Source organism: Diplotaxodon limnothrissa, linkage group LG4, assembly GCF_057381915.1.
Source record: "Diplotaxodon limnothrissa isolate DT_005_m linkage group LG4, D_limnothrissa_male_GT1.1, whole genome shotgun sequence".
In the NCBI taxonomy this organism is placed as follows: Eukaryota; Metazoa; Chordata; class Actinopteri; order Cichliformes; family Cichlidae; genus Diplotaxodon; species Diplotaxodon limnothrissa.
In genome coordinates, this window is record NC_140599.1 from 7,501,490 (window position 1) to 7,573,578 (window position 72,089).

General features: G+C 42.0%; 2 protein-coding genes across 2 annotated transcripts in view; both read left to right on the top strand.

Moving 5' to 3' along the window:
* Positions 1-8,765: 8,765 nt before the first annotated feature.
* slc25a23b (solute carrier family 25 member 23b) lies at positions 8,766-50,143 on the top strand. Its single transcript, XM_085352048.1, has 10 exons — positions 8,766-8,978; positions 15,585-15,708; positions 15,810-15,897; positions 20,305-20,416; positions 20,716-20,874; positions 42,410-42,562; positions 42,758-42,871; positions 45,282-45,449; positions 49,685-49,835; positions 49,962-50,143. The coding sequence occupies exons 1-10, from the start codon at positions 8,766-8,768 to the stop codon at positions 50,141-50,143; spliced, it is 1,464 nt and encodes a 487-aa protein (XP_085208174.1).
* A 20,709-nt stretch (positions 50,144-70,852) lies between these two features.
* The window catches only part of pdxdc1 (pyridoxal-dependent decarboxylase domain containing 1), a 34,910-nt gene continuing 33,673 nt past the window's right edge, over positions 70,853-72,089 (top strand). Inside the window, exons 1-2 of the mRNA XM_085351347.1 lie at positions 70,853-70,963; positions 72,027-72,089. The exon at positions 72,027-72,089 is cut by the window's right edge and continues 575 nt beyond it. The gene's annotated coding sequence lies outside the window, so the exon portion shown is untranslated. The remainder of the gene's footprint in view (positions 70,964-72,026) is intronic.

Here is a 72,089-nt window from a genome sequence, read left to right on the forward strand (position 1 = left end):
TGAAACTGGAAAAAAAGTTGTAAGCGAAAACAAAAAAATTACAGTTTCAATTAATTGCTTTTCACTATCAATTTTTTTCAGTTTCAATACAAGATTTTTCAGTACATTTATTTCAGTTACAATTTTTTTTTTCAGTTTCAATATTTTTTTTGGTTTCATTTCAAGGTGGCATCGTTCTGACCCCATACTAACAAGGATCAAATATATTATGTGGGTTAAATAGCTGATTTTCCAATCCCTTCTATAAAGCTGCTATAAAAGGTGGAAATTAGTGAGTCAATCTAACCATTATCATTAAGATGAAAAAATGTCTACTAACCTCTAGATTTAGCCAGTCCATCATTATGGCTCACTCCAAGCTTTATCAAAGTTTTGCAAACGAACCAGTTTATGTTGCACTAAAATGCCTGGTTGTAAATAACACAACATTTGTATGTGCCAGCTTGTTTTCCAAGAAGCTTCAGAAAAACAAGCAAGAAAACGTGATTTATAGATTCAATATCTGATTTAAATGTTTACTGTGTAGGAACAGTTTATGTAATTGTTGTTTGAAATTAGTACTGAATGCTGTTCCAGATCTTTCCAGCCCACCTTAACCCTTGGGTTTCACATATGTGCACAATATAAATATGCAGCATATGTATCATTACTTAAGTAAAAAAAATATGCCATATGATGCTTCTTTTCAGCACATTTGACTGAGAGACAGTTGATAAAGAGTGGTCAGGCAGCTGTAGCACTTTGACTTTCATTTGTGATGGGTCAAACGATAAAGGACTCTCAGTGGGTGTATCAAAGCACAACTAGTGAAGCCCCGTATCAGCATGTGTATTGCTATAAGAAAAAATCACGTGACAGCTGTCGTTTCGTACACAACGATTTTTATAAAGTCATTGGTTGTACAGTGATGAGGTATGAAACTGTGTTTAAGAGCAAATTCGTGCTGAGAGTAGAAGAGGAGGAGACTATCTTTGGTGCTGTTTGTGACTTTACGTTTTAGGGTCATCATCACCGGAACCGCAGAGGAAAAGGACATTTTCTCCAGTCTGGGATCATTTAACACTGCCTCCACCCCTCACATACACTCCGACTGTTATAAGCGCGTATATATCCTAAAGCAAAACTAAACAAAACATTAACTTTGATTTCCTGTTCTCAACTTATGCATCCTTGTAAAAAGTATTTTTGTAAATTCTGCATTTGACAGACTATAGTCTATTATATCGTTTTGTTATAATTAAATTAATTGGAATACAGAGTTATCTTTCATTCAGTTAGCACTTTACCATCAGCTGGTTATGTAAACAGGACCATTCATCACTCATTTGGTGTCTAGATATCAGAATGATTGAGCAAAGTTCAGTCCTTCTCCACACTCTTTATAAACGCTGGCTGCAATCATTATTTAAATCCAGCAGTTGTCGCTGCAGCTAACAATGCAACAATGCACTCAAGGCGAGCACAACATGCTGTCTTGATTGTAGATGCTTTGTTTGTTTGTTTTTTTATTAGTTTTCCTTACACAATTCAGTCTTTGGCTAAGCTGATATTTGTTGGTATAAACATGTTATATTAAAATAAATAATAATACTAATGTTGGGAAATCATCCATTTCTACTTCTTTATAAATAAAATGCAAATGTGAACATTTTCTTCAGTTATCTCTCTTTAGATATATTTCTTTTCACAGGTCCATGCAGAAATGCATTAGGGAAATTAATTATTACATACAAGGCAACAAGATTTCAGTTAACATTTATTGTAAAATCTACTTTCTAAGGGAGGAAGAGGTCTTTGCCTTTGCAGGGTTGTTGTGACATTACCCTGTTGATGAGTTTAAAATGTGAATTTCATGTAACCTTTCACTTTGTTTTATGCGAAACTGGTCAACTGCATAATTTAAAAAGCATTAAAAAAAGAAATGTAAATTATGTATGTTGGTGTTATCAATCCTCATTTGGCTGAAATTCCATTATATGCATGATAAAACTGGAAAATCAATCTGTTTATCATTTTAACAGTCAAAACAAATATTCAGATGTTGTGTTATTGCATGAAAATACCAGGTAGCTTGGCACATCCAAGCTTATCCTATGAGTGTTCGGTGGGGCTGAGGCAGGCATGCCATTCCATCCTCTTCATTCCCAAATTTTGGAGGTAGTCTGTGTGGGGGCAAGTCTTGCCATCTTGGAGTACAGAATTTGGGCCCAGACTATCGAGATATGGGATTGCCACTTGTATCGTATCCATATCTCTCTGTATTGAGATTGCTTCCAATAATCACAAGCCTTGTTTTTCCTTCTTTTTTGCTTGTCCTGTTTGGCAGTGTAGCAATCAGAATTATTGTCTGAAGACCAAACAAAATGCCCAACAGATTAATTTTCCCAAGTGGACCATTACAGCTTTTGTTCCAAGAAACACACATGCGATTTAAAATTGAGAAGTGGGCACTTGCACCAGAGGGGAGGCTGATTAAACAGACTGTCCTCAGGGTGCCATTCAGTGTACCCACCCCAAGGCCCTATTTGTGTATGTGATGAGAGTGTAAGTAATGTAGTAGTGCCTGTTAAGGAATAAAACTGAGGCATCGGTGGCCAGGAAGGGACAGAGGAGGAATACCTCCCCTGCAACTCAGTGATGCACCTTTACCTCAAGGTCCTGCATGTGTGGTGGCATGATGAAGCAGGAAGAGGGAAGCAATTAAGGATGGAGGGGAAATGATTGGGACAGTTGGAAAGTACCTGGAGCCAGCTCCCCCCGCTGGCCCCCATGGACACCCCTGTTCTCCAAAATCCACCGAGAGCAGGGGTCCAGGCTCATCCAGTCTGAGGCCCACAGTGGCAGCACTATAGCCTTATTTTTCCAGTGAGGAAGATGCCCCTGGACATATGACAATGCCTCCATCAAAAGCTGTTACTCTATCAGTGCAGCAGTCAAAATAGTGTTCTCTGCTTCTTCTCCACACTTTGACCCTTTGGACCCATGTACTAGGCTTACTCCAAATAATGGTGTAATTGTGCAACTTGGTTTTGTAGAACACTGGCTTAAAATTTCCCCAATTAGGTATGGGCCCTTTTCAGGTCAGTTAAACATGGCATGCTTGGAGCAGACTGATCACATAATAGACATCTATGTTAATAGATGCTGATATAGCACCAGCACTTTACCAGCATTTTCAGTAGCACAATAAGTATTGGTTTGGCATCGACACAGAAGATTTGGTAACTTTGTGGCAAAAACTATGCAACCATTCAAAAGTCACTTAAAAAAAACTCTCTTTCCCATTCTGATGCTTGTATTAAATTTCAGCAGGTTGTATCAGTCATGTCTACGCGCCTAAATGCACTGAGTTTCTACCACATGATCGGCTGTTTATTCAATCATTTATTTTGTGAGTTGCTCTGAATTGTTGAGTCTGAAGCTATTAAAGCACAGATGGACAAAAAAGTGCCTGTACAGGTGGAAATTACAAATCGTATCTGCTCATGACGGCTACAGTCCATCACAAAGAGAAAGTGACACTGACCATTTTAATCTCTCCCTCTCTGTGTCTAATCCTGTGGATGCTGATCAGTGCACTTCACTATCTTCTGCTGTACGTCACTGCTCAAAATCCGCACCCTATTAATAGCCAATAAGCGATTAATTGTTCATTCACAAGTCATCTATAGGCCTGCTGACACAACTTCACCACCAGTGATGGATTTTAGCTATATTATGATTATTAATTATGCTGTGTGTTGTAAAGCATTAGTTATGCTTTACAACACACAGAGGTTCAAGTGTTCATAACTGTACAGCAATGTCACTTAATTATTATTATTTCAAAAGCATAAACAGCAAAATCTTAAGTTTATATACTACAGTTTCAATAATTAGTAAAGGGGATTATTTGCCCATTATCCACTATGAAATGCTGGTATATTTTAGCTCGCTCTAAGACACTGGACTTGTCTCTTGAGTAATTGTTTTAAAGAAGCAACTCTTTCATTGAGTCAATTACTAAACAGCCCTATTTTTGATTAATCTGCTCTTTATCATGACTAAATGCTGCTTCAATAATTAATCTCACTTCTATAGTACACACTGAAGAGGGAGAGGCAAAGCAGAGATCCTCAGACCTATTTTTTCCCAGCAAATGCCTAGTTGAGGAATCCAGCCTCTCAATTGTATCCTTACTCTACCTCAAGTCTCCTTCTGGTTAGACAAAACACCTCAACTGGCTCATTTTCATGTGAGGAGTAGCATCATTACTTAAACGCTGTGCATGAGGTGCAAGAAGAACATGACTGCACATTCTTTGGCATCATAATAAGACATCTGTTTGAGTATGAATGTTATATGAGAGCACTTGGGCATAGAAAAAAGAGCTTATATGAATGGGTAGATTGAGTAGAGAAGTGTGACACAAGAATCAGTCCTTTTATTAAACAGTCTTTTGTCTTAAGCATCTGCATTAATCTGCATTGTAAATAAAACTTTGAACTTTTCTTCAGAGCCCTGTGCTTGAGTCCAACTTAAACTAAGGTTATGACACAAGGGTGGCTCGAGAGGTAGAACATGTCATCTATAGATCTACTGATCCCTGGCTCCCCCAGTCTACATGCCACAAAGCTACATTGGAGTACGAATGTGTGTGAATGTTAGCTAGAAAGCACTTAAAGCATACAAGAAAGTACTTGTGTGAATGGGTGAATGTGGCATGTTGTATTAAGCGCTTTATAAGAATCAGTCCATTTAGCAGAAGAGTCTGTTAAACTAACAACCATTTTGCCACCATCATTTTTATAGGCTGACATTCAGGATAATTCATCACCTTTCAACTTTCCATCACATTTCCATAAAAGGATAGTTGTTGTTGAAGGTCTAGATGGGGCAATCGTTGCTCAAGTGTTGGCAGTTCGTCTTGTAATCGGAAAGTTGCTGGTTCGAACCCTGGCTCAGACAGTCTAGGTTGTTATGTCCTTGGACAAGACACTTCACCTACCACCTACTGGTGATAGCCAGAGGGGCCGATGGCATGATATGGCAGCCTTGCCTCTGGGTCAGTCTGCCCCAGGGCAGCTGTGGCTACAACTGTAGCTTGCCTCCACCAGTGTGTGAATGTGAGAGTGAATGAATAGTGGAATTGTAAAGCGCTTTCAGGGTCTTGAAAAGTGCTATATAAATGCAATCCATTAGTATTATTACATTGATAATGTGTTGATCTGGGGGTTCTCACAGAAAGAACATGATTCTCACCTCCATACAGTATTCCCAAGCATAGAAAAATGTAAGATATCATCAAAGGAAGTTAAATTCCTCTGTAACATTTTCCCAGAAACTGGAGTTAAGCCATATCCATTCAAGACAGCAGCAACCAGAGAAATGCCTGACCTACTAACAAGACTGAACTGCATAGTTCAGTGAAGTTCTACTGCAAAGGTGGAGCAAAGAATGGACTTCCTGTCTGGACAGTCAGAGTGAACATCTCAGAGAGGACAGTTCTCTTCGACTGAAGCACACATCGTGCACTTCATGTCCTTGAAGTCCTTGTCAGGGCGAATGACCAGAAAGCAGATGTTGTGAAGGTGCCAATATATTAGCTTGCATGTACCGCTTACAGCACTGCCGTTTCACATCATCATCAACATAAAGATCATTTCTTAAGATATGACCCAAGTATTTCACTTTGCTCCCCACATTCAATACTTGGTCGGTTAAATAAAAAGATGGAATATTTAGCTTGTGATCCTCCTTAGTTGGAGCAATCACAATAACACTCTTTTTAGGGTTAAAAGCAATACTGGGCACCATACCTAACACAAACTCTAAGTAAGTGCTGCAAACCAGCACTGTAGGGAGACAAAATGACCAAATCATCAGCATACATTAATAACAATAACGTTACCCACAATAGACCCAGTCTTACATGCATTTAACTTGACAGAAAGATCATTAAGATACAGACTGAATAGAGCAGGAGACAATATTCCATCTTGTTCAGACACTACTAGATATCTTCCCAGTGAGTGGTCTAAACCACATGCTTTTTAGAGGCATCCTCTCTATAACAAGTTGTACTTCTTCAGGTCGAATAATTTTGCCATTATTGAAACCAACTGTACTACTGTTAGTAAAATCTATTTCTTTCCAAAAAGCATACACCTTAATGTGCTGAAGCTCTTTTTTGCCATAGAATTTGCCCTCATCATGCAAACATTCCTTTTAATGAAGAGGCTAAACACAAGCTACAGGTACCTTGGTGTTCATCTAAACAATAAACTGGACTGGACTCATAATTCAGATGCCCTCTACAGGAAAGGGCAGAGCAGGCTGTACCTGCTGTGGATACTCAGATCTTTTGGAGTGAAGGGCCCAATCCTGAAGACCTTCTATGACTCTGTGGTGGCCTCAGCCATCTTTTACGGTGTGGTCTGCTGGGGCGGCAGCATCCCTGCGGGGGACAGGAAGAGACTGAGCAGGCTGATCCGCAGGGCCAGCTGTGTTCTAGGATGCCCTCTGGACCCAGTGGAGGTGGTGAGTGACAGGAGAATGGTGGCTAAGCTGTCATCCCTGTTGGACAACATCTCCCAGCCCATGCAGGAGACTCTGACAGCACTGAGCAGCTCCTTCAGTGGCAGGCTGCAGCACCCACGGTGTGGGACGGAGCAGGTCTTTCCTCCCAACTGCTGTCAGACTCCACAACAAAGACTTTTGCAGCTGATCAAACACACACATCCACACATGTGGAATAAGACTAAGTGCAATACTCTTTTTCTGACAAAGTTGTATTTTTACTCAGTTGTATATAGCATTTGAATTCTATTTTTATCCTATTGTATATTTTATTCTATTGTATATAGTATTTTATTTTATTTTTTCGATTCTATTCTGTACAGCTGTGTACAGTATATTATTCTTATTGTATTCCAGTGTTCTCCAGTTTTTGCTATATAACTTTGCACTGTCCACTTTCTGCTGTGACAAAACAAATCTCCCACGTGTGGGACTAATAAAGGTTCTCTTCTCTTCTCTTCTCTTCTCTTCTCTTCTCTTCTCTTCTCTTCTCTTCTCTTCTCTTCTCATAAATGAGCAGGTACAGAAAAAACCTCCACAAAAAGGCCACAGATCTATTGCCTTGTTGGGATACTTCAGCCCAGGTCAATTCTTTATGGGGCACCTGCTTCATTCCACTGTGCCAACCTTACAATCTCTGCTCAACCTATTGTTTCCTGACAGTGCTGCTGTCAGTGAAAGTCAGAAAGAGAGCAGAAATGCAAATCAGAAATGAGTCAATAAGTGCCAGCATATGCATGAGCTCTGCTACCATCCACCTGGGAAACAGATGTGGTTGACCAGCACCAAAGTGACAGGGACTGTAGTGTGTGAACATTCAACACCACTTACACTGAGCTGTACACCAGTTTATTACAATGGAGTCCACAGTGTAGATCAGGCTGAGCAGTTTTCAAACCATGGAGAGTGGACCTGTAAATAAATAAGAATTTATTCTTGGTTTGAAAAAAAAAATCAAAATGGTTCTACTTCAGTAGTGCCACTTTGTTACCACAACAATCCTTATGTTAGTATGTATAATCAATTTGTTGCTATGTGAGGATGGGCAGGGGATCCTCCGTGATGTTTTTTTGCAGTAGAGGGTTACAATGCTAGTAACTGCATGTCGCAGGCAATAAAAGCTCATTCGCTACCACTCATTTTCCTTGAATACAAACCTCTTAATGATCAGTACTTAGTAAAACACGTAATTTTTTTTTAAACTATCCTAGATGAAAGTTAGAGATTTTGAATGCTTCTTCACACATTGTCACATGCATAGTCTGGAATAAACCTGTAATAAACACTGAGCTGATTACATGATTCTTATGTAATTCCTTCTTAGTGAAAGTGATGCTTTTTCTGCCATCTCCCTTTTTACAACCATCCCCAGTGTTCCCTAAAACTTAAAGGATGTGTTGAATATTATAATCATGTTTTATTGTGCTGATTGGTAGTGCTAAACAGCTGTCAAAACCAAACTATATTTTGTGCTTTAGTGCGGCTCTCCTGTATATATCCTTCCCGTATATACATGTGTACAGAGGAGGCTTCCCACAGTTACAGCGTGGTCCTCTGTACCACCCAGTAAAACATGGAAGCGCGCCAGACTGTAAGAAGGCTGGCTGTTGATTTGATTTGGCTCCCTGTAAAATATCGCAAACCTAATACAATCGCGTGAACTCGGTGATCTTCTCTCGTGCACTGCTGTAAGCGCGCGCGTACGCTGAGGCAGTAGGAGCGCGTGCCGTCAGTCCCAGGGGACGATGAATTTGCGGAGGTAGACTGCGTTTTACTCACTCTCCCTTCAAGTGGGTTTGAGGTTTTCGTACCATTTTTTAAGTGCAAGTAGGAGGTGATGTTAAGCTCCTGGCGCGCACACAGATGTGTTTCTAAAAGCCTACACTGCGGTAGAATGAGCGACTCATTTACGACCTTCTACTATGACGGAAACTTAAATTCAGCTGAATGACTTTATGGATTAGCGCGTGCTGGGGAGGACTGGCTATGTAACTGACACGGGGATTAATCAAGCTCGTCCAAACCGCATCCATCCATCTGGAAGGAACGTTAGTCTCTGCAGACTCCGTTCTTCTCCATTCATCCGTTACTATGTAAGACAATGGTACCAGTTCCTCTGCAAAAACACGCGCGGTTGCTTAGTTTCTGATGCTTGGCTGTGAAACAATCTGTCGATCAGCACCAAAACCCGGTTTTCTCCATTTCATATGGGCGAAGACGAGGAGTGCTCCAGCGCCCCTTCACGCCGCGGAGAAAATGCAGAGAACGGAAAGAGCGGAGCAGCTCTGGACCCAGAAAGAGAAAAGAGGTATGCGGAGCTGTTCGAGCAACTGGACTTGAATAAAGATGGCAGGGTTGACATCAATGAACTGAAGACCGGACTGGCAACTCGTGGTTTACAACTCCGAGAGGCTGAGAAGGTGAGCAGGTGTTTTTAATGCGGCACAGGCTGAGGCAGACGCACGCGCACGCTGTACGTGAACTAGTTTATAGTGTTTGTAAAAAAAAAAGTAAACTTATCTTAAGGGTAAAGAGTGTGGAAATGGTTTCTTCTGTATTTTAGGTTTTTATTTAATCAAGTTTATCTTTGTGTGTTTGTGATGCAAGGGCGTAGATTTGGCATGGACGGAAGGGACATGTCCCCACCAATATTCAGCGATTATTGAATTGTCCCCACCAATAATTTGATCTATTCGAGTAAAGAAAATCAAACCCGATAGAAAGAAAAAAAAACCCCGATCTGTCAACGTCTCATTCACCCAGCGGTGCAGAAAGAGTTAAATTACGTCCTCTACTGGAGTCCTACCTCATGTGACAAATATGGCCAATGTGATTGGCTGTGCCTTTCAGGGAGCTCTGTTTGGTTTTACCAGCGGCAAGCCTGCGCTCAGTTTTGCCAACTTAGCGACTTATTAGCGAGTTTTCAGACCCCTTAACGACTTTTTTTCTAAAAAAAAAAGTCGCTAAAAAAAGACGTGAAAGCGCGTATCACTTTTACTCTCAACAAGCAGCGGGTGCTGTAACGCAGTCAGTTCTTCTTTCACTCCTTTACTCTTATGCTGTTTTGTGGATCACAAGGTTTAAAACTACTTATAAACACACACACACAAAGTAACTCCACCAGAGTGCCTATTTCGGGTCACTTTTGCCGGTCCAAGCCCAGGTAAAGGAGCAGGGTTGGAATTGTGACATTAAAAAAAACAATAATTGCTAAAAGAAATTTAATTTGTAGTTCTAAATAAACTCTAAATGCATTTAGGACGTTTTTTACTCACTTTATGTCTCTTCCACGATGTTATTTCTCTCTCCAACAACATAGGTTACAATTAGATTAGCATGACCAATTAGGCGATGACGTCATTTAGCGACTTCTAGCGACTTTTAGGACAACCAATAGCGATTTTCCTTACTGAGGAGTTGGCAACACTGCTTGCGCTGCGAGGAGGAGAGGAGGATGGCAGCAAAAAGGAAGAACCTGGATATAAGTATTTTTCAAAGAAACCTGCAAGTCACTTAAAGCCAAATTAACTCATAATATGTGTCCGTCATAATAACGTTACAGGCTATGCTAGGCTTTGGCCCACATCAGTCTAAAATTGTATGTAACCACGAATAACGTGTTTTGGAAACTAACTGCACAACAGGCAGCACTATTAGTTATCTCAGTCTCCCAGAGTAGCATTTCTAATTTTGATTGAAACTGTCAGAGAAAACGGCAGCTTTGAGCAAGCCAGGATATTAGTTTACAGAGGCTGTTAAAATTATATGTCTAACATTAAAATGTTGGTGACACAATAATTTCATCCTAATGGTACTGACATATTCATAAGGTTAATTTTTGAGACAAAATGTCATGAGGTAGTCTTGTAGTGCCACCTTGTAGTGCAGTTTGCACAAATTGTTTTAAAAATGCACTCACCCTACAAACATTACTGATGAGTCAAGATCTGCACAAATTGACAGAAACACCGAAGCAGCTACTCATTTTATTCTTATTGTCATGTATGTCCTATTTGTCAGGTGACAGAAGAACCAACACAAAGCTCGGAGAGTAATGGTGATACAAGATCACAGGTGAAATTGGATGATGACTTGTTGGTTCATTACTGTATTTGAAGCACATGTGTGACTGCATGTATTTGGAATGTCTCACTGTTATTTATCAGGTGACAGAGGCAGCTCTGCCATGCTGTAGCTCGGACAGAGGTGAAGAGGTGAGGTCACAGGTGACTGACTGATGATTTGGTGCTGTAGATTAAATAGTATTTATTATCATGACAATTGTTAGGCTGCTGATGTAAATTGTTTCATTAGTGTATATTTGACAAAGAATCTGAATTGACATGTCTCACTTTTTATATGGCACGAATCAATGTGTTATTTTATCAGGTGGCAATATGTCGTAGTGCAGTCAGAGGGGAAGAGCCAGGGCCAAAGGTGAGGCACATCAAGCACAGAATAATAATTGTAATCTGAGGATAAAACGCATGTACTGAGGCTGAAAGAAGCTTCAGTGCTCTCAGAAGACTAAAAAGATGGCTAAGGTTAACAATGACTCAAATGAGATTAAACAATGCTGCTGTATGCCATGTCCACCAGGAGAGACTGGACAGTATAGATGTAAAACAAATATGCCAGCAGTTTGTCTCAGTTAACAAGAGGAGAAGGCATGTGTTTGGCTCCTTCACATAGTGGACATTGAGTTGTTGTGTGGGACACCAGTAGTCCATGTCTGTTGCTGTAACAGTAGTTCATGTTTAGAATAGAAAATCTCAGCTCACTGATTTGATCGGGGCAATTGTGTGCCTAAACTGTTGCATAATTTTGCTGAGAGATCTTTTACTTTGTGGTAATCTTAAATGAGTAGTTTTATGGACAAAAACCACCAGGTCATTCAGTGTTCCCTTAGGGCCAAAATATAACAGATGTTGGTGTACTATAACTGAAGTAATGATGTTAAGTCCTTAAAGTCATATTCTTTTATTGTCATGACTGTATTTGAAGCTATTTTTATTTTTGTATGATACCTGATTTATATGGATTATGGCTGAAGTAAACTAAAGCCTAAAATACTTAGTCATTTGTTTAATAGTACTTTAACATTATATAAGTCACATATAAAACTATGAATTGTGATTTTAAATGGTTTAAAAGCACGTAGAATAGCACATGTAGGCAAGTATATTTCTCCTCTTTTTATTAAGAAGCAAAAACCAAAAGGAAAAAAAAGAAACAGGGCAGAGTTCAGTGGTTGAATCATCCGTCCCCACCAATGCCAAAACCAAATCTACGCCCTTGTTGTGATGTCTTACTGAGGACACTCGACGTCAACGTGGTACGTGGTAAAAGTTATGTCTCTGAACAGAAGAATGAATAGAAGAAAAGAACTAACTTTTGAAATCCTGATCGTGGAGTACTTAAAGAAAAATAATATAAGGGATTGAGCTACTTTATGCTGGGGAGTCTAACAGCTGCATCCCCATTTTAAACCAATGTCAGAAATGGCAACAGTCTGTTGAAATAAATCAACTTTGTCACACATTTAGCAATAAGTCCAAGTTTAATGACATTGCTCAGTTTTTCTTGGACTCAGTAAATGAACTTTTTCTTCATTAGCCATTCAAATAATACAGGGGATGCTATACGCTTTATATATGGACTTCTGAAGATCCACAAGATGCATGTGGGTTATACCCATGAAAACCTTGCCAATCTTCTCTGCCAGTGACAAAAACGTATTCTGCTACTGACTCTTGTTGGGTGCTGTTTATTGAGTTGGATAATTGAAGACATATTGGCAAATAAAGAATTTGTTAATTTAATAAGCAAGGGCCTCGGTATCATATGGAAGAACAGCCTGGCACCTCCCCCTCATGCTGGTCACCAGCTTGGTCACACACTGCTGTGGGATGGCATTCCACTCTTCAACCAGCTTTTTTGCAAGTCAGCCTGTGTGATTGTGTTAGTCATTCTGGCTTGAGCAACATGTCCAAGCTGATCCCACAAATGTTCAATGTGGTTGAGATCAGGACTGCAGGTAAGCGATAGCATCCTCTCCAAATTCTGGTGGTAGTGTCCAATAAACTCCACTCTGTGGGGGTGAGCACTGTCAAAGTTCAGTCCCAGACTGTTGAGATATGGGATTGCCATAGAGATGGCCTCCAATGATGATAAATCTTGTTTTTACAGTGAGGGAGATGCCGCTGAACACAATCACACTGTCTCCAGCAAAAGCTGTTACCAATGAACATAGCATTCTCTGCATCTTCTCCACACTGTGATCCAACTGCCATAGGCAGAATCTGGACTCACATAAGGTTCCTCCACATTTTCAGCTTCCAGTGAACATGTTGTCAAAGCAAGAGTCAATAGCAGACTAAGGTGTTTAGTATTGGCAGAGAAGATTTGGTAAGTTTTTCATGGACTCATCCCACATACTCAACTCTGCTATTCAACCCACAGATATATTTTCCTTACAAATGTGGCACCATTTAAAGGGAAATAACAGGCTTTCCAGTATAAGATTTATTGCCAATTAATACAGCAAGAAACAATTGAGCATGCACACATTTTCTTACTCTTTAAGAAAGTTTAGTTTTGTTTGCCTCAAGACATAGCTCAGGTACTGAAGCTGGGCTTTATTTACCTTACTTACTGTCAGTGTTGGTCAAGTTACTTGAAAAAAGTAATCAGTAACTAATTACTTATTACTTGACCAAAAAAGTAATCCCGTTACTTTACTGATTACTTATTTTCAAAAGTAATTAATTACTTAGTTACTTAGTAACTTTTTAAAAACACGATTTACAACCTGAATAGGTGATAAAGCGATAGATCTTTCAGCCCAATTCTACTTTTTCTGCATAATCCATCATACAAAATGTAATCAAATGGAAAAGTCTCCTTTTAAAACTTGTTTTATTAGTTTTAATCTTTTAACTTTATGCATCAAGCAAAAATTTAATTATATGCAACATTCTCTGACTGGAAGAAATTTGTTTAATATTTAAACCTATTTTCTACACATTCCAGCACATAAAATAATTTTTTTGTGTGTTTTTACACTCACTCTTTCAAATAGATGCAAGTAAAACACAGCAGCAAATAAATAAAGTCAAAGACTAGCGAGAGAAGTGACTGAAGAAGAAATACTCAGTGCATCATGGAAATTGCGCAGCAGCCTTTACCTGTTGCAGCATAACTAAGGGAGGATTCAGGGTCACCTGATCCAGCCGTAACTCAGCAAAAATGAAAGTTTGAAGCCTAATCTTAAAAGTAAAGATAGTGTCTGTCTCCTGAATCCAAACTGGAAGCTGGTTCCACAGAAGAGGGGCCTGAAAACTGAAGGCTCTGCCTCCCATTCTACTTTTAAATACTCTAGGAACAACAAGTAAGCCTGCAGTGTGAGAGCGAAGTGCTCTAATAGGTGATATGGTACTATAAGGTCATTAAGATAAGATGGGACCTTGTATGTGAGGAGCAGCATTTTAAATTTGCTTTCAGGAAAGTTTTCAGGAAACACTGTGAAATGTTCAGTTTCTAGGCCATATGTCAGAGCAAGATCTAGAGTGTGAGAAAAGTAGTGGGTGGGTTCTTCTACATTTTGAAAGAAGTTAACTGAGTCTAATAATAAATAATAACAATGCCCTGTTAAGTATTTTTAAATGGTAAATGGACTGATTCTTATACAGCGCTTTTCTACTCTCCCGGAGTACTCAAAGCGCTGTATACAACAAGCCTCACTCACCCATTCACACCCACTTATACAAGCACTTCTAAACTCAAGTGCAACTAATAAACATTCATGCACATTCACACTCCAATGAACGCATCGGAGGGCAATTTCGGGTTAATATCTTGCCCAAGGATATTTGACATGCAGACTTGGGGAGCCAGGAATCAAACCACCAACCTTCCCATCAGTAGCTGATCTGCTGTACCACCTGAGCCGCAGCCACCATTTTTAGCATCTACATTGACGTTAAAATCACCCACAATACTTATTTTATTTGTGTTGAGCACTAAATTTGATAAGAGTGAGAAATCATACAGAAACCTTGAGTAAGGCATGGTGGGCAATAGATATCAACAAATAAAACTATTTTTGAGTTTTCTTGGGTGGACAAGGCTAAGCATCAGGCTTTCAAATGAATTGAAACTCCCTGGGTCTGTGGTTGATTAAAAAGCTGAGGTGCAAAGCTTGCTACCATATCCTCCCTTTGCCTGTGGTTTATAGATTCTGACATTTAGTATAACTCTGGGGTGCTGATTCATTTAAACTAACATAATCATCATGCTGTAACCAGGTTTCTGTAAGATTTGTTAATCAATTATTAATTGATGTGCTAACAGGCACTTAGAAAAGAGAGATTTAAGGTTTAATAATCTAGATTTTACTGTTTTACTTGTTGCAGTTGAGAATAATATGTTGTTCTTTCTTTGTCTTTTTTTGTGTTTAAATCATTTTTGCTGATTCAGTCCAGTAGTGAAATTTGCTAGTTACCAGCACTAATGTCAGGGCAGTACACTGATTAGTGTGTATTTCCTGGATAGCTAGTTAGCTAGCACTTTTACTGTATCATGCTGCTGAGTGACTGCTACTCGTCAAACACATTTCATTGCAATATTGACCCTGTGCTAACTTGCATATGACAAATAAAACTGAAAACTGAAACTGAAACTTTTACGGTTAGCTACGTTAGCTAAAATGGTCATTCGCTCTGATTCTTGCTGCTGCTCCTAATGAGGAATTTCTGTGTGTGTATTGATTTTGTTAATGTACTGAACAAAGTTTTGAAATAAACTCACCGTGGCTCCCTGTGCTCTGTGGTTGTGAATCCAGCATGGTAGACAGGACAATGGAAATGGACTGGCTGACTTCAACTCTCTTCTCCTCACTATTTGCACTCCCTGATCCCACCGTTTGCCCCATGTCATTTACATTGTGAACACATCCTAATTTAAGCCTTTTTTTGGCTTTAATTCCCTGTTTACTCTGTGCTTTCTCTCTTTCTCTGGACTTACAGATAGTCCTTGAGAGCGACACCAACCATGATGGTCTGCTGGATTTCCAGGAGTTCTCTCAGTACCTCCAGACTCACGAGAAAAGACTCTGGCTCATGTTCCACAGACTGGACCGTAACAATGACGGTGTGTGCATGCTTAACACACAGTAAATACACCACCCATAAATAATCTCTTTACAGGCCCCAATTTCCAATGCTGTTTGTACTTTCTGATGTGTTTGGTAGGGCAAATTGATGTGGGGGAGATCCAGCACTCACTACAAAAGCTTGGAGTGGAGGTTACCATGGAACAGGCCTCCAAAATACTGCAGAGGTACCATGTCTGAAATGGAAATTTGATTTTGTTTGTATTTCTTTACACAGTGATCTATTACAGTCAAGTCTTCTCTATAGTTTACCTCATAAATCCCTCCATAAACTGCAGTTGGTTCAAAATACAGCTGCTCGTATTATTTCCAGAACTAGATCCACTGAACATATAACACCTGTTAAACAGCTCCATTGGCTCCCAGTTCACCTCCGTGTCAATTTCAAGATCCTGCTTCTCACTTTCAAAGCACTTCATAACTTTGCTCCTCCATATCTATCCAAGCTTCTCCATACATACTCACCCCTTCGTACACTCCGCTCTTCTTCAGCTTCCCTTCTGTCAGTTCCACCTGCTCAGATTTTACACCATGTGCCATTGTAGCTGACTTGGTTGAGCAGGTGATCCATATGCCAAAAGTCTACAGGTGCCTGGGTTTGATTCTATCTCCCTTGTGCTCGCCCTACTTTCCAGTATAAAAAAGGTTAAAACTACATAAATGATTTAAACTCAACTGGCTAAGTCGGAGGATTAGCTTTGAGGATTAAGGGAGTTTACAAAGCCAAAGATTTTGTGGCAGTGGCATTTGTGAAGGCCGCATCTTAAACAATCAGTAGCAGTTAGTGATAGAACTGAACTTTCAGGTGAGTTTCCAACTGGAGAAGGGCCCAGGGACAAGGCTGGCATACAGATGGTTAGCACGTGAGGGGATTTAGGACACAAGAAGTGCACGTAATAGTAAGGATTTAGAAAAGCAGCTACTTGACTGCTGTAATCAGAGGATGATGAAGTGTTAATATCAAAATATTACTAACAGTGAAAAAGAAGTGCACAATAAAAGAAAATAATATTAATGGACTTGGGTTGCAAGATGGCACCTGTGTTTGGCTGTGCCTCTGTCTATGTGTTTGTTTATTTTACATATTGTGCAAGTATTTTTGGTACAGTTTTGCCCGGTGTCATCTTCCTTTTAATATATGATGCATCTGATAAAATCTGCTATGGATAATTTTCAGAGTCAACAAAATGAGGTTGTTTTTCCAGTGCTGCTTGAGCACTTCGCCTTTGCTTAGGAGGCTTCGTCAGAGGAAGCGGGGGAAAAGAGCTGGTTTCTTTGTACTACTTTGTCGGCTTTGGAGAGAAGCAGGTCTTTGGGAGCTTTACTCCTGGGCTGCTGCCAGTCAGATTCACCTGAGGCTTGTTGAGGCTGGCCTGTTTTTCACATTGTCATCTGAAAGTGTGGAAAGCCATGGGAAAAATCTATTAAAAAGAGGCCTGTGTTGAGCTGGAAGGCTCAGGTTGATCAGGGTCAACTGGCCTCCTATACCACCGGAGTGAAGGTGTAATTTGGCAAGCCTTGGATTGCTTTGGAGTGCTTTGAGTGCTCAGAGTAGAAAACCACCATATAGGAACCAATCCATCTGCCATTCGCAGATATGGGCAGAGAAGCTGCCTCTGGCTAGGAGATGTGGCCGTCTTGAAACAAGTATTTATAATCTTGATGGCCGAATTACATGAAAACTTGTTTTAAACAGGTGAGAGGGAATGATGTCAAACAGATGGCACCTCCAACAACTTGCCTCACACATTATTGGATCTGAGCATCCTTAGAAAGTAAAGTCTGCTCATCCTCATCTTGTACAGCGTCTTGTACACTGTTGGTTCCTCCAGTCAGGTGAAGTACCTGTAGCCGTCCCCGTTTTCTAACTCTTCACCCGCCATGTTGATGGGCCTAGTTGCAGTGTTTTTTTCCTCCGAAAGTCAGCCAACATGTCATTTGTGTTGCTGAAATTCAGAAGGAGGTGATTTCTTCTTTCTTCTTAATACATCCAACCACTGCAGTGTCATAAGAGAACTTCTGCAGGTGGCATGTTTTAGTCTTGTAATGGAAATTTGAGGTGGACAGGAATGGAGACAGGACTGTCCCCTGTGGTGCCCTAGTATTACTAACCACCACATCAAACAGTGGTACAAATTAAGGGCTCTCTGACAGATAGTCAGCAATCCAGGAGACAATAGAAGTGGTGAGGCCCATCCTGAGCAGCTTATTATTTAGCAGAAGTGGGTGGATGGTATTAAAGACACTGGGAAAAAAAACATGATTCTAAAAATGCCACCAGTACCATCCTGTTAAGAGTGAGCATGCTGAAAGAGGTAGATAATCACCTCCACAAGAGGGTGGTACGCAAACTGAAAGGGGTCAGGGGATGTTTCACCTGCAAGATATGATGGGCAAGAACCACTCTCTAGCACCTTCATGACATGTGACATCAAGGCATTTGGTCTGAAGTCATTAAGGCCAGAAGGAATGGCTTTCTTCGGTACCAGTACTAAACATAACGTCTTCCATAGTACACTCAACAAAAATATAAACGCAACACCTTTGTTACTGCTCCCATTCCCCATGGGATGGACGTAGAGACCTAAAATTCATTCCAGATACACAATATAACCATCCCTCCCAAACAGTGGTCACAAATCAGTCCAAATGTGTGGTAGTGGGCACATCTGCTATATTGAGATAATCCATCCCACCTCACAGGTGTGCCACATCAGGATGCTGATCTGACATCATGAGTAGTGCACAGGTGTACCTCAGACTGCCCACAACAAAAGGCCACCCTGGAATGTGCAGTTTTGTCTCACAGCAAAATGCCACAGATGCCACAAGCAATGAGGGAGCGTGCAATTGGCATGCTGACAGCAGGAATGTCAACCAGATCTGTCGCCCGTGCATTGAATGTTCATTTCTCAACCATAAGCCGTCTCCACAGGCGTTTCAGAGAATATGGCAGCACATCCAACCGGCCTCACAACCGCAGACCTCGTGTAACCACACCAGCCCAGGACCTCCACATCCAGCAGGTTCACCTCCAAGATCGTCTGAGACCAGCCACCCAGACAGCTGCTGGAACAATTGGTTTGCACAACCAAACAATTTCTGCACAAACTGTCAGAAACCGTCTCAGGGACGCTCAACTGCATGCCCGTCGTCCTCATCGGGGTCTTGACCTGACTCCAGCTCGTCGCCGTAACAGACTTGTGTGGGCAAATGCTCACATTCGATGGCGTCTGGCACGTTGGAGAGGTGTGCGCTTCACGGATGAATCATGGTTCACATTGTTCAGGGCAGATGGCAGCTGAGAATGTCCCAGTTCTTGCATGGCCAGCATACTCACCGGACATGTCACCCATTGAGCATGTTCGGGATGTGCTTGACCGGCGTATACGACAGCGTGTACCAGTTCCCACGAATATCCAACAACCTCGCACAGCCATTGAAGTGGAGTGGACCAACATTCCACAGGCCACAATTGACAATCTGATAGACTCCATGCGACGATGTGTTGCACTGCATGAGGCAAATGGTGGTCACACCAGATACTGACCGGTTCTGGGTCCCCAGACCCCCAATAGCGCAAAAAACTGCACATTCCAGGGTGGCCTTTTGTTGTGGGCAGTCTGAGGTACACCTGTGCACTACTCATGATGTCAGATCAGCATCCTGATGTGGCACACCTGTGAGGTGGGATGGATTATCTCAATATAGCAGATGTGCCCACTACCACACATTTGGACTGATTTGTGACCACTGTTTGGGAGGGATGGTTATATTGTGTATCTGGAATGAATTTTAGGTCTCTACGTCCATCCCATGGGGAATGGGAGCAGTAACAAAGGTGTTGCGTTTATATTTTTGTTGAGTGTATAATGTCTTCACCTTCACCAATTGCTATAACAGTGATCAGACAGGAGACAAGAGGATGCAAAGGGGTCTGCATGGGATCCTACAGCCATGTTGGTGTAATTAACTGGGAATGCTTTTTATTAGTGAAGAAATCTTCCACTTAGGTTGAAGAGATACTGCAGGGGGCAGATGGTTGGGCATCACAGGACTTCAGGACCCTGGAATTGATGCAGCCAAGGGCCTGGAGCTTTAATTTAAACCCCTTTTCCATTAGTACCTACTCGGATCGACTTGCCACCGTTCGCCACAGTTTTCAGGGTTTTCCATTAGGTGATACTGTAATAATACCTGGTACCAGATACTAAAATAGTATGTGCTCTGAAGGGGTTCTAAAGCAATCTGAAGAGGTACTAAAATGCATGGCACCAATTGGCCGGTCAGTGGCATGACTCAATGAGTTATGAGAGCGTCTTATTCGCCAAAATCAAAACTGCTATTTTTTAAACCCGGCATCAAGGGAGATGGCATAAAGGGGGCAAATACTCTTTCACAGCACTGCATGCTTGCCCGTATGGTGCTTTTGCCCATGGCCATTTGGGACCCTTGAGCTCCTGAATACATCTGTTATACAAATGTCAGAAGATGTGATGTCACTTTGTCATCCAGTTAATGAGGGCGAGAAACAGTGAGCATTAACCGGCCCTAACCTTCTCTCTTTCTCCCAGTATGGACAGAGATGGGACTATGACTATTGACTGGAATGAATGGCGTGATCACTTCCTGTTCAACCCTTTGCACAACATGGAGGAAATTGTCCACCACTGGAAGCACTCCCATGTAGGAGTGTTTTTTTTTTGTTTTTGTTTTTCACTTTTAAATGTTATAAATGATTATAAATGATTAATAAATGTTAACATCCTGACAGTATTTATATTTTCATGCTAATGGGTTATTAGGATGAAAATATTTGGTCGTATTTGGCCAAAACATAATCAAGTTGAACTGTGAACTACACTGTTTTCATTCATACCTCATATAGATGTAGATTATGTAACAGTTAGCATGTGTTGGCAAGATGCAGTGGCGAAGAACGAGCAAACACAAACACAGTTTCTATCTTTCTAATGTTGTTTTAGATGTTTGACATCGGGGAACACCTGACAGTGCCTGATGAGTTTTCAGAGCGGGAGCGGCAATCAGGTTTGGTATGGAGGCAGCTGGTTGCTGGAGCCATGGCAGGGGCAGTGTCCCGGACAGGAACTGCTCCACTGGACCGTCTCAAGGTCTTCCTGCAAGTGGGTATTCACACTGTCCTGCCACTGATACACACATTTAGTTTACTATATAATGACCTGAAAAGAGCCAGAGACATTAGTCGACTTAATGCTCTGTGTAATTTCCAGTGATTGTTGTTATTGCTACACCCAGTCCTTAACGGACACATATTGTGAAACTCCACCTCTGTGAAGAGGTTTTTTTCCAAAGTATGAGTTTTGAACATTTGAAGCCTTCTTATAGCCTCTTCAGCAACAAGATTACCTTCCAGCTTTACAGCAATTACTTCCCCGTCTTTGTATGTGCATTCTGAGTAGATGCTTCCATGTGGTTGTTCACACAAAACTAAAACAAAGATGCCAACAGGTAAGAAGGAAGAAAAACATTAATAAACATTGAGAAAAAACCACTAGATGATCCATTAGAAGTTCAAAAGTTCCATATGAACACCAAGATTGGTCACTTTTGTCATTGGCTGTGTGTGGCAGGCAGGAATGGAGGACCCAAATACAGTCTCTCTGAGGCGAAAAGTGAACTCCAAAACAGCTTTATTGCTGGACACAAGGAAAACTAACTAAACTGAGGAGTACAAAATAACCTAGACAGACAGAACGCAACGTGAATGAGGGAGAACGCAACGGAGGACAGAAGAAACAAAGGGCTTAAATACACGGGGAACACAGCTGGGGCTAACATCACACAACGAGACAGGACACAAAGCTGAACATAACACGTGAGACGAGGAACCTTCAAAGTAAGTGAAGCAAAACAGAACATGGCCCACATGGAAGTAATGGGAACACAAACTGACATACACACACAGACGAGACCAGAAAATAACAGACGTGAAAACACAAGTGAGACAACGAGACACAAGAACACAGGGAAGGCACCATAAAAAAACTGAGAACTACACATCAGGAATACTAAATATAACTAGGGGAGCTAGAAATACAAAACTAAATAATAGAAACACTAAATCAAAGAACGTAGATGAACAAAACCGTTTTCAGAAGCCACTGGGCAACTGTGGGTGCTTCTGACTTGAACCAGTAAATTTTTATCATTTTTCTTGCAGTCATGAGGAGATAATTTAGGAGAAAGCGCTGCTCATAGGAGAAACCATCAGGAAAGATATCCCAAAAAAAGATAAGAGTATCCATTGGGAGGTTGACTGACAATATGTTTTGCATAATGTTCTTAATATCCATCCAGCTCTGTTGTATGCAAACACAGTCCCAAAAGAGATGCGTCTGGTCCCCCCAAACCCCACAATTTCTCCAACACTTATCACCAGAGATGGGCAGTAAAAAAATTGAAAAAAGTTGGAAAAAGTAACGCGTTACTGTAATCTGATTACTTTTTCAAGTAGCAAGTAAGGTAAGGGATTACTATTGCCAAAAAAGTAATTAGATTACTGTTACTTTCCTGTAAGCACGCTGCGTTACTGCATTACTAAAGCCGTGATTTTTTTGCGAGTGTCTCATGACAATGACGTAAGCGAGTGCAACGTTCGTTGCAACAGCTGTGTGCAGATCAACAATGGATAATATGTAGAGTGCGGGAGAGCTTATGACCGTGCAGCGTTTAACGCGTGGAAGTACTGACCTTACTTTGAGTTTGATTCCGTAAAAAGTGACAAAAACATTAGCGTCCACTGTTCACTGCGTGGGAAGAAAACTTATTTTTACAGCGAAAAAAACCCCTAAACTTCAGAGCAAGCACCGAGTATGCTGCCACGGGAATGTGAAATTCACAGAGAAACTCACAGATTCTTCCACTGACCGCTGCGGCACACCTGCACCAGGGCAAACCTCCGCCTGCCGCACTCCTGCTAAACAGGTGAAAATAGAGCAACAGGACCGCTGAGTCTTTGATTTTATTTATTTTCTACTGTATTTCACTTGCATCTATTTGAAAGACTGAGTGTAAACACAAAAAAAATATTTTATTTTATGTGCTGGAATGTGCAGAAAATAGGTTTAAATGTTAAACAAATTTCTTCCAGTCAGAGAATGTTGCATATAATTACATTTTTGCTTGATGCATAAAGTTAAAAGATTAAAACTAATAAAACAAGTTTTAAAAAGAGACTTTTCCATTTGATTACATTTTGTATGATGGATTATGCAGAAAAAGTAGAATTGGGCTGAAAGATCTATCGCTTTATCACCTATTCAGGTTGTAAATCATGTTTTTAAAAAGTTACTAAGTAACTAATTACTTTTGGAAAAAGTAATCAGTAAAGTAAAGGGATTACTTTTGGGGTAAAGTAATCAGTAATTAGTTACTGATTACTTTTTTCAAGTAACTTGACCAACACTGCTTATCACTGACACTACTTTTGGAAAGAAAGGTTTTCAGTGGAGTTCTAAAATCTTAATTTAACCTTTCTCCGCCCACCTCTCAAAACTCAGATCTGACAATGATGGAAGGAACTCAACATTTCCATTTACGGGAACAGCTTGAGACATGGTTGAGTCTGACCCTTGGTTGTGTAATCTGCCAGATAAATTTAGATGTAATGCTTTCTAATAATTTGAATGCAGACTGTGGGATCAAAATGGGTAGGTTCTGAAATAGGAATAATAGGCGTGGAAGAATATTCATCCTTATACATTCAATCCTCCCCATAAGAGTGAGTGGGAGTAGGTTCCATCTGTCCAAGTCCCTCCTTGAATAACCGATCATAATTGAGTGCAAGTAACTGATTGGTTTTAGGAGTAATAATTATCCCCAAGTATCTGAAACCCTGTTTAGAGTGTCTAAAAGATACAAGATGATCTAGCTGTGTGGGCCAGTTCCCAACAATCATTAATGTTGCGTCTGTGTTTCCACATGCCCCGCTAGTTTAGAGACTTATTCCTCATGAAGAACACAAGACATAACAGAACATCTTCAACCGGTCTTTAACTCGCTAACGAGGGAAGCCTTGGTCAGAACCAGGCGGTGGAGCAATGCTCCTCTCCTTTCTCTAGCCCAAATCCTCTGTGAGCAACACAAGGTGGTGAATAACACACCCTTGGTAAATTCAAAAACCCAGAAAAATTGGCTGGCGTGGGTGGTCAGGATCAAAGGAATGGCTTTGATCCTACTGCTTGAACTAAGACTTTACAAATTTAAGAACCACAATGACAACATTCAACAATTTGACTTAACAATTAACGCCTCAGATTTGTTTGTATTTATTTTATAACCTGACACTGTACCATAATCTTTAAGATTGCTCAGAAGGGCTGGGACAGAGGTGACCAGATTCTCTAAAAATAGCAAAATATCATCTGCGAAAAGTGACAGCTTATATTGTGTATTGGTTTCATTTCTAATTCCTTGTATGAGAGGGTTGGATCTGATCAGTTCAGCTAACGGTTCAATACTGAGAGCAAATAAGGACGGCGCTAACATTTCACCCTGTCTAGTGCAGTGGCCTAGAGAGAAGAAGTCAGTGGCCATTAACCCTTACCCGAGACTTGGGATTTTTATATAATGTTTGGACCCATGAAATAAAAGTGACATTGATGAAGTATTTTTCAATTACATGTTTCAGCTTATATTATTGAATCTCATAGCGCTGCATACACACTTATAAAAGGTGAAGTTTTACTTGATATTTAATATTGCATTGTAATAATGTACACCTTAGTTTGCCCTTGTGTTTTGCAGCTTTGTGCATTTATTCCACTTACTTCTATGCTCCTGATGTTCCCTTAACAAGTTCTTCCTGTTTCATTTTTTAATATCCTATCTAATCTAATGTATGTTGCATTTGGGTTTGTTATCTAGTTTTCCTAATTAGTTGCAGTTCCCTGGTGTTCCCATCTCCCTAATTACCTTGTGTGTGTTTATAGCCCTCGTCTTCTATAGTTTATTATATATTTATCATCCTGTTTATTGTTTCCTGTGTTCACCTTAGTTTCCTAGCTCCCAGTATTTTCCCAGCATTGTTTTATGGATTCTGGTTCTGGTTCAATAAAAGATTTCACACCACATTGCTGCTCACTTCTGCCTGTGTGCTTTGCAGAGTGTCATAGCCTCCTGCACATCCCATTCATCCTGCTATAGATAGGCTTAAGCTGCTGTTGGATCGTTGCTTGTGTTAAGAAACTGAAGACACTTTTAGTCAAAGCCACCAGACTCCACTGGAAAAAATGACAATTTTACCTGCGATGCAAATAACCTGTTGTTGCCTCGATCATTTTTTGGGTGACTGATGTTTTAAGACAGTAATTCTAAAATCGACTGTGTTAAACAGTCACACAGTAACCTTGTGTCCTCCAAGATAAAGTTAGAGTTTGGTTTCATTTTTGTTCCTGTAAGTTGAATCTGGTGGGTTTAAGAGAAATACCTCTCCGTCAATCACAGGGCTCTTCCTGAAAGACAGAGATGCAGACATTCTAATTTGATTTAGAAAAAGAGGACCAAACTAGGGGTTAACATTAATAGTAAAAAAAATGATCTGTGTGGTATTTTGGGCTGAAACTTTAAATATACAGTAACTTATGACTATCATTTATTTGTCTGGAAGTGGTATTTATTGAGACATTCAGGTAAACAGTAGTCAGGATTGTATTGCTCTTGTATGCACATATCTTATGCTTGTACTGTGTGGCAGCTGAGCATCAGCCAAAGCAGTGATGACACAACATCAGACTGTCCTGCACTATTGTTATACTGTTATATGTTGTACATACTTCACACTACAAAGTCTGTCATTATGACAATAGCTCATAATGACAGATGCCTGCAAGCTGCATGCATCATATTTTAATAGAACGATCTGGATATAATTTTGAGGCTATGGGCTAAATAATCCACCCCTAGTTATACATATGTCACATATCTTTTATAACAGCTGAGAGAAGGGCACAAATACTGTATGCTTGAGTATCATAATGACAACAAAGTTGACTTGGATGTGATGAAGTTACTAGTTCCAGTCCAGTTTTTACATGTTAGCTTAGCTAATAGCCATCACCATTTTGTCCGTCTGTATCTGGAAGTCCCACAGGATCTTAGCTCGGTCATTCTCCACCACCCTTGAGGGCGTCTCCCATTTTGACCTCGGGACTTCCAGGCCATACTCGGCACAGATGTTTCTGTATACTATGCCACTGTATACCAGCCACTTGGTTATGGCGTTCAATGTATGCCCTGCCTGCTAGCATCTTGCACCCTGGTGTTATTTGCTGGATTGTCTCAGGGGCATCTTTACACAGCCTGGTGTTATAGACCCCAGCCTCTATGGATCTTGTGTTCAGAGTTTGTTCCTGTGCGGCCATGATTAGTGCCTCTGTGCTGTCTTTCAGTTCAGCTTTCTCCAGCCACTGGTAGGTTTTCTGGATGTCAGCCACCTCTGCTATCTGCCAGTGGTACATAAAGTGCTGGGGCCTGTCCTTCCATGATGGTTCTTCCTCTTTCTCCTCTTTCTTGGGTTTCTGCTGCATGAGGTATTCACTGGATGTTCGTTGTCTCATCCTGGATTATGGTGCTGATGCTCACACTTCCACTTAGCATCCAGCCTCAGGGTGCTGGACTTGGAGTGAAACCCTCCATGCATGGTCAGGAGCTTCCTTGTCTTGATGTCAGTGGCTTCTATCACTTCCTTTGGCCAGCTTATTATCCCAGCAGGTTAAGGATCACAGGCTTTTTTTGTTTTACCTTTTTAACCATCAAATTTTATAATATGCAATAAAACAAGAATCTACAACTTTCTTTTTTTGCTCAAATGTTGCTGTTAGAACTTAAATTCATATAATTCATAAATTCATATAAATCACTAAAATATTTTTATAATTATCAGAGAAAGTTCATTTTGGTGCTTATCAGTTTTCCTATACATATCAGTGAATGTGTAATTGAGATGCATTAAATTAGCAAGAAAAGCACTATGAATTTCAGCCAGTTTATTAATATTAGTTTAAAGTGGTTAATGTGCTGACATATCACCAACCTACTCAGTGCAGCACCAGTGTATCTATGTCTACATTAATAACATTTGAAGTTATTTCTAAGCGATTTGAAGAGTCTGTTGTAGTGAGCAGAGTTTCCTCTGAGTCAGATGAACAATAAAACAAAACAAAACAGCAAAACAAAGCAACACTGGGGTGTAGAACCTTAAAGATAAGACAAAGATGACAAGAAAACCAGAGAGAGAGAAAAGAAGAGAAACAAAGTGAAAATGAGACAAAAATCAACAAAGCAGCATATTCTTAAAGAGAAGTAATGCACTGGCTAGCTCAGCAACACCAAAAGGCCTGTTCTTCTTCAACAAACATGTAGAAGAACACCAAAAGAGAGGTTATACTTTCATACCATCTGGCTCTGCCGAGAACACACTCAAGGAAGTAAGCATATCATTGTCAGAGTCTGCAATCAAGAGCCTCGTTCATGAACGTAAATATAAAAGGTCCAAACAAGGACTCAAGAACAGGTAGAGCAGAGTAGACTGTTCCAGAAAAGCATTGAAAAGAGCCTTCTCAATTGTGAAAAAGAAAACAATATTTGGACATAAGAAAGATTTCCTTGTGCCAGAATGATGGAAAGAGGAAAAGTATCAAAAAGGCTGTGAACAGCTCTTCAATATAATCTATTAAATATGGCAGAGGAAAGTCATTACTGTTTATTGATAGCAAGAAATGCTCTTGATTATTAATGGCTGTTAAGTGAATAGCACACTAACATCCATAGGCTGCACTGATATTCACTAACAGAAATGAAGCAAACCACATGGTGGGTAGTTTGAGTGGGTGGTTGGGCTGTTCACAGCAAAAAAGACACAGAGCCAAGTATGTGGTGAGAGCTGGAAATATTTTAGTCACTTAGGTAACAGTGGGTATTTATCCAGGTTTAAATCTGTCCTCGTTGCCCTCATGTCTTCATGTAAGCATTATTTCACTTTGTGTCCAGTCACAGTGACTACAATCTGCAGATTTGTAGCAGATGCATGAGCTGCTTGATTATGGCAATCACTGTAACCACAATGTGGCAAGGGTGTGGCCCAGGAGGCATCCTTGTCAGATGCCCAAACCACCTCAGCTGGCTCCTTTCGATGTGGAGGAGCAGCGGCTCTACTCTGAGCCCCTCCCGGATGGCTGAGCTTCTCACCCTATCTCTAAGGGAGAGGCCAGCCACCCTTCGAAGGAAGCTCATTTCCGCCGCTTGTATCCGCAATCTCGTTCTTTCGGTCACTACCCACAGCTCGTGGCCATTGTTGAGGGTAGGGACGTAGATCGACCGGTAAATTGAGAGCTTCGCTTTTACACTCAGCTCCCTCTTCAACTGTCGATCTCTGGCTCCAACCAATTACCCTCAGGGGTGATATAAGCTGGAGAAGAGCAGTGTGGAAGAGGAAGGAGAGGTTTCTGGTGGTTTTCCCTCTGTGCTGGTCAGAGTGGGCTACTGACTTAGGTGTGGAACAGCCTGCTGCGTGTGACCAGCCTTCTGGTGTGTGGCTCTGGTGTGTGAGTAGTGCTTAACTGAGCAGTGATTGCCCATGAGTGATGGCGGCCTTCATTAGTTTGTGTGGCCTGCCTGGATATTGTTTGTTAGCAGCGTTGCTGTCTCTTTCTGTTGAAGCCTTATTGTTGCTTTCTTTGTTGAGTGGTCATTACCACTTTGGGTTGACCTCCCTGATTTCTTATTAAAAAGCAGCGGTGCTGTCTCCTTTTGTTGTTGCCATTTGTAATTATTGAGGTGTTTGCCTACAATAAAGATCTCTTTTATATTAAATACCTCTGCCTGGCGTTCTTTTCATTCCACCTGGATCTAACTGTTACTGTCCCCCACCCTCATCGCCTAGCATTTAAGAGGGGACGTAACAAAGTGGGGGCTCGTCCGGGATCGGAATGAAAGGAATTGGGTTGATTACAAGTGCGTACAGGTGTTTGTGTGTTGTGTGAAGGTCATTTGGCAACTGCTGCTCTCCCCGGCTAGCACAGGGGAGTGCCTTGCGTTGGCCGCGGGATGTGTGGGCCATCCTGCTACAGTGCAAGCTGGTGGGCAAGGCGCAGGAAGTTTGTTCCTCGTTGTCCGCTGAATGCAGCTTGGACTACGACAAACTGAAAAGTGCAATCCTGTTAGCCTATGAACTAGTTCCCGAGGCTTACAGGCAGCGATTTCGGGGGCTGAAAAAGGTGCAGGGTCAATCCTTCCTGGATTTCGCAAGAGAAAAGAGTATCCTCTTTGATCGGTGGTGTATGGCCTGTAAAGCTGCAGACCTAGCTTCGGTACGGGAATTGATTCTCATTGAGGAGTTCAAAAATTGCGTCACCGAGCGGATGGCGGTATATCTGAATGAGCAGAAGGTCTCTACGTTGCAGCAGACCGCGACCCTGGCTGACGAGTTCGCACTCGTCCATAAAACCAGTGTTGTTAAGCATGAGCGACGCGACATACTAGCAAAGGCTAGTGGTGAGCAAGACACAAGGAGAGAGGTGCCTGTGCCTCGTCCCAGGTCAGACCGGAAATGTTTCTATTGTTTTAAATCCGGCCATTTAATAGCGGATTGCGAGGCCTACAGGCAAAGACAGCCAGTTTCAACACCACGTAAACCAAAAGGGATAGGGCTGATTAAAAACGCTTCTTCTGGTAGTAGACCACTTAGCACTGAAACGCCTGACGAATGTTTTAAACCCTTCATTTTCAAAGGAGCGGTGTCACTCTCTGGTAAGCCTGGAGATGGGCGTAATGTGACCATTCTACGTGACACAGGTGGTTCACAGTCCCTCATACTGGCTAGCGCCCTTGCCTTTGATGAAAAGACCGCCAGCGGCACTGATGTTATTGTTAGAGGCGTTGGAATGACTTATGTGCCAGCCCCCCTCCATTGAATTTGGGTGCAGAGTGACCTGATAAGCGGTGTTTTTCCTGTAGCTGTGTGTCCTTGTTTCCCGATTGATGGTGTAGACTTCATAATGGGCAATGACATTGCAGGCGGGAAGGTTTATCCTACCCCAGAGGTCATAACGACCCCTGACCCAAGCCCCTTGCCAGATGCTTTAAACCGGCAGCACCCGGATGTATTTCCTGTAGGTGTTCTTACCCGGTCACAGGCCCATCGGCGGGGAGAAGTGGTTGACTTGTCAGGGTCAGTGGTCGGCTCTATGCTGGAGATGGATGTGATGCCCTTGGAGGAGGAGGTGGGTCCTGATGCCAAGGAACTGGCTCAAGAAGTGGCTGAGCCTGCTCCTGAACTCGCAGCCCCCCCTCTCCTCACACGGGAGGCCCTTATTATCGCTCAGAAAGAAGACCCGTCGTTAACCAAATGTTTTGCTGCCGTAGATGAGAGTGATCATCCGACAGGAGACAGGAAGCAGACGTTTGTTGTTTTTGATGGATTGCTAATGCGCAGGTGGACTTCAAAGCCAGGGGAGGACTGGAGTGTAGTCCAACAGATAGTGGTCCCGGCTAGTTTACGTCAGCACGTGCTACAGTTAGCCCATGACCATTCATGGTCAGGACATTTGGGGATAACTAAAACATATGACCGTATTCTGCAGCACTTCTTCTGGCCGGCAATGAAGACAGATGTTGCGAAGTACTGTAATACTTGTCATACGTGTCAACTGGTGGGCAAACCAAATCAAACTGTGCCCCCCGCCCCACTATGTCCAATACCAGCTGTTGGTGAGCCATTCGAGCATGTTTTGGTCGATTGTGTTGGTCCGTTGCCAAGAACACGAGCAGGCAATCAGTTTTTGTTGACCATAATGTGTTTGTCCACGCGGTTCCCCGAAGCAATTCCTCTGCGGAGGGTCACCACTGCAAACATTACTATGGCGCTAATCAAATTTTTCACCACCTTTGGTCTTCCAAAAACAGTGCAAACAGACCAGGGAACTAACTTCTTATCTCGAGCATTCAAACAGACTTTAGCTTCCCTGGGCGTCTCTCATTCTGTGTCTAGTGCTTATCACCCAGAGTCGCAGGGTGCACTTGAGCGTTGGCACCAAACACTTAAGGCTATGCTAAAAAAGTACTGCCATGACACGGGCAGAAGCTGGGATGAGGGTGTCCCCTTTGTACTGTTCGCAATACGCAATGTTAAGCAGGAGTCCTTAGGGTTCAGCCCAGCTACACTTGTGTTTGGCCGCGAGGTGCGGGGTCCGCTAAAGGTGTTGAAAGAGAGGTTCCTTAGTGGGGGTGCTCCAAAAACTAACGTGGCAGATTTTGTAAAGACATGTAAGGATCGTTGGCAACGTGCTACCTCATTAGCTAAAGAGGCCCTGTGTACTGCCCAGGCGTGCATGAAGACGTGGCATGACAGAAAGGCTGTGAAAAGGCATTTTCAGGCTGGGGACAAGGTTTTAGTGTTGCTACCGGTGCCTGGTTCTGCTCTTACGGCCCGTTTCGCGGGACCGTACGTCATAGTGAGGAAAGTGTCTGAGACAGATTATGTTCTCAGTACCCCAGAGCGCAGGAGGAAAACACGCCTGTGCCACATCAACATGTTAAAACCCTACCATGATAGGGAAACCCATGAGACTGTTGCCAGTGCGGCAACCTCCAGCTCTGTCTCCGCCACCGTGCTGAGTGTAGAGGCCAGTGCTGACGACGATCTGCATATTGTTACGACCCGTCTAGGGCCAGGCCATAACATGAGCGAGGCACTCGCTTCCCCCCCAAGACCCAAGCAGTCACACGAAACCAATCCGTTAGATATGAGGTGATTTATTTACAATGTGAATAAAGAGAACCAAAACGGGAGTGTCAACACTTCAGGGTGAGCCAAGGCCAAAACAATAAACAAAACAAACCTACACAAATCCCGCACCCCTGACCTTACCAAAACAAAGTCAAAAATAAAGACAGAGTCTGACCTCCTTAACTAACTCAAAACAGGAGAAAACGGGTGATCAAAAGAAATGGCAGCTCACCCCTACCCACTCCACTTCCACAACTTTCAAGCGTATACTGCAGCCAGCGGCTACCACAGGACTACTGCTGGGTGATGAGGAGAAACGCGAGGGCCTCTCCCGCTGTAGCACTCCAGCCTCCTTTTAATGGGCGGGTCCTCCAGCTGGATCCAATCACGCCGGGGCAGTATATCCACGCACCAATCGGAACAGGGCCCTGGCACAGCTAAATTAACATAGAAAAAACACAACACCTGCACAAACAAACACATGGACATACAAGTTCGTAACAATATACTTTCTGAGGGACAACAGTGTGGACGGTTGGCGAATTCAGCTTACTTAGCCGAAGTAACGGCCCACCTGTCTCATCTGTCCCCTTCACAATGCGAAGATGTGCTTAATCTACTGCACTCCTACCCCTCTCTCTTTGGTGATGTGCCCTCGCGTACTAATGTTTGTGAACATGATATCGATGTTGGGGACGCAACCCCAATCAAACAGCACGCGTACCGCTGCCCTATGGGAAAGCGCGAGGTGATGAGGAAGGAGGTCAGTTATCTAGCGGAGAATGGTTTGGCGAAACCGAGTCACAGCCCTTGGATCTCTCCATGTTTACTTACGCCCAAGTCTGATGGCACCCCACGTTTCTGCACCGACTACCGTAGGGTAAATGCAGTGACTGTCGCCGATTCTTTTCCACTTCCTCGTATGGAGGACTGCATTGACAACATAGGTCCTGCCACATTTATTTCCAAACTGGACCTTCTTAAAGGATATTGGCAGGTGCCTTTGACCCCCAGAGCCTCTGACATTTCTGCATTTGTCACACCCGACCATTTCATGCAGTACACCGTGATGGCGTTTGGCATGAAAAACGCTCCGGCCACATTTCAGCGGTTGATGCAGCTGGTTGTAGGAGACGTGCCTCAATGTAATGTGTACTTGGATGATGTGGTGATATACACAGCCACGTGGGAAGAGCATGTGGCCATCCTACGATCAGTATTTCAGCGACTGGCTGACGCCTCGTTGACTCTAAATCTCGCTAAGTGCGAGTTCGCCAAAGCGACAGTCATGTACCTGGGGAAACAGGTGGGTTTCGGGCGGGTACGCCCAGTGGAGGCAAAAGTCGAGGCTATCCTCAGCTACCCGGCCCCAGCCACTAGGCGGGAGTTAAAACGGTTCCTGGGCATGACTGGATACTACCGCTGTTTTTGCAAGAACTTTGCGGTAGTTGTGGCCCCTTTGACAAGGCTATGTAGCCCCAAAGTCCCTTTTGAGTGGTCAGGGGAATGCCAGCACGCATTCGAGTCTGCAAAATCCCTCCTTTGCAGCGCCCCAGTTCTGGCTGCCCCTAACTTCTCTCAGCCTTTCAAGCTGGAAGTCGACGCCAGTACCACCGGAGCTGGTGCGGTGCTGTTACAAGACGACGCAGAGGGTGTGTGTCACCCAGTCTGCTACTACTCTGTAAAGTACAAGCGCCATCAGCTAAACTATTCCACCATAGAGAAAGATGCTCTAGCGATGCTGATGGCCTTGCAGCACTTCACTGTGTATGTGGGCTCTAGCTCCTTTCCGGTAACGGTGTATACAGATCACAACCCCCTCACTTTCCTCCAGCGCATGTACAACCACAACCAACGACTAATGCGCTGGGCTTTGCTGGTGCAGGATTATGATCTAGTTATCCAGCACAAGAAAGGGACTGAAAATCTGGTGGCTGATGCACTCTCACGCAGTGCATAGTGATGAGTTTCTTCTGTGTTTTGTATAGTGTGGATTTAGGGTGGGGGGAATGTTACATCCTGGGAGGCTGTGGGAGTGTGTGGGCGTGGTGTTGTCTTCTCTCTCTCCTCCTCCTTCGTTCTGGCCCCTCCCCTTGTCTCTCTCTGCCCCTGCCCTCTCCTTTAGGTCACACCTGCTGCTCATCTGCTCTCGTTACAACCAATTACCCTCAGGGGTGATATAAGCTGGAGAAGAGCAGTGTGGAAGAGGAAGGAGAGGTTTCTGGTGGTTTTCCCTCTGTGCTGGTCAGAGTGGGCTACTGACTTAGGTGTGGAACAGCCTGCTGCGTGTGACCAGCCTTCTGGTGTGTGGCTCTGGTGTGTGAGTAGTGCTTAACTGAGCAGTGATTGCCCATGAGTGATGGCGGCCTTCATTAGTTTGTGTGGCCTGCCTGGATATTGTTTGTTAGCAGCGTTGCTGTCTCTTTCTGTTGAAGCCTTATTGTTGCTTTCTTTGTTGAGTGGTCATTACCACTTTGGGTTGACCTCCCTGATTTCTTATTAAAAAGCAGCGGTGCTGTCTCCTTTTGTTGTTGCCATTTGTAATTATTGAGGTGTTTGCCTACAATAAAGATCTCTTTTATATTAAATACCTCTGCCTGGCGTTCTTTTCATTCCACCTGGATCTAACTGTTACTGTCCCCCACCCTCATCGCCTAGCATTTAAGAGGGGACGTAACAAACGTGGTTAGCCTACTCAACGTAAATTACACACGAACAACATTAAGCAACTCACGCAGAGAAGAACGGCTGCTGCTGCATCATCATCCTCATCATTTCTGCTACACTGGCAGGGCTAGGGGCCAGGACTCTCCTCTTCGTGTTTTTGGGGGATGTTGCATAACAGGCAACCCACCCGCAGTAGATGTGCACAGTGTGAGGTCTCGCAGCAAGCTATCAAATACGGCGCATTTCTGGGCTTTAAAAAAAACACGCTATGCGTCTCCAGGTGTTTCATCGGATTTGAGGTGTTACCTCCTTTGACAGTATCACAGTATCAGCTTAAAGCACTTGTTGCAGGCTGCTGAGTTTGCATATTTTGCTGTGAAGTACAGCCAGACTTTTGACCGCTTCGCCTTAGGCTTTTTAAATCTGTAGCTCTGCTCTAAAAGAACGTACGTACCTGGACCTGCCTACTATCCTCGGAAACGTAAAATGATTGGCTAGAAGTGTATCACAGCTCAGGAAAAAAAAGCACCGAAATAAAGCACCAAAATGTGCGCTGCTTTTCGGTCTGGTTACTACCGTTTATGTCAGAACCGGTGCCATCATGGCACCGGACACCGGTACCCATCCCTAGTTCCAAGTATGTTTTACTCCTGGGTGCGTTGCTCAGGCAAGCAAACAAACTGTCTCGCTCTCTGTGGCTATATGGCCACAGCCCAGAAGAATGTGTAGACAGTGGTATGTGTGCACAAACATAACAATTGGTCTCATTATTTATGTGAGCAGTTGTGTTCATAAACTGCCACCAGTAATTGGTTGAAATCCCATGCAGGTACTGGGTGTGGTTTACTATGTCCCAGTGCGCTCCTGTCAACCCACTCAGGGTCAACAGGCTCAAGAAGGTGCACAGCACATTCCTAGACATTCTAAATTGGGTTCTGGATCTGTTGGTTTCTTCACCAGGATTGAGACGAGAGGCCCTAGAGACTTTCTCCCCCCTTTGTACTCCGGTCTTTTCACCATTACCCAGACTCGACCAGGAAGCACCTTCTTGCAGTGCTCTTGATGTATCCAGGTGTATCTCTCAGCAATCTTCACTGCTGTGGGCGTCGTCAGCAGCACCTGATAGGGACCTTCCCACCGTGGACTGGACCAGCACTTCCTTTTTATGGCCTTTATCAGCACCCAGACTCTCCAGACTTCAGACTCTACTCCTGTGGAGAAACAGAATCATCTGGCAGATCATTTGTTCTCATGACTTCTTTACTTTTTAACATTTTAAGCATCAAATCTGCTAATGTGTTCTCCTCTTGTGACTGTTTGAGGCTGTGGACAGGTGTCTTTTATACAGATGATGAGTTCAAACAGGTGCCATTCATACAGGTAACGAGTGGGGGACAGAAAAGCTTCTTACAGAAGACGTTACAGGTCTGTGAGAGCCAGAGATTTTCCTTGTTTGAGGTGACCAAATACTTATTTTCCACCCTAATTTACGAATAAATTCTTTACAAATCCTACCATGTGAATTCATGGATTTTTTTTCACATTCTGTCTCTCACAGTTGAAGTGTACCTCTGGTGCAAATTACTGACCTCTGTCATCATTTTAAGTGGGGGAACTTGCACAATCGGTGGCTGACTAAATACTTTTTTGCCCCACTGTACATCTTAACTAATTCTATACAGCCTAACCATGTCCTGCCTTTCTCTTCCATTGTTTTCCTAAGTCTTAGCTTTACTGTCCCATTAGTTCTATCTACCAACCCTGCACTTTGTGGGTGATATGAACAATGGTGTTTTAGTGTTATCCCTAGATGCTGTGCCATTAACCCAATCAGTTCATTTACAAAGTGTGGGCCATTATCACTATAAATGGTCTCTGGAATCCCGTGTTCCGGGATGATATTCGTACATATTGCTTTGGCAACCGAAATAGCATCTGCTTTCCTAGTTGGGACAATTTCTACCCACTTTGAAAAAGGGCACACTATCACTAGACAGTACTTATAGTTATTACAGTTGGACAGCTCTATAAAGTCCATGTGAATAACTTGAAATGGGTGAATGGGTCTGGGGAATTTCCCTCTCTTAGGTCTCAAATTACCCTGAGAATTGTGCTTGCAACATTTAAAGCATTAAGTCCTAGAGTATGAAAATGTTGCTCTACTGCTGCCATCATCCCCCCCTGTTGAGACATGGCACGGCCCATGGCTCAAAATCACAGCAGTCTTATAAATTCTCAGGCAGTATTATCACATAGATAATAAACATCATCTTGCAAGCTTGCACTTTTTGTGAACCACAACTGTTTTTCCTGCCGTATGTGGGCCTGCATGTCTGCCAATACATCTCGTGTAATAAGAATGTCTGCTGGTGCTGCACTGCTAAAATGTGAACACCATGTGCTCCTAAAGCTGTCTCTTTTGCAATCTTATCTGCTAAGGCATTCCCTAATGTGACTGGATCTTTCACTGGGGTATGTGCTGCACATTTACAAACAGCAATTCTACTGGGCATTAATACTGCGTCCAGCAGATTTTGCAGGAGTTTGGCGTGTTCTACAGGTTTCCCTGTCGAGGTTGTCATACCTCGTCTTGCCCACTGTGCTGCAAAGAAATGTAATGTAGCAAATGCATATTGGCTATCAGTGTATATTGTCACATTTTGTTTCTCTGCAGCTTTACACGCTTTCGTTAAAGTTGCTATCTCTGCTGCTTGAGCAGATATGAAACATGCTAACTGTCCTGCACAGATAGCTTTCTCACTATCTACTACAGCAAAACCTGTTTTAGCCTGTCCCTCTGCTGTTTTAAAGCTCAAACCATCAACAAACCAAACCTTTCCCTCACCAAGTGGCACATCTTTTATATCATCCCTTGGCTTACACTCCGTCTCCACGTGCTCTCTATACTCATGAGGAGTGCCCTCTTCCTTCGTTGGCAAAAGGGTTGACGGATTCAGAGTTGTGCACCGCTTTATGGTTATGTGTGGTTGTGAGAGTAACAGTGACATTAAAAACAAGTATCTTGCGGGTGACAGAAACGTCATTTTAGTCTGCAGTAGTAAAACGTCTACCTCGTGTGGAACTAGCAGTGTCAAAGGGTGAAATAAAACTATTTCCCAGAACATTGTACAGCCTGAGCCGCTGCACATACTGATCTCACACACGGAGGCAAAGCACAAGCAACTAGATCTAATCTTTTAGAATAGTAAGTTACTGCTGTTAGTTATTCCACTGTCACCTGGCATTCGTGCTCTTCACAGAACCACAAGTCCATCGCTGAACTTCTTCCTGCCCGTCGGATGGAGCTTGGCACGCTCCCTTCAACCTTAAGGTTCTCATGTTCGAATGCCGCGGACGATTTAAGGCAGAGCACGTCGTACACCTTAGTTCTCTTCCTCAACGTCGAAACTCTTTCACTTCATTTAAGATTTTGCTGTTCAAAATCTCCTCATGACAATCTTCTGGAAGCCCAGTAGCACAGGTCTCTGTGGGATGTCTGCTGTGCTGAAGATGATCTCTGATCCTCCTGAAGCCTGGCGTCTTGTGGACGATCCCCTCAGTCACTCCTTCTCGTCATGGCACCTCATGACACCTGCAAATCAAAAATTGACTCTCCTCTCGCCACACGGCTCTCGCCATGTATCAACTGCCACACAATGAGACATGTACAAGAATGTTGCACATTCTCCCTAAAAAAATATTCTCCAGGCTCCAGGGTCCCTCTTGGAGTAGCTCCACTCCAAACCTGTAACCCTGTGTCAAAACATTAGTCAGTGGTTAAATGTTAAGCTTATTTAAGTCCCAGGTCCACCCGGAGCCTGTATCCTAGAACAACTTCACATTTGCAACCAACTGTAGCTCATAAGTGTAATAAAGTATTCAGCATCATAGAGACAAGTACCGTTGCAGGGTTATTCTAAACTCATTAAACCCCTACCTTTTCCGTAATTTGCTCCAAATCATTGAACATCTCAACTTCATTCCACATTGTAATCAGTGGCTTTCCTTAAATTTGTCACTCACCATGAGCTCAATAGTGATCAGCCCCATGTAACTATTCTGTAACCACTGCACATCTGTTCAATTGTCACTTGTCTGTCTGTGTTGAATCCTTTACAAGCACTCTTAAAGGAAAGAGCATTAGCCAAACACACGGATCATCCTGGTGGTCAGGTGTCGGTCACCCAGTAAATCATACCAAACCTAATTGGCAGGCTCAACTTTGTAACAAAAGACAAATCATCAGCCAGTTTAATCTCAAACATTCATCCAATCAGCCACACCACACACAACATACAGCGTAACCCTGTTGTCTCATCACATAATAAGTTTCTTCTCATGTAACCAAATGTGCGCCATGTTAAAACTTCTTCACACATCAGAAACTCAACAATCAGCTCACTCAGCTCACTCATTCATGACCCCTCATCAGCATTCTGTTTTCCACCCCTATGATGCAATCATCTGTCCTCCTATAATATTAGACACTAGACTATGTATCACTTTCATCTTACTAGTGACCAGGGCCGTGCAGAGAGGTTTAAAGGGGCGGGTGCTCAAAGCTAAAATGGGGCACATTGAACCAGGCTGAATAACAACAACACACATTCATCAAGAATCTAATATGGGCAACAAGGCAAAGCAAACGTAGCCGATGCTTTACCTGATGGGTACAATGTTGCTGTTGAGGGGTTGCTGCTCCTGCTGCTGATAGTGCTGGAGGGCAGGGCTGTGTTGATCTGAGACTGTAGACATTAAAAAGTCCATAGGAGAGATGGTAGCTGATTAAACAAGTGTCATGAGATAATAACAAAATGCAAAGATTGGTGACAGCGCTTGGAACCATAAGGCAACAAAAAACTGAGAAATAATTTAGGCTCTGCCTGTGAATCACTCTTTGCTTCTCTTCTTCCTTCCATCCCATCATTTCATATATCACTCTCCACTTGCTGTCTATCTGAGAACAAGGCACAACTTGCTATTGCAATAAACTATAATCTAATTATCCACACCTAACAACTCTTGCACTTAATCTAAATGATGACAGAAAAATGTTATAGCCCTGCCTTTAGTAGCCTCCCACAGCTCCTACTGTTTCCTCCTCATGTCCTTACCAGCCATGTCTGGACAATGTTATATCATGAGTAATATTTTTTTTTTAAATCCATCTAAATAAAACACACACATGCACGCACACACAGTGACATTTTAGACCTTCTTCAGAATACTGTATATACTATGGGCATCATGGTGCTGATCCAGAATCCTTACATTATTATTTATTACTAGAGCTACAATAATAAAGCAAAGAGGAGGGGGAAGTAATAAATATGAAATAATGTCATTATGAAGATTCCATTTGTTTCACTATCCACTCTGTGCAGGGCAAAGCTTATTACATTTTTAAACTGCAGAGATACAATAATTTTACTGCTGTAAAATCCAAATTTTGTCTTATTTAAAATATAAATCTAATATAATCTGCTTCTTAATGTATGTTCTTTAAAATACAGCGTGTGTTTTTAATATATTATAATTATAATAATGCATAATTATGTGGAAGTGCATATTAGATCGTTTTTTAGTGAAATATAATCCCTCCAGAAAGGCCGGAAAAGCCCGGAAACTTACTTTAAAACTAAATATGTTCTAAATACTTTAAAACTAAATATGTTCTAAATACTTTAAAACTAAATATGTTTCTAAATACTTTAAAACTAAATAGGTTCCCTAAAACGGTGACAGAGCTACAAACCCATGACAGCCTTACACCGGTAGCCAGCAGCTATGACCAGCACTACTTGTGCAGTTAATAAAAGGACAGGTAATGTTTGTCGCGCTGTTGCACACACAGCACACTGGTTTGTTTCAGTTCGTCAGTTGCAACAAGACAGCCTACCAACGTGTACATAATAAGCTAATACTCCTGGGTGCTACACAATACAGTGTGCGCTGTACACCTACTTACTAGTTTTGTCGCATCAGTCTGTGTCTCTGAGTTAACTTGTGTTTCTCCTACAGCTCCGGACCGCAACAAATGCGCGTGCTCTTTGTGAACTCGTTCCCGGCTCGTAACCAGCGCGTTCTGCCGACAAGGGCGATCATTGGTTAATAGTGATCATGTGACTGATGCAAGCAAGATTGTATTTAGCAAAACTGTGATTAATAGTTAAATATTATTGTTGAGGGGCACAGACAGGACTCCGCACTCACACACACATTAAAAAATAATAAAAAAATTTTTTTAAAAAGTTGCCTCAACAAAAGGGCACTTTTGGCACCCATCAGGAAAGGGGCGGGTGCTCAAGCCCCTCTAGCCCCCCCCCCTCTGCACGTGCCTGCTAGTGACTTGGACAAGATGACAAACAGAATCTCATGCTTAGATGCTGTCTGGTCTTCATGAGTGTCATTGTATGTGTATATGCATGTAGGGTTAGTATGGTTAAGACATTTTCTGTTTGTGTGGGTTTTTATGTACCTCTCTCATCAAGTTTTCATTATTCTCATCACCGCATAAACAACACACATCTCTCTGTTTTTGAACTCTCCTTTCTTAAAAACAGAAAGTGGGATTGCAGTTGTTTCAGGCTGAGAAACACCAAACACTCCCCAGTTCGAGACCACTTCACTCACATACTTTCACACCTCTCTGTGGCTCACACGCACCATGATGTCAAACACAATCACGTGCCTTTCGCCAAAACAAAAAACGTGATACTGATGTTACAAAGGTCTCACACACATGAATCAGGATGCAGAAAAGCTGTTGCCCATCTGAGGTGTGAGGAAGAAACTGAACTCACGGATAGCTGCATGCTCGAGTTATCATAGCTCTGTTTCCCTCCCTCTAATGCGTTCTCAACCGGCTTCTGCTCTGAAAATGTGTACCTTGCTCATCAGCTTAAAAGTGACTGCATACAAAACAACAATCAGACTCACTCAAACAGACCACGTCTGGCCCGCACACACAAAATAGACACCAACAAGAGCTCTGACAAGTGCTGGTTTCTCCAGCGTTGAGTGCTGGAGAAACCAGCACTCAACGCCCTCAGCGGCGGAGAAAAACCTTCCTTTCGATGGGAAACCTGCTTAACCCTCCTTAAAAATTAAAAAAAAAAAAAAAGACACTAGTGCCATCCAACCCGAGGAGAGTTCAGACACAAACTCTCCAGCCTGGCGATAAAGTTAAGCACCAGGGCTTTCATCAGGCATCCCAGATGCTGGCTGCTAGCAGACTTCGGCAGCGTCATCTCCCTCCTCCTCGGTGGACGCAATGTGTTGGGATCTGGCTCAAAGGACCAAATAAATGTTGAGTCTGCGCTTCCACAGATCCCGCTAGTTTAGAGACTTATTCCTCATGAAGAACAAAAACAAGCCAGAACATCTTCAACCGGTCTTTTACTCTCTAGCAAGGGAAGGCTGATCGGAACCAGGCTGTGGAGCTTAACGCTCCTCACCTGTCACCAGCCCAACTCCTTCAAAGAGCAGCCCTCCTCGTAGTGTGTGTGTGTGCATGCATGTGAGAATGTGTGTGTGTGTATGCGTGTTCTCCTGCTCCCCAAAAGGATCATAAAAGCAGGAAGCTTACAACACAAGAAACAGATCTTTCAGATAGGATGTATCTACAATAAAACCTCCCCCAGCACCAGTGGCTGGAGAGGTGGTCAGAGACAAAGGAATGTCTTTGATCACACAGTTTGAAACAATGTAGAGATGGTAAGCATAAAAATGACAACATTTAACAATTCACTTTAACATACACCATCACCACTTTTCACCGCTAATGACATAATTGTCATCCACAGTGTAGAGTGTTTTCAGCAAACAGCAGAGAGGTACTGCTTAAAAATGTCTGGTGAACATAGTTCATATCATAAGTAAAATTTACTCAGGGCCAGATGAAGACCAGAAACAGAGCTAAAAGACATTTATCACATGGGATTAAATACAGCTTCAGATGAATGCTCCTTTTTTTACTTCAGATACTTTGTAGCCAAAGTCTGTATAAAGACCAAAAACAAGTGCTGACTGTGATCCAAACAAAAAAGAATCTTTGGTGTGCAACATTTACATCTATATGGCCTTAATAAGGAAGATATTTACCTTTGTATTCTGCTTATATACCCAACTAGGGTTGGATAAGCACGCTAACATATTTGGTTGGTGGCCAACAGCGTATTTTTAAAACATAGTACAGATTGTAAAAAAAGAAAAATCAGCTTTACTGTCATAATTTGAATTTTTAGGTACATGGCTCCACAGCTCGAGAGATTAATCTGTGGTTTGGCCTGAGGGGGATGATCCAGGAGGGAGGTGTGCTTTCACTCTGGAGGGGAAATGGTATCAACGTCCTGAAAATTGCCCCTGAATCCGCCATTAAGTTTATGGCCTACGAACAGGTCAGTGGACAAACAGTGAGAAAGTGGAACTATGTCTTCTGTTCTCTTAAGTGTTTACTTAACTCGTGGTAGAAAAAGTAGTAACTGTATATTAGTTTACAGTGGGGAAAAAACAATAGTCCACTCTGTGTCCTTCTGAAATCTTTTATTGCTTGTGGTTTCCCCTCCTCCTGCTCCTCACTCTTCCTACTCCAGATCAAGTGGCTGATCCGAGGTAATAAAGAGGGGGGCAGTTTAAGGGTACAAGAGAGGTTCATTGCTGGGTCGCTTGCAGGAGCTACTGCCCAAACTATCATCTATCCCATGGAGGTGAGTTTAAAATTTGTGTCAGTCATTTCCTCTTGAAGATATGTTTCTTTTAGATAGATAGATAGATAGATAGATAGATAGATAGATAGATAGATAGATAGATAGATAGATGGATGTTCAATGTTCCAAACATGAGCTCAGTAATGAGTAGCTCCACTATTATTGTTGATCACTTCAAAAATTCCTTGCGGCATGCTTGATGGAAGCTTTTCCATGAGGTGAGTGGGAACATTTCTTCAAGTGGTAAAGACGGCCATCTGAAAGGAATCTACTGTCTGGATCTGTTGTCCATTTTTGTAAACTTCCCTTGCCATCCATCCCCAAAGGTTCTCAGTTGGATTTAGATCAGGGGAACACGCAGGATGGTCCAAAAGAGTGATGTTATTCTTCTGGAAGAAGTCCCTTGTCCTGCGGGCATTGTGTACTGTAGCATTGTAGCACCCCAGACCATTATGGCACCCCCTCCACTGTGGAGCGTGGAGAACATCTCAGGTGGGATCTGCTTGTTAAGCCAGTAACATTGGAAACCATCAGGACCATCAAGGTCACATTTTTTCTCATCACAGAATAAAACCTTCTTCCCCCACCCCACCCGACACACAGTCACACACACCAAACATATTAAAGATTGTAACTTAACATATTTTATTGTGAAAACTGTTGTTGAATTTTAAATTGAGAATAGCAGACAAATCAACAATACAGCTCTTCCAGTAATGGCTAATTAATATTGTACTGAACACAGCCCAAAAGATTGAGTAAACCACATCAGTGTCTACTGTCTGTTTACTATCATAGCCAAGTGGCTAACAAAGGCAACCAGAAGTTTTCCCAATACCTACTAATGAATGTTATCTTGTTTCAGGATACATAATACCTGCCATTATCCAAAGACACATCTGCTTACCCGTGTCTTTTGTTCGTTTCTCCTCTTCTTTTCTTTTTTTTTCTAAACTGAGGACCTGATGGCTCTGACCTTTTCTTGTCAATCTTCCATCAGTAATTTTGCACTCCAGTATCAACAACCAAACCCCACAACATACACTAATAGACACCTTATGCACAGATTCAGGTTCTATAGGTTGTTTTTTGTTTTTTTTGGATTCCACACAACCCAGGAAAAATAATTCATACATAGTGGGCTTGGATTGACAATATTACGAATGATTATTATTATTATTTTTTAAAATATTTATTTATTTTTATTTTGTGAGCTTGTTATTAGATGCTGCTCCAGCCAGCCAGAGAATCACTTGCTGTCCTACCCCTCGCCTCCATTTACGAGGTGCCCTTACTCCTTGCAAATGGGCAATAGAAAACCATTCGGTGCCTATGCAATCCCCAAAATTTGCTGGCATGATGTCGGGGCAGCGTGAGTGCAAGCAACTTTTTTTTCCCCCCAATGCCATGATGCAACCCCCACCACAATGCTGCCCTGGGCAGCTGCCCATGTTGCCCATATCTAAAACCGCCTCTGGTCCCATGTTTGGTGCTCTGTTGCAAAGTCCAAAGGGTCAGTTCTGTGGGTATTTAAGGAGGCCTTTGAAGATGTTTTTTGTTTTTGAAGCCCTTCAGTCTCAGATCAACATTAATGTTTCCTTTGAGCTTCAGTTTAGTCACAGGAGAGTTTCACACGATCCTCTGGCCCTGTCTTAGGGATAGGCATCAAGCCTCTTTCAGGGTCAATTAAAGGTTGTAGTCCATCCAAATTTGACAGTTTAGGGCATTACATGAATTTGGAGTAATGGTGCTGCAGGGGCACATGTGTGGGCTTACTCAGTTTATTTCCATTTTTAATATACCAAAAATCGTTCAAACTTTTTCTTTAATCTGTTCTCCCAAATTCTTAAACATCTTAACATCAAGCTTAACAGGGCTTCAGCCTATCATGCTCAAAGTCAGGGGAGCTTCGGGGTGTTTCCATCAAACACGGAACTCCCACTTAATGCAATCAAATGGGGGAGACTGCGAGGAGGGTTTGCCATGGTTGATCCTGGCTAATGGAGAGAGCACACATTTAGCCCTTATAAATTATTGTTTGGACATAAGTAGTTAAGAGGAGTCAAACCCTCTTAAAGGTGGTAGTGGTGGCTAGCTCTGTATTTTGTTTGCAGCTGGAGAGGCATGGCATAGGAAATCTGGCTTTCTGCTCAGAGTAAGAAGAAAAATGTTTGGTAAAAGACGTTTCACCTCTTATTTAAGAGGCTTCTTTAGTTAAACTGAAGAAATGCTACCGTAAAGTACAACTGTATCAGTGGAAGAATTAGAAAATAGGTGTTTAAAGAAACCATAGACCAGTTCTACCTTCTTTGACTCATTGAAGAAGAACCTCTTGCTACTGTTTCTACTTACTCCTGTGTTAATTTTGGATTTGTATGCGTTTTTTTCTTCTATTCCCTATGCTGGATAGGTGCTGAAAACTCGCCTTACATTAAGGAAGACCGGACAGTACTCAGGTATGGCTGACTGTGCCAGACAGATTCTGAAGACTGAGGGTATCCGAGCATTCTACAGAGGATACCTGCCCAATACAATGGGCATCATTCCATATGCTGGCATTGACTTGGCTGTGTATGAGGTATGTACTCCAGGCTTTTTTTTTAACAACATGGCGGCGCGTGCACACGCAGCGGCTTCTCTCTCTCCCAAACAAACTACTTTTTCGTGTTTTTCGTCCTGTAAGTTGCAGTGTTTTTGTAAGTCTTTGTCGCGTCTATCTGTGTGCAAGCGAGGATATGCCCGAACACTTCTTCTCGACATCGGCAGAAACAAACTTTTTAAGTTAAACTCTGTGGACATCGAGAAGCTGAAAGATCTGGGTCTGCTCCGAAGGCCTACTCAATCACCGACCCCCACTCCTGCACTTCGCCCACAATGGATGCGCCTCAAGCGGTGTGAGAGGAAGCAGAAGAGGGGTAAGCGCGGTGGCATCCGAGCTAGGCTAGCGGCTAACCCACACAAACCCGCCATCCCCTCTATCGTTCTGGCCAACGTACGCTCGCTAGAAAATAAACTGGACGACATCCGACTGCTACGTTCATCTCAAAGGAACGTAAAGGACTGCTGTGCTTTTGTGTTCACGGAAACATGGCTTAGCGACAGTGTCCCGGACCGCGCCATTCAGCTCGACCAGCTAACATGCTACCGTGCTGACAGAGTCATCGTCGCGGGAGGTAAGACCCGCGGGGGAGGACTTTGTGTTTACATCAATGATGCCTGGTGTCGCGATGCTGCTGCGGTCTGCAAACACTGCTCACCAGTGCTGGAGTTTATGGTTATTAAGTGCCGGCCATTCTATCTACCGAGGGAATATACAGCCATACTACTGTGCGCTGTGTACATCCCTCCCTCCTCCAATGTCAACAACAGGAGTGAGGCACTGAATGAACTGTACCAGCACATCAGTGAGCAACAGACAGCCCATCCTGATGCTTTTCTCATCCTGGCTGGGGATTTCAATCATGCAGACTTAAAGTGCGTGTTTCCAAAAATACAACAACACATAGACTTTCCAACAAGGGGAAATAACACACTGGACTTTGTTTACACCACCCAGAGAGGAGCCTACAAAGCTTTTCCCCTCCCCCACCTCGGCGCCTCAGACCATATCACTGTCATGCTAATGCCTGCTTACAGACCGCTCGTTAAAACCACCAAACCGGTTCGTAAGCGGATACAAGTGTGGCCAGAAGGGTCTTCAGAGGCTTTACAGGACTGCTTTAACACCACAGACTGGGACATGTTTAAGCAGGCTGCCACCTATAACAATACCACTGACCTCCAGGAGTACGCAGAGACTGTTACTGCCTACATCAACAAGTGTATTGAGGATGTAACAGTCACGAAAACCATAACTGTCCGGGCAAATTAAAAACCATGGATGACAGGAGAGGTCTACAGGCTGCTGAAAGCTCGGAATGTTGCCTTCAGAGATGGAGACGAGGCGAGCCTGAGGACAGCTAGGGCCAACCTTTCCCGTGGCATCAGAGAGGCTAAGAGACAGTACTCCAGGAAAATATCTCATCACTTCAAAGACAGCAGAGACTCACGGAGCCTGTGGCGGGGCATTCAGACCATCACAGATTACAAGCCCCCACCACAGACCTGTGATAGCACTATCCCCCTGCTGAACGAGCTGAATACTTTCTTTGCTCGCTTTGAAGTCCAAAACAACACCACTGCACAGAAGACCCCACCCCCTCCTGGTGACCAGGTGATGACTCTGTCCCTGGACAGCGTGAGGAGATCCCTCAGCAGGATCAATGCACGAAAAGCTCCGGGTCCTGACAACATTCCTGGTCGTGTACTGAGAGACTGTGCAGTGGAACTCACTGATGTCTTCACAGACATCTTCAACATATCACTCATCCAGGCTGTCGTCCCCACATGTTTTAAAGCCACCACAATCATTCCGGTTCCAAAAAAGTCATCTCCCTCCTGCTTTAATGACTACCGTCCTGTTGCACTTACTCCCATCCTGATGAAGTGCTTCGAACGACTAGTCATGAAACACATCAAGACTGTCCTGCCCCCCTCCCTGGATCCCTTCCAGTTTGCGTATCGGCCCAACCGCTCAACCGATGATGCCATCTCCACTGCACTCCACTCAGCACTCACACACCTGGACAAAAAAGACTCATATGTTCGAATGCTGTTCATAGATTTCAGTTCAGCATTCAACACTATAATCCCCCAACAGCTCACTCAAAAACTGGTCCAGCTGGGGCTCAACTATGGGCAGAAATCTGTGCCATCAGAAACTGAATTTGAATAAGTTAAATTTGAATTTGAATTGCTCAGATTGAATCTGAATTGTAACTTGAATAAATGCTTTTGAAAACTGAATTTGAATTAGTCTAATTTGAAATTGAATTTATGGTTTGAAAATGATCATCACTAAATTGAAATTGAATTTTATATTTTGAAAATGAATTGATTTGCTTTGAAACTGCATTTTATCCTTTAAAAATTCAGCTCTCGAATACTTTCAGTTTCACTTCTCACCATTCAGTTTCAGTTCTACAATTCAATTTCAGTTCCAAAATTCAGTTTTTTGGAACTTACATCCGGTTCCGGTTCAAGCGCAGATTAATAGAACTACGTTTTACTAGCGGACCGAAAGTGTTACTGACGGGAATCTACAGCGTCTTGAGCTGAATTAAGACTTCAGAAGTCATTCGTCATGTCGAATGACCAGCGGATAAACTCTCAGGTTGGTAATAAATGTATTACATGTATAAGAACAAGCGTCATGTTAACAAATGATAGCCGTACGGTAACTTTTATGCTTATTGTAGCTGCTAGCTAAAAACGCTAATTTAGCGTAGTTTGCCCTGAATTCAGCTTTGACAACAAATATGATCGACTGTTTCTAGTAGAATTCCAAAGTTGTCATCTTGGACCCTCTCAGAGTACCCCCTCTGTATGCTTGCAGAGACCCCTACAGTAGGGAAACATGCAAAACGGTGTCCAAACCTTTGTATTTTAGCTTTATGTCTTACACAGCATCCCAACTCTTTAGCTAACTTAATAACTTTAGCTAAAGTGAATAGTTAGTCTAATTCATTAGTGCAGCATTACTGGATCACCTCTGTTTGAAGTGATATAATATGATATACAACTATCACTGAAACAGCAAACTTTGTAAATAAGCAAACAACACTTCTCATTCTCTAAACGTTTGGCCACAGCACTACTCTGCCTGGTTTACACTCAATGTCATTTACCCTTACCTGAATACTGTATATTGTATATTGTATAGCTTTCTTGTTAATTTGTATTGTATTTATTTAAATTTTTACTTTTTAATTATTTTATTTGCATTTTTTAATCACTCTCTTATATTTAAATGTTCATTGCTATTTCATCTAGGGTTTGAGAGTAACGAAATTTCTATTCTCTGTATGTCCTGTACATGTGGCAGAATTGACAAATAAAGTTGACTTTGACTTTGACTTTGACTACTGCTTTCTGTACACTCTCTGTGTATAAAGAGTTACTTCAGATCAGAAGCATTAGCATGTTTGTTCCTTTCATGGGCCAGCTGAGTCTCGCCATGTGTGGTTATGGCACCGCCTCTGGGCAGATTCCTCATCAGCTCACCGCACCTGTTCGTGATTTGAAGCAATCAGCCAGTGGTATTTAAAGCCAGCATTGTCAACTGTCCTTACCCGGTTCTTCTGCTAACCTCTGTTAGTACAGGCCACCTCAGTTGTCTATGTTTTGCTGTTTCCATGCATTGCTAACCTGTGTTCTCCTTCTGCTCCTAATATTTTCCATTTGATCTCTCATACTCACCACTTGCATTTGGATTCCACACCTGAACACTGTACTCCCACGCACGCATAATGTAGATATAACAGGTGGTCATTTGAGTTATTGTTGTCTTCTGATCTACTCATTCTTGTTTGACTTCTGGCAGACAGATTGTATTTTTGCCCAGAGAAGTAACACTTACTCACTTAACTTCTCTGTAAACCCTAGAGATTTTTGTGCAGAAAACTCCCAGTAGATTCTAAAGAAACCCACCCCATACCATCTTGCACTAACAACCATGCCACATTCAGTACTTAATTCCCCATTCTGCCCCATCCTGAATTTCAACAGGTCATCTTGACCATGTGTTCCTGACATATTTGGCTGATTACATATTTGCATTATTGAGCAGCTAAACAGACTATCTAACAAAGTGGTTGTCAGTGTATGCGTTTCAGTTCATTTCTTTCCCCTTCCTTTTTCTCTTCCTCTTTCTTTTAACTTTTAACTGCTCTCCTCTATTAGTGTCTTAACATTTTTCACTGCTCATGCTTTAAGACCCTGAAGAATGCCTGGCTCCAGAGGTACTGTGCCAACTCAGCAGACCCAGGAGTTTTGGTCCTGCTGGGCTGTGGTACTGTCTCCAGCACCTGTGGCCAGCTAGCGTCATATCCCCTCGCTCTCATCCGGACTCGCATGCAGGCACAGGGTGCGATATGATGTAAATGATAGATTGTAGGCAGTTGTAGGCCTACAAAACATTGGAACAATTTAGCAATAAGTCTGTCCATATATTACTCTCTGTAGCTTACATTGTTCTCATTTTTACTTTCAGCCATTACTGAGGGTAAACCCAAGCTGACCATGGTGGGTCAGTTCAAATACATCATATCTCATGAAGGTGTGCCAGGTCTGTACCGAGGCATCACGCCCAACTTCCTCAAAGTTATTCCTGCTGTCAGCATCTCCTATGTGGTCTACGAGCACATGAAGAAGGTCCTTGGAGTGGTTTACTAGACTGATGCGACAAACACAACTGTGGAGGCAGAAACACATTTGTTAGAAGAAGCAGAAGTGGAGAATTAAGCTTCTCGGGCCTCTGAAGAGAGAAGATGAAGGATCAGTGCACCGATGCCATAAAACATTTGTGGACACCATCAACTTCCAACCTTTTTAAAGTGCAGGTACTAGGTCAGCAGGATAAATTTATTGATCTAGGAGAGGAGAATGAGGCTAATGATGCCCACTCTAACAGTATTATGTTATGCTTGAGGAATCATCAAAAAGTTCTTAGGAATGAAAATTCTTACCCTATTCTTTTCACCCTTATCCAGATGGACTCACTTGCGGCTGCTATTTTTTGTGTTTTCCTTCTCCATCCAGTGTCTCAGCACATTCCAGTAGAACTCCACGTTTACATTGTCATAAATTTATAGTGCACAGTACATGTCACAAAAAAGGACAAGGATTCTCCTGATCTTGTTTCTCACTTTTTTCCATGGCCCTTTTTCCAGAATGTTTGGATAACGTCTCACACAAGCAAGAGTTGAATCTCAGACTTTTTGTCCTGTAAGCAACATTTTGGGTTGGTTTAAAGGTATCAATATGTAGTATATCAATATCTGATAATGATTTAGGAAAGGTCACAAAAAATACTGCAAAATACATGAGATTCCAACAGCGGGTTATCAGATTCCAAAAAGGAGGACTTCTCAGAATTTTGTCGAAACAAACATGAGGTAAACAGCTGGGTTTGCTTGTTCAAGTTATAAAATAATATAGAAGCAGTGTGTGCATGTGAGCTGCAGCATGACTTAGCTGTGTATTGCTGTAAACCTTTGAAACCTTTAACTGTTTTGCTGCTAGCTGTTGCTGGAAACTACATTGAAATAAATGGAGAAGATGGATTTCTTGCATGTAGTGAAAATGTGGATGTGAACACAAAACTTGGTTTGATATGAAGAGTTTATGCTCCATTTTTTTTCAACAGTGTTCCTTCCTGCAAGTTTCCAAAAGGAACAGGATGAGAAAAAAAAATCTTAGCTTAAACAAACCTAGCTGTAATCTTAAAAGGACTATAGGCCATCTCCTGACCTATGACAGACGGGATATGCTTCAAAATAGAAAACCTATGAAATGTCTGAACTTAGGAAATGTACCATTTTAAGAAAATATTAGCTTATTTTAAATTTAATATAAGCAACACATCTCAAAAGATTTGGGTGGGGACAACGAAAGGCTAAAAATGTAAGTGGTACTAAAAAGTAATAGCTTGACAAACTAGCCACAGGTCTGCAACATGACTTTTAAAAAATATAAAATATAAATAATATAAAAAATAAAGCAATGTTGGGAAGAGGTTCACCAGTCTGCAAAAACACTATGACTACAAATTGATGATTTCATGGAAACCTTTTGTTGCAGGACATAAAATGACTTGAAATACAGTATCTTGTCATCTACAGTACATAATAACATCAGAAGAGTCTAGAAATCTCGAGAAATCTCTGTATACAAGGAACAAGACCAAAAATCTATATTGAATGCTTGTGATATTCAGGCCTATAAAAACCAAACAAAAACTGATTCTGTAATGGAAAACTGATAGGGGTTCGGGAGTGCTTTCAGAAATGATTGTCTGTGAAGACCGTCTGTTGTGCAGATTAAAATGTTGTCATATAAAGAAGCCCCCATATATGAGCATCATCTTCTGGACCAAATTCATTTAAAATGGACTAAATAGACTGACAAACCAGAAAACCATTCTGTAGTCAGACAAATCAAAATCTGAAATTCTTTTTGAAAAACATGGAGAATGCATCCTCCAGACCAAAGAGGAGATGGATCATACAGATTGTTATCAGCACACATGTCAAAAGCATGCATGTCTGATAGCATGGAGGTATATTAGCACCTGTGGAATTGATAGGTTCCACATCTGGAAAGGCATCATCAATTGCAAAAGGTATATAAAGGCAGTGTTGGGGAGTAACGGAATACATGTACTGGCGTTACTTAATTAAAATACAAAATATGAGTAACTGTATTCCGTTACAGTTACAGTTTAAAAAGGTGATATTCAGAATACAGTTACTTTGTTGAAATAAATGGATTACACTGCAGTATTTTCCTGTTTCATATGTTCGCCTATGCTCTAACGCCGGTGGAAACCCAAACAAAACAGGCATTAAGAGGCTCTAATGCCTGTGTCTCAATCTTGCGGCCCATGTTACCTCTGCTTGCGGCCCGCATAATGACGTGAAGAAATAGTTTTTCTAATTATTGTTCAAAAAATGATTTAATATGAAGTCAATAGGCAGTGTTACAGGCATATCTCTAAAGAATGTAGCCTCATGGGCAGTGTAGCCCAGTTGTAAGTAAGCTATTAAGACTCGACTGTACACTGTGTTTGTGTTTTCCTCCAAAACAATAAGCAGCCTTTCAACGCCTCTCTCTGTCTCTCACTAGCAAAGTTGACCCAGACAACAAAGTAAAGCTAGTTTTCGGCTACGAACCCGACGTATTAGCCAGAGGTCCCTGTTTTATATACACACAAAATAGTTTTCTATACACGATCGCTGCAAAAGTGCAGCCTTACCTAATGTCCACCCTACTGTTACTCATTTATATTAAGGTGTAAACCTCTAGTTGGTAGTGGTATGGCGAATAACCTTCAGTAAAAGTAATAAATCACACAGCAATAGTACATTCATGTAGTTGTAAAAAGCATGATAATATATTAAGTAATCCAAAGTATTCAGAATACGTTACTCTCACTGAGTAACATAACGGAATACGTTACAAAATACATTTTGGGGCATGTAATCTGTAATCTGTAGTGGAATACATTTTAAAAGTTGCATTTTTAAGTCCAGCAACTTCTTCCATCAGTTCCCAGATCTGTCCCAACATTTGAGATGTGTTCTGACATCAAATTTAAAATTAGCTAATATTTTTCTTAATATGGTGCATTTTCTCAGTTATAACATTTAATGTTTTCAATTTCTGTTTTGAATAAATAGGTTTTCTATATGTGAATAAAAATGGGTTCATTAATTTTGAAAATCCTTGCATTCTGATTTATTAACAATTTCCAGCATCCCAACTTTTTTGGAATTAGGGTTTTTTAAGACATATCAGATTAATCAAAAAACAGTATATCTTTACAGTCATGATTCAGAGTCTTGATGTCTGACTGTGATGCATTCTAACCGTAACCTTGGACCTCAGTGATTGGCTGGTATAGTGTTGAATATTACGAGGTTAAGTCCTGCAAGTTGTGTTAGGTGTGCCTTTCTTCCAGGACATCCCCATCTTTACTGTCACAAGTTAGGTTTGTTTCAGGAATCCTCCACCTCAGTCATCTGGCTGTAAGACTTTGCTATTGTTATTGCCCCACAGCCAACAAGCTGGTTAAGAAAACTAATTGTTCCCTCAGTAAGGGCATCTTTGGGTGGTTATTTGGATTTTTTGGCTAGGTTTTGTTAAGTGTATCCAGCCAACGGTTACATTTTTTTCTGTCAGGGTTTTGTGAGTTGAATAAAGTAAAACCACTGTGGTTTATAACCTGATCATATCAAAGAATTACCTGCATACTGCACTAAGAAGCAGGGTTAGTGGCTATTACACACTGAAGTGCTGCTTCCGCTCCTGATTGACCCTGTTTGTCCATTAGCCTGTGGTTAATAGCCAGAAGACGGGCTCACCTGGGTACCTAGGGCTAAGCAGAAGTGAGAAGTGAAATGAGGCTCCTAGTTTATGTATTTATTACTTCTAGACTGGACTACTGCTATTCTTTCTTATCGGGATGATCTAAAAGCTTTAAAATTTATATTGTCTTCTCTTTATTTGCTTCCTGGTAAATTTAGACTCAGATTTTAAATCCTTCTTGTCACATACAGGTCCCTGAGGTATCAGGGCCTGCTGACTGTGCTTCACATGAGGCTGAAAACTAAAGGAGACAGAGCTTTTGCAACAGTGACCCCCAGACTTTGGAACTTTCTCCTTCTGAGCTTGAGATCTGTGGATCTTGTGGTCTCTTTCATAAAAACACCCAAAAAGTCATCTTTTTTCACTTGCTTTTTGTTAACTTTTGTTTTTATCTTCTAGCATTTTAGTGTGAAACAATTAGAGATGCTTATCTTGAAATGTGCTATACAAATAAAACTTTACTTGCTCTCAACCATGTTATGTATTCACCATTAGTTACCACAGTGGTATAGCTAAGAGAGCCACTGTCGTGAAACAGAAAATGCAGATTTTAAGCTTGACGCAGCTCACTGAGATATGAATATCACGTTGTAGTACACATCTGTTTTTGTACTCAACCATATTATTGACTCAAGTGGTAAAACAGGGATAGCTCAGTAGGTAGAGTGGTGGCCCCATGATCGGAAGGTTCGATTCCCCTGAACAGCTACCCTGAGGTACCCCTGGGCAAGGTACCGTCCCTACACACTGCTCCCCGGGCGCCCAGTGGCTGCCCACTGCTTCACTGAGTGAATGGGTTAAATGCAGAGAGGGATTTTCCCCACGGGGACCAATAAAGTACACTTTCTAAAGTACACTTTCTAAAACAAGTTTGTTTCCACTATTAGGGAGAACAGTTTTCTTACATATTTTGCAATGTACTGGGCTTTGTTGGTTATTGAACTAATTCAGATTTCTTTGTATAGCACCAAATCATAACAACAGTTCCCTTAAGACACTTTATATTACATGGTAAAGACCCTACAATAACAGAGAGGAAACCCCAACAATCAAATGACCTAATGACAATGGCCTTAAGAACATCACCTTCACTAAAGCTGTTTCTGTGTTGTGATGAGTTCTTAAACCTGACTGAAATTCTTCAAATAAGCCATTCCTCTACAGATCATCAGTTAACACTTTTACAACTACTCTTTCCAGATTTTTTTAGATAAAAGGAAGGCTGGAGATTGGCCTATAATTAGCTAAGATAGCTGTGTCAAGTGAGTTTTTTAAGTAATGGTTTATTTACTGTTATCTTAAAGGCCTAGCTCACTTTTATGTACATAATCATCATCGTAAGCAGACAGTGGCTCTAATTCTACATAAAAGTTGTCCCAACAAAATCCTGATATAACAAGGCCCACCCATTGACTTAGGGGCCAACTCAGACATGGGTGTTTGCTTACCTTCCTATTTGCATGTCTCCAGTTTTCTAGACTCCAGGACCAGAAATAAGGAGCGCCCTCACTTTGAAATATATCCTTTTATGCTCTTCATTCCCTTAGACAGTTATCTATTTTTATGATTTAACCTTCCTGCCTTCTTGGGACCTTTTTGTGCCACTGCTATGTGTTAAATGGCTGCCATTTCCACTGTGTTCAGTGGAATATAACCAAACTTGCCACAGGATAGTTTTTACCTGTCAATGTTAATATTCCAGTGTGAATTCCTTAAATCAGCCTAAAATGGCTGAGCAGCAGAAATCCCCACACCCATCACCCTGGGGACCATTTTCTGCCCATTGACTTCCATTATAAACGCTATTTTTCAACCCCAAATTATCATCATATGATTTTATTTTTTCTTCTTTTCTTGGATGTCAATGAAGACTCAGGGCCTTGAAGTTTTAATTTTTAAATTGCAAAAAAAATAATGGCAGGTCAAAATGTATGTTGGTGCCAATCTTTGGTCCATCTAAAGGCCTACTTATAATGACAATCACATATTACTTCAACTGGTTTTTTGTGGAAATATTTAGTTTCGTTTTTTGGTTTTTGGGGCTTATAACACAGGGCGCTCATGTAATAACACTGGGATTTGAAGGGTTAAAACAACGAAAATATAATTAAAACTTTACATGAATATTTCAGGGAGAAGTAGTTTTACAAGGTTGGCTAATTTAAAGTGGAATAAAATATGGATATATGGTCTTTTTATGGCGTGGCTGAGAATGGTCCCTAGGGTGATGGGTGTGAGTTTTTTAAAGGATGGCAGGAGGGCTAAGAGATGGAAGAATAAGCAGTGTTGGTTTTATGTTTAGAGGTAAGTTCCCTTGTTTGATCATTTAGACTTTGCTGAAACAGTACACTCAGTACACTGTGCTCCCCACATTTGGGAAAAGGTAAGTCAGAAATATGAAAAGTAGTCTGGTGCACTGTGCACTGTGCAAAAGCTTGCAGGAGGCGTCATCTGGAATTATAGGCTGATTTAAACAGCAGGAATGTCTTAAAGACATAAAGACCTGGATGGCTGCTAACTTTCTGCTTCTTAATTCAGATTAAACTGAGGTTATTGTACTCGGCCCTGAAAAGCTTAGAAATATGGTATCTAACCAGATTCTTACTCTGGATGGCATTACCTTGGCCTCCAGTAAAGCTGTGAGGAACCTTGGAGTCATTTTTAACCAGGATATGTCCTTCAATGCACATATTAAACAAATATGTAAGACTGCTTTCTTCCATTTGCGCAACATCTCTAAAATGAGAAATATCCTGTCTCAGAGTGACGCCAAAAAACTAGTTCATGCATTTATTACTTCCAGGCTGGACTAATGTAATTCATTATTATCATGAAGTCCTAAAAACTCACTGAAAAGCCTTCAGCTAATCCAAAATGCTGCAGCAAGAGTACTGACAGGGACTAGAAAGAGAGAGCAGATTTCTCTTGTATTGGCTTCCCTTCACTGGTTCCTGTTAAATCCAGAATTGAATTCAAAATCCTGTTCCTAACATACAAGGTCTTAAATAATCAGGCCCTATCTTATCTTAATGACCTTATAGTACCATATCACCCTATTAGAGCACTTCGCTCTCGCTCTGCAGGCCTACTTGTTGTTCCTAGAGTATTTAAAAGTAGAATGGGAGGCAGAGCCTTCAGTTTTCAGGCCCCTCTTCTGTGGAACCAGCTTCCAGTTTGGATTCAGGAGACAGACACTATCTCTATTTTTAAGATTAGGCTTCAAACTTTCCTTTTTGCTAAAGCATATAGTTAGGGCTGGATCAGGTGACCCTGAATCCTCCCTTAGTTAAGTGCTAAAGCGCCTTGAGGCGACTGATGTTGTGATTTGGCGCTGTATAAATAAAATTAAAATTGAATTGAATCAGAAATCCTTACAAACCTAGTGTAAGTCACTGCTCGGTTCTTTGTTAATTTTAGCTTTGGCCCAATTCAAAGCTCTTTCTCTAAACTTACAACATAGACTTGGAATAATTTAAAGCATAATCTTTAAACAAATGAGCAAAGATGAATTCTTTATATTTTTCCAGCTCAACACTGAAGGACTCTGGATGTGGCATGGAGGGTTTTCGAGGTGTACTAGATGTAAATGGAGGTTTCCATTAGTAAGTGGGAACAGTTGCTGTTGTTGGGGGAAGCAAGTGCTTTGGTTAATGTTGGTGCATTGGCTCATACCTGTAATTTGTCAAATTTGCTGCTGATTATTTTGTTGCAATTCTATGAGTTGTCTTAAGGCCTGTTCATGGCTTCCCAGCATGATTTCTTACTGGGAGAGGGTCTCGTGTACAGTACCTACTGTCTCCCGAATTCATAGCAACCAGATAATTCAGTCAAGGTTGCCTAAATGCACTCAAATGCAGGACATATCAAGAAGTTTACTGCACTTTAATTCCTGTTTAAAGTTTTCGCAGCCGAGTTCAGAAATATTACCTTGGAATACTAATAGGCATGTATGGAACTGAAAGTCTTTGTAGAGAGGTTTCAGGTTCAATGAGCAGGTAGGTAAACCACTGAAACTGTGAGTGAGCGTACTTAAAGATATCTGTTGTGCATCCAGAGGATGCAGAATAGATCCCACTAAAAGAATATCAGGAGGATTCTGATCACTTTTCTGTCTTTTCACAGAATAGTGACAGGGTATTTTTTTCCAGCAAGTGGAATGAAAGTGGGCAAGACAGGTGGGAGGCAGGGCTTGGCCATGATTTTCATAAAGTCCCCAAACAGAGGAGAAAAGAGGTACATATAAGGCAGAATCAATAAATAAGCAAACTGTTAGTAGAATGGTTGTGAAGTGAAGTCATCCATCTTCACTGCTTCTACTCTATGGGGCTTCACTGTTACACCTGTGTCCCTGTCATTCACACACATGTATTCTGTCTTACTTCTCTGACTTCATTCCTCTTCTGTCCAGCACACAGCTCCACATTTTCGGCTCTCTTTCACCTGCTCTCTACTCCCATTACAGATCACAATGTCATCTGCAAAAATTATAGTCAGTGAAGTGGCTGACTTTATCTTTCTGTTTGTCCATCACCACTGAAAACAAGAAGAGGCTCAGGGCAGATCCCTGATCGAATCCCATCCGCAGCTTGAACCTATCTCTCACTCCTACTGCACACCTCACCATCATCTTGTCTTCAAGATATACATTCTGTACTACCCTCACATACTTCTGCCAATTCCTCAAGATCAGAACTGCTCGTTGATGCAATTTTCTCTTTCTTGACAGCCATACTGCTGCTCGCTGATCATCACCTCTCATCTTAACCCAGCTTCAACAGCTCTTTCCCATTGCTTAATGCTGTGGTTTATCAGCGCTCTCTCCCTGTAGGTAAAAGGTTCACTGCCCTCTCTCCTAGACATCTTGCCTTCATCATGCCTTCACTCACTTCCTCTTTTTTACTTCCAAAGTCGTCCTAGCTGCATTCTTCCGTGATACAACATTGCAATCTCCTATCTCTTACAAATTTTAGCATTGGTATAAGTTTTAGTCCATCTGCAGACACCTTCCTCCAAACTTATACTTAACCCTTATGACCTCCCTCTACTTGAAATATTTGTTCACCACAGCCTGTGCATCCTTTTCAAAAATCCAGTAATCATCTGTAGTGTGGGCATGTACATGTACCGTCTTATTAACACACTCTCTTCATTTGTTCACATTACCATCTCTATCCTGCACATCCTTTTCAGCTCTGCCTAGCTAACTTATAAGTCCTTTTAAGCTTGTCTCATATACAATTCACTATAATTTTTTTTTTTTTTTTTGCTTTTGCCACCTCGCTTTGTTGTATGCCTACCCTCATAATACTCCCGTCTACTTTGTTCATCTCCTACTTTTTCTTTGCTAGCCTCTTGCTTTGAATACTTTCCTGTACCTCTTGATTCCATAATCAAATCTCCTTATCTTCTTTCCTCTGTTCAGGGGATACACCACGCACTGAAACATGCTGAAGATATTTTTTTCAAAAGTTTTCAAAATCAAAAGCAATCAAATCAAAAGTTTTTGGATTTTTCATTTCCCCAAAAAATACATTCAAAAATAACACAATTCATTGTGCTACAAACTGAACTAAGAGGACAGAAACAAAGTATTAATTCTGTCGTGCTAGTATTGATGTAATATGAATATCAGGGTTGTTATCAATACTATTTATTTTGGATAGCTCTGCCCACCTCTAACTGCCATGTTAAAATGTTCAGTTCTACAGCATTAATGGTCTAGTACAGAAAATGGTTGTGGGATCTGTGGTTAGTTTTTGCCTTAGTAAAGGCTATATGTGGTATGAATTTTTTTTTAAACTCAGATTGGGTACTGTTAGTAAAGGGCTGTGGTGGTGGCGTGGTCCCTGGCTCAGGTGAAGTGGAGGGGTGGTGCAGTGAGCCCAAGGGGCAGTGCCAGGGAGGTTGGTGAACAGGGGCACAGAATCAACTTTTTGTCATGGTCCTGAGCCTGCCGACTCAGTGTTTTATGTTTCCTTATGCTTTTGTTCATTCCGAGTATGTATTCTGTTGTGATTTGCCATTTGTTAGGTTTCTGTTCTTTGCCTGCCTGCTCCCACTTTTCTGTGTTCCCTCCTTCTGTCCATGGTGTCACACTGTCTGCTTGTGAATCTGTCTGTTTAGTTCTGTCTTGTCTGGTTCTGTGTCTGTGAGTTTCCTGTTTTATTGTGAAAGTCTCCGTCTGATGTGAGTGTGAGTGTCAGTTTACTTTTCCCCTGTCCCGTCAGCTCTGATTTCTCCCAGCTGTGTTGCCCTCCTGTCTCTCATCCCGTGATTACTGGTGTGTGTATTTAAGCCCTGTGTGTTCTCCTGCCTGTTGCCGGTTCGCCTGTGTTATTCCGTGTCCCACGCATGGTGTCCTGTTCCTCATCTGCGTCTCTCTGCCTCTCATCCCTTTTGGTATCTTCTCAGGTTAGTTATTTCGTTTTCCCAGTTTAGGTTTCTTTAGTTTATTGTCCTCCCTCATTGCCTGTTTTGCCACCACTCCACTTTGTAAATAAACATCACTAGCATTATCATCCACTGCTTGCATTTTGGGTCCTTTCTCCCTCCAACACCACACGGCTCGCCTCGGCAGCCGTGACACTTTTGAGGTTTCTTGCTGATATATAGTGGAGCCGGCACCCAGAGAGGAGGAGGGTGTGCTGGAGACCAGCTGGAAAACTGGTGGATCGGGTGCCAATTATATAAACGTCACATGTGTGCTATTGTAATAAACACGCCTCAAAATGTGAACAACATACGTGTGTCAGGTCAATCTTTACAAGGGCATAACAGCCCTGAGACACATATGTGCAAACGTAGGCAGTTGTAGCAGATAGATTATGCTTCACTAAGTCAACTCACTGAACTGTTTATAGTGTTGGTGCTTTTTGAACTGTTTCTATACTGATTATCTGACCAATAATATAGCCTGCTGACTAAATGGGTCTGTGCATTACATCGATAAAGCTTATGAATGCAGTCTGGTAAGCTAATAACTTAACATATGGACAAATATACAACCTAGTTTCAACCTAAACAAAAACATTCTTTGCTACATCCATTATATTCATCCATTATAAGGGAAGAAGTCTGTAATACTCAATGAAGCTGGTTATAAACTAATTAAGTTAACCCAGGGTTTCCCCTGGGGGGCAACTGAACTAAAAATTGGGGGCAACTGCCCCTCCAGCTGCCCCCAATTATTATGTTCTTAAAATACTTGTAAAATCTAATTGTTTGTTTGTCCAAAAGCCTCTTATAACCTTCAAATTAAAATTTAATTCACCAAAATTATAATTATAATCTTAGGTCTCTGAAAAAATTTGTTACATGCCCATCCAGTCTGACTGAGTTGTGACATTCCTGTAATCTTTTAAGGAGCTTTCTGTTTAATATAAAATAAAAAATAAAAAAATCTCCCGCTCGCCCCTGTGGGCAGTCTATCCTTCAAGCTTGGGTCCTCTACCAGAGGTCTGGGAGCTTGAGGGCCCTGTGCAGTATCTTAACTGTTCCTAGGACTACGCTCTTCTGGACAGAGATCTCCGATGTTGTTCCCGGAATCTGCTGGAGCCACTCGCCTAGTTTGGGAGTCACCGCACCTAGTGCTCCGATTACCACTGGGACCACTGTTACCTTCACCCTCCACATTTTCTCGAGCTCTTCTCTGAGCCCTTGGTATTTCTCGAGCTTCTCGTGTTCCTTCTTTCTGATGTTGCTGTCATTGGGAACCGTGACATCTATCACTACGGCCGTCTTCTACTGTTTGTCTACCACCACTATGACGCACGCACACATCCTCCAACCACACACACCCATATTTTGCTCCATTGCGGTTTATGTCACACCTCAAACATTTAGTAAAACATTACGCAAATACAAGTTATCTGCAATAAATTACAGGTAGTAAGAAAATTAACTAATTTACGCTACGTCCACACCTACACGGGTATTTTTGAAAACGCAGCTGTTTCGTCCACACGTAAACGGCATTTCGAATCACCGAAAACTGAGATTTTTTTTAAAACTCCTTTTTTGCGTTTAGGTGTGGACGAGGAATACAGAGTTTGTCGCAATGTCAAAGGTATGTGCCTTATTTCACGTCACGCTGTTATTGTTTACATGAGATGAATTGCAGAATGGCAGATAGATACTGTTTATCTGACTATCTTCAGGTTTTACACGCTTACATAGACACACGCAGTTAATGTCCCTCCATTTACAAAGGCAGAGGCTTTGTAAATGGAGGTGATTATTTTACGTGTAGTTGTTTTTTTTCCTGTGTAATAATATTCAACATTGCTCATTCAAAAAATGCCTCTCTGTGCAAAATAGGTTTAAAAACATAAACATCTGTGGGATACTGTTTGTCCGTGATTTGAACCAGGGGAACAAATCGTGGCAGGATCAGCCTGATATTATTTGTATCCTACTGTAACTTTACTGTATAAAGTATAGTATAGTATGTATATCTCCAAAATGTCAGGAATAGTTAGTCATTACAAGAAGTGTTTGTGAACTAAATCACGAATGTGGGATACTGTTTGTCCGTGATTTAAACAGCCCAGCGCTGCTCCCGACGAAGGGAAAAGCAATTCTGCAGGGGAGATCTACCTTGGCACTTGTGCAGGTGAAGCCAAAGGGAAGATGTGCTTCACCATATTTTCTAGTCTTTGGCTTAGAACAGGGGTGTCAAACTCAAATACACAGTGGGCCAAAATTCAAAACTGGAACAAAGTCGCGGGCTAATGTTAATATTTATTGAAATATATTTATTCCTCCAGATATAAGAATGAATCTTTTCTTATGGACTCAAACACGTTTTGCTGAAAAACTGAATATGGAACAAGCAAAGCTTAATACTAAACAATATAGGGGGCCCCACACTTTGGGAAGGTCTGCTGTATACTATGCCGGCCACTTGGTTATGGCGTTCTATGTATGCCTTGCCTGCTAGCATCTTACACCCTGCTGTTATGTGCTGGATTGTCTCAGGGGCATCTTTACACAGCCTGGGGTCTTGCCTGGTGTGATAGACCCCACCCTCTATGGATCTTGTGCTCAGAGCTTGTTCCTGTGCTGCTATGATTAGTGCCTCTGTGCTGTCTTTCAGTCCAGCTTTGTCTAGCCACTGGTAGGATTTCTGGATATCAGCCACCTCCGCTATCTGCCGGTGGTACATACCGTGCAGGGGCCTGTCCTTCCATGGTGGTTCCTCGTCTCCCTCCTCTTTCTTGGGTTTCTGCTGCCTGAGGTATTCACTGAGCACGCTGTCAGTTGGGGCCATCTTTGTGATGTATTCGTGGATGTTCATTGTCTCATCCTGGACTGTGGTGCTGACACTCACCAGTCCCCGGCCTCCTTCCTTCCGCTTAGCGTACAGCCTCAGGGTGCCGGCCTTGGGGTGAAACCCTCCATGCATGGCCAGGAGATTTCTTGTCTTGATGTCAGAGGCTTCTATCTCCTCCTTTGGCCAGCTTATTATCCCAGCCGGGTACCTGATCACGGGCAGGGTGTAGGTGTTGATAGCCCGGATCTTGTTCTTACCGTTCAGCGAACTCCTCAGGACTTGCCTGACTCTCTGTAGGTACTTGGTGGTTGCAGCTTTTCTAGCGACCTCTTGATGATTCCCATTTGCCCCAGGTACTTGTAACTGTGCTCTATGTCTGCAATGTTGCCTTCTGGTAGTTCAATCCCCTCAGTTCTGACTACCTTCCCTCTCTTTGTTACCATCCGACTACACTTCTCCAGTCCGAATGACATTCCGATATCATTGCTGTATATACTGGTGGTGTGGATCAGTGAATTGATGTCTTGTTCACTCTTGGCATACAGCTTGATGTCCATGTACAGGAGGTGGCTGACAACTGCTCCATTCCGTAGTCGGTATCCATAGCCAGTCTTGTCAATTATCTCACTGAGGGGGTTAAGGCCTATGCAGAACAGCAGTGGGGACAGAGCATCTCCTTGGTAGATCCCACACTCGATGGCAACTTGTGCTATGGGCTTGAAGTTGGCCTCTAGTGTTGTACGCCACATCCCCATTAAGTTCCTGATGAAGGCTCTTAGGGTCCTGTTGATCTTGTATAGTTCTAGGCATTCCAGGATCTATGTGTGGGGCATTGAGTCATAGGCCTTTTGTAATTAATCCAGGCAGTGCACAGGTTGGTCAGTCTGGTCTTGCAGTCTCGGCTGATTGTTCGGTCTACCAGTAGCTGGTATTTTGCCCCTCTGGTATTCTTGCCCATCCCTTTCTGTGCCCCACTCATATATTGAGCCATGTGCCTGTACATCTTAGCCACTATGATGCCTGACAGGAGCTTCCATGTGGTGCTGAGGCAGGTTATTGGTCGGTAGTTGGAGGGGACCGGTCTCTTCTGGGGGTCCTTGAGGATCAGGATTGTCCGGCCTTCGGTTAGCCATTCTGGGTGTCTCTTGTCAACTAGCAGCTGGTTCATTTGTGCTGCCAGACACTCGTGGAGTGCAGTCAGCTTCTTTAGCCAGTAGGCATGAACCATGTCATGGCCTGGTGCTGTCCAACTCTTTCTTGGATGTCTGCCACTGTGATGGTTACTGGACCCTGTTCAGGGAGGTTGCTGTGGTCTGCCCCCAGATCCACTAGCCACTGAGCATTGTCGTTATGGGTTGCATCCTTCTCCCATATGCTCTTCCAGTATTGATCCATCTCCAGCCTTGGTGGTGCTGTTCTCATATTGTTCCCCTGCCACTGAGAGTACACCTTGGCGGGTTCTGTGGAGAACAGCTGGTTTATTCTTCTGCCTTCGATTTCTCTGGTGTACCTCTTCAAATGGCTGGCCAAGGCTGTGAGTCATTGCTTGGCAGTTTCCAAGGCCTCAGGCATGGACAGCTTGCTGTACTTCTTAGGCACCCTCTTCATCGCACCTTTCTGCAGCTCCGATAGTTGGCTAACCTCCCTCTGTGCCAACTTGATCGTACAGTGGGGCAAAAAAGTATTTAGTCAGCCACCGATTGTGCAAGTTCCCCCACTTAAAATGATGACAGAGGTCAGTAATTTGCACCAGAGGTACACTTCAACTGTGAGAGACAGAATGTGAAAAAAAAATATCCATGAATCCACACGGTAAGATTTGTAAAGAATTTATTCGTAAATCAGGGTGGAAAATAAGTATTTGGTCAATAACAAAAATACAACTCAATACTTTGTAACATAACCTTTGTTGGCAATAACAGAGGTCAAACGTTTACTATAGGTCTTTACCAGGTTTGCACACACAGTAGCTGGTATTTTGGCCCATTCCTCCATGCAGATCTTCTCGAGAGCAGTGATGTTTTGGGGCTGTCGCCGAGCAACACGGACTTTCAACTCCCGCCACAGATTTTCTATGGGGTTGAGGTCTGGAGACTGGCTAGGCCACTCCAGGACTTTCAAATGCTTCTTATAGAGCCACTCCTTTGTTGCCCGGGCGGTGTGTTTTGGATCATTGTCATGTTGGAAGACCCAGCCTCGTTTCATCTTCAAAGTTCTCACTGATGGAAGGAGGTTTTGGCTCAAAATCTCACGATACATGGCCCCATTCATTCTGTCCTTAACACGGATCAGTCGTCCTGTCCCCTTGGCAGAAAAACAGCCCCATAGCATGATGTTTCCACCCCCATGCTTCACAGTAGGTATGGTGTTCTTGGGATGCAACTCAGTATTCTTCTTCCTCCAAACACGACGAGTTGAGTTTATACCAAAAAGTTCTACTTTGGTTTCATCTGACCACATGACATTCTCCCAATCCTCTGCTGTATCATCCATGTGCTCTCTGGCAAACTTCAGACGGGCCTGGACATGCACTGGCTTCAGCAGCGGAACACGTCTGGCACTGCGGGATTTGATTCCCTGCCGTTGTAGTGTGTTACTGATGGTGACCTTTGTTACTTTGGTCCCAGCTCTCTGCAGGTCATTCACCAGGTCCCCCCGTGTAGTTCTGGGATCTTTGCTCACCGTTCTCATGATCATTTTGACCCCACGGGATGAGATCTTGCGTGGAGCCCCAGATCGAGGGAGATTATCAGTGGTCTTGTATGTCTTCCATTTTCTGATGATTGCTCCCACAGTTGATTTTTTCACACCAAGCTGCTTGCCTATTGTAGATTCACTCTTCCCAGTCTGGTGCAGGTCTACAATACTTTTCCTGGTGTCCTTCGAAAGCTCTTTGGTCTTGGCCATGGCGGAGTTTGGAGTCTGACTGTTTGAGGCTGTGGACAGGTGTCTTTTATACAGATGATGAGTTCAAACAGGTGCCATTCATACAGGTAACGAGTGGGGGACAGAAAAGCTTCTTACAGAAGACGTTACAGGTCTGTAAGAGCCAGAGATTTTCCTTGTTTGAGGTGACCAAATACTTATTTTCCACCCTAATTTATGAATAAATTCTTTACAAATCCTACCATGTGAATTCATGGATTTTTTTTTCACATTCTGTCTCTCACAGTTGAAGTGTACCTCTGGTGCAAATTACTGACCTCTGTCATCATTTTAAGTGGGGGAACTTGCACAATCGGTGGCTGACTAAATACTTTTTTGCCCCACTGTAGCCTCTAGCCTCCTTCTCCATGGCGGGTACTGTCCTTTGTGGCTGTTCAACTTGTGGCCAAGCATCTCACTGATCACTGCTGCCATATTGTAGATCATCTTGTTAGTCTCGGTAATGGTGGCTGTAGGTATCGTCCGTAGTGCTGCATTAGTGTAAAACAGAATAATCAGCAGATTAGAATAAAGTATAACATTTAGATATTTTCTAAATCACTAAATTAATACACTGACAATGTGGCACAGTGTTTGTTTCCTTCAGTGGTTCAATAAGGTAAAATTTAACAAGCTGCACATAAAAAATAAATAAATAAATACAAATAAAATGTATTCCCCAGCAGATAATCTATAACTATATAAGTTAAATGTAAAAACAAAATTCAAACTTATACAAATTTGATATGAGGTCAGTAAGTGCAGTGTTGGTGTCCTGATTTAGGATACCTGATATTCATGCTTATAGAAGAATAAAACAGTTGTAAAATTGTTTGATGCTATGAAGAAATAATGTTGCATCGAACAGCGTTTTCACACCTATTGTTCGTTTGGTCCGAATCAGCTGATGAGTTTGTAAACTTGAAGCTTCTTCCTGTGGTTTGATTTGTTTTCACACTGAGAAAAATTCAAGTCAACTTTAAGTGAACCAAAATACGTCACTATAAATCACGTGACAATGTCCAATCCGCTCATTGGCCGGATATATCTGGGGCGGGAGCAAAAAAAGTAAATACAGGAAGAAGATGCTGTGTGAAACCTGTGAGGTTATTACAGGAAACACGGTCCGTTCTCTCTGTTTTACTTCATAAATTGATTTATTGTGAACGACACGAATGTTAACAGAGGGAGAATGTATGGTGTTATTTTTGTGCCACTATTCTGAGCGCACGTAAAAAAAATTGCAGGTGCAAGTGTTGCATTTTGAGGAGAAATTTATTTTGAGCGAAGAAAAGCTAAATTTGAGTGAACAAAATTCATTGCTGCGTGCAAAAAATGTATTTCAGTGTTTGCTATTATCCATACACACACACACAATAGACCCTGTGCACGAGAAAATGCTAACTTCCTAGTTTGAGACCAGATGTGGGGTTGTACATTTCCGGTAGCTTTACTTTGCGGTCAATCGCTACTGTGAAGATATACTCCAAAATCATGTCCAAAACTCGAAAACGGAAAGATCGAGTTAAGTTACGAAGAGGAGAAGGTGGGAACACTCACCACTGTTGTGTCATAAAAAATCGAATGATCAATTTTGACATTTAAAGAGTTTAAAGAGATCGATCAGTTGTTTACATCACTCAACACAAGCAGAACTGCATTACTGCATGCAGAAGACACATCGTCCACATTCAGAAGCACATCTCTGTATAGTGACAGTTATTATGATTTAAACAGGCAAATGTTCAGCATTCAAACTACAGGTGAAGAATAGTCAAACCAGATGTTTCCCCCGTTATGTCGATATCAGCTAGTAAAGTACACACCCACACAGCATGGTAAATGGACTGATTCTTATATAGCGATTTTCTACTCTCCCGGAGTACTCAAAGCGCTCTATACAACACGCCACATTCACCCAGTCACACCCATTCTCACAAGCACTACCTCTATACTGAGTGCTTTCTAACTACACTCACACACATTCATACTCCGATGAATGCATCGGAGAGCAACTTGGGGTTAATATCTTGCCCAAGGATATTTGGCATGCAGACTGGAGGAGCCTGGGATCGAACCTCCAACCTGTAGGTGACCTGCTCTACCTCCTGAGCTACAGCCACCCCTATGTTAACAAACCGTGAAAAAAAGCCACACAAAAAATGAACGATTGTTGGTAACGGTTTCTATACATTAGTATTTACGAAGGGTATGTTGTGACTTACCTTCAAAATTACAGTGGTCCCTCGCTATAACGCGGTTCACCTTTCACCTCGCTGTATCGCGGATTTTTGGCACCGTCAAAAAATAAAACTGGCTACTTGATTTCACCTATCGCTGGTTATTTTTAGAACATAACACCCGCGATAAACAAGGGACCGCTGTTTACAGATACTGAGAAATATAACATTTGAATCCCTTTTCTCTTTTGCTCTGAGGCACGGGGGAAAAAAATATCGACAAGTCGATGAACATCATTTACAGATATATTGGGTAAATACCCAAGACATCTATAGAAATGTAAATCGCCGCTTGATTCATTCATTTCCTTAACTTGTTTTGCACCGTAAACAGGGCGCGAATAGAACACCGGAAACAAAGCTCCCCACAGGAGTTTCCGCACCGGAAGTAGCATATGCTAACGTGCACATAGTCTTTAGCAGCCCCTGTCGCTCAGTTTTTGCACTTGTGCTTGCTCGCAATGTGTTGCTTGTGCTCTCAACATTTCTGTCTGTGCCGCTCAACTCTTTCTGTACACCGTTATATTTGTGCGCTACAAAACCAGCCAATCACAGACTTGGATGCAAAAAAAATCTGATTGGCTGTTTTGGTCTCTATGCAGCTCGAAATGACGAAATGCAATATCTCAGAATCCATTTCGTCCAAAACTCAAACGAGGCAGTGGCGGAGAAACACAGAGTGGCAGCGTTTGAAATATCACTCTTTCTGGGTCACAAAATAAACTTTTAAGATATTTTCATGTGAGAATGGTGCTGTGTAAACTTCATATATTTGCTTGATTTATCAAGACATCACATATTTGCACAAGTGCTCTAACGTTTTCGGAGATGCCTGTTACCCACCAGCTGACCGCATAGCTGGACTGGCCGTTGGGCATTTGCCCGGTGGGCTGATGGTGATTTTTAATTTTTGTTTGTTTGTTTGTCTTTGTAACGGTATAAACAATGAAAGGTGGTGGATTAGCCAATTGGTCATGATCACCTCTGGGCTGGACCAATTACAATACATCCGTATTGAGGGGAAAAGGAACGCGATTCGTCCCGGACTTCAGCTACAATGAGAAAGACACAAAGCTGGAGTTATTCTGTCTTTGGTGCACAGCTGCTGCTTCTTCTCTCATTCTCTCCCCACTCTCTCCTGTTGCTACTTCAATCATGAAACTGATCAATGATCAGCTGATCGTCTCTTGTTTGTTTATCGCCCACTTTGCGCCAGAAAGAGGAAATCAGCGGATGTCACGCTAAACAACAGCAGCACGTTCAAGCTTGATAAGCTGTTGTTAGAATTTATTTAATATTACTTTCTAGTATCAGCTGATGTTTGCTGGAGCCACAGCTGTAAAAGCTGCTGGCCATGATATCGGTTTGGATATGTGGTGAGAGGGAAACATGAAGGTGATACAAATCATACATATATACCAACAAGACAGTGTACATCACTGTCACAACAGCGTTTGTTTTAGTTCAAAGGCTTTATGGTTTTTCCTATAATACCTGGTGGTGTAGTCAGTGATTTTTTTTGTCAGTTCAGCCTTATATATTATGTTTAACCCGAGTGACCACCAGGTCAGCTGGTGGGTAACAGGCATCTCCGAAAACGTTAGAGCACTTATGCAAATATGTGATGTCTTGATAAATCAAGCAAATATATGAAGTTTACACAGCACCATTCTCACATGAAAATATCTTAAAAGTTTATTTTGTGACCCAGAAAGAGTGATATTTCAAACGCTGCCACTCTGTGTTTCTCCGCCACTGCCTCGTTTGAGTTTTGGACGAAATGGATTCTGAGATATTGCATTTCGTCATTTCGAGCTGCATAGAGACCAAAACAGCCAATCAGATTTTTTTTGCATCCAAGTCTGTGATTGGCTGGTTTTGTAGCGCACAAATATAACGGTGTACAGAAAGAGTTGAGGGGCACGGGCAAGCAACACATTGCTAGCAAGTGCAAAAGCTGAGCGACAGGGGCTGCTATTGTGTGTGTGTGTGTGTGTATGGATAATAGCAAACACTGAAATACATTTTTTGCACGCAGCAATGAATTTTGTTCACTCAAATTTAGCTTTTCTTCGCTCAAAATAAATTTCTCCTCAAAATGCAACACTTGCACCTGCAATTTATTTTTACATGCGCTCTGAATAGTGGCACAAAAATAACGCCATAAGAATGTTGCTGAGGCACACTGTTTATTACGATCACAGCCTGCTGTCTATAACAGCCTCACTATCTTTCTTGACTTGTTTGTGCGGGGATTCCTCCCACACGTGTGGGCACCACCATCAATACCAAGCTGGTATAAGACGTAGTTTTGTTTTGAATTGTGTCTTCTCTTTGTCATTGTTTCACAGAACATCATGCTGTGGCGATAGTCAAATTGGCCAGCAGATGTCACTGTGGAGATGGCTTTCACATTCTTTCAAAGCCCGACACGGATGTTCCGAGCGTTTCAGTGTTTCAGGAAGCGTCGCAAATGCAGATTGTGAGAGTTGAACAAAAAAACACAAGACAATCATTTTGGCTGAGATGAAAACTATAAACTTACTGAAACCTAAAATTTAGACAGCACACTAAGGCTCGGAAACACTGGCCCAGGGAGCCACTGGGGGGAAGGCAAGAGGAGACAGGGACTATGTAGACACAAAAGAGGGATAATCAGGGGAAGTGGAGACCGCTGGGAGAACAAGACAGGTGAGCAAAATCACAGGGGAAGTATTGGAGACAAGAGAGCATCTAAATAAAACAGACGCACACTCAAACAAATAGACTTAATACAAAAACAAAAGAAAAACAGAAACAAACTTGTTTTATTTATTGATTTGTTTGGCACTTAAAGCTACAACACTGTTTCTTTAGCATTAGATACACTGACCATTAGAGGTGGGAATCACCATACAGCCCACGATACGATATTATCACAATACTTAACGCACGATACGATATTATTGCAATTTTTTTTAAATATTTTGCAATATTCAGATTCTGTACATAAAGGTAAACTTTATCAATATTCATTTTTATCTAATAACAAAGTCTCACACTCAGTCTTTCTCTCATTTCAGTCAGTTTTATTGTTGACAAACTGAACGGTTTGTATTACAGTCTAGTCCAACTTAACTGAATGCAACCATCTGGTACAATTATAGCTATTCTGAACTATGCAATTTGTGAAAACTATGCAGCCCCTTCAGCAACAGAAGAATTTGAAAGTAAATTAAAACAAAATATAATTTTACATTAAATAAAAAAGTTTTAAACTTAATTAAAATAAAACGTCTTAAATTAAAATAAGTAAACTGTAATGTTTATTGCTGCCATAAAAAAAGTTAAACACATTTGGACAGTGTCAGGATTCTTGCTCAGAAAAAGGAGCTGATCAACATGCTCTGAAGTCAGAGCATGTTCCAGTCCACAAAAACTTTTTTTGTAACAAAATATCGATTTCTGCTGTCCCTGTATCGATACATTATTAGCAAACAAAATATCACGATACTACACAGTATCGATTTTTCCCCCCACCCCTACTGACCATGAGATAATTTCCAAGAAAAAAAAGTTAAAATGTTAATTTTATTTACTCGTTACCTTGGGGTTTTTCTCTGTTAAATTTAAAGTTTACTCCTTTTGGATCACTTTTTTCTCACTAAAAAAACATGTCCTCCCAAGGAGTAGTCTGCGATTTAACACGCTTTGTATTTTTGTTTACTTATTTATTTGTAATTTTACTGTTTTATTTCTGTGTTCGTTAAAATAGAAATTTTAAAAAATGCCACCTGGACAGTCCTGTGACAAAACCATGACGTCAGCGTTGCCAGCG

What these genes read in the sequence shown, in the direction of transcription:
- slc25a23b (XM_085352048.1), top strand. Translation starts at nt 8,766, where the DNA reads ATGGGCGAAGACGAGGAGTGCTCCAGCGCCCCTTCACGCCGCGGAGAA. An exon ending in CTATCATCTATCCCATGGAG is followed by an intron (nt 42,872 to 45,281) that starts GTGAGTTTAAAA and finishes TATGCTGGATAG; the next exon opens with GTGCTGAAAACTCGCCTTAC. An exon ending in TTGACTTGGCTGTGTATGAG is followed by an intron (nt 45,450 to 49,684) that starts GTATGTACTCCA and finishes TCATGCTTTAAG; the next exon opens with ACCCTGAAGAATGCCTGGCT.